Source organism: Polyodon spathula, chromosome 35 (genome assembly GCF_017654505.1).
Source record: "Polyodon spathula isolate WHYD16114869_AA chromosome 35, ASM1765450v1, whole genome shotgun sequence".
Taxonomy (NCBI): Eukaryota; Metazoa; Chordata; class Actinopteri; order Acipenseriformes; family Polyodontidae; genus Polyodon; species Polyodon spathula.
This window is the reverse complement of record NC_054568.1, coordinates 4,472,876-4,543,508: the sequence shown is the minus strand read 5'-3', so window position 1 is coordinate 4,543,508 and position 70,633 is coordinate 4,472,876. Positions and strand designations below refer to the sequence as shown.

At 42.1% G+C, this 70,633-nt stretch overlaps 4 protein-coding genes and 1 non-coding gene across 10 annotated transcripts in view; 3 read left to right on the top strand and 2 right to left on the bottom strand.

Annotated features, from left to right (window-relative positions):
- sptbn4a (spectrin, beta, non-erythrocytic 4a) overlaps positions 1-23,178 on the bottom strand; it is a 23,689-nt gene extending 511 nt beyond the window's left edge. Inside the window, exons 1-19 of the mRNA XM_041234617.1 lie at positions 22,337-23,178; positions 16,482-16,745; positions 14,956-15,180; positions 14,726-14,815; positions 12,330-12,608; positions 11,490-11,620; positions 10,492-10,696; positions 9,384-9,764; positions 8,742-8,986; positions 7,367-7,396; positions 6,542-6,680; positions 5,770-5,854; positions 5,413-5,609; positions 4,327-5,042; positions 3,667-3,739; positions 3,130-3,404; positions 2,218-2,385; positions 2,093-2,135; positions 1-1,863 (exon numbers count right to left, since the gene is read on the bottom strand). The exon at positions 1-1,863 is cut by the window's left edge and continues 511 nt beyond it. Coding sequence (XP_041090551.1) covers positions 1,699-1,863; positions 2,093-2,135; positions 2,218-2,385; positions 3,130-3,404; positions 3,667-3,739; positions 4,327-5,042; positions 5,413-5,609; positions 5,770-5,854; positions 6,542-6,680; positions 7,367-7,396; positions 8,742-8,986; positions 9,384-9,764; positions 10,492-10,696; positions 11,490-11,620; positions 12,330-12,608; positions 14,726-14,815; positions 14,956-15,180; positions 16,482-16,745; positions 22,337-22,459 — 3,834 coding nt within the window. The 5' untranslated portion in view covers positions 22,460-23,178 and the 3' untranslated portion in view covers positions 1-1,698. The remainder of the gene's footprint in view (positions 1,864-2,092; positions 2,136-2,217; positions 2,386-3,129; positions 3,405-3,666; positions 3,740-4,326; positions 5,043-5,412; positions 5,610-5,769; positions 5,855-6,541; positions 6,681-7,366; positions 7,397-8,741; positions 8,987-9,383; positions 9,765-10,491; positions 10,697-11,489; positions 11,621-12,329; positions 12,609-14,725; positions 14,816-14,955; positions 15,181-16,481; positions 16,746-22,336) is intronic.
- A 25,675-nt stretch (positions 23,179-48,853) lies between these two features.
- Positions 48,854-52,988, top strand: LOC121303818 (flavin reductase (NADPH)-like). Its single transcript, XM_041234618.1, has 5 exons — positions 48,854-49,207; positions 50,518-50,679; positions 51,253-51,342; positions 51,744-51,875; positions 52,253-52,988. The coding sequence occupies exons 1-5, from the start codon at positions 49,123-49,125 to the stop codon at positions 52,405-52,407; spliced, it is 624 nt and encodes a 207-aa protein (XP_041090552.1). The 5' UTR covers positions 48,854-49,122; the 3' UTR covers positions 52,408-52,988.
- A 1,320-nt stretch (positions 52,989-54,308) lies between these two features.
- Positions 54,309-60,146, top strand: LOC121303722 (SERTA domain-containing protein 2-like). Its single transcript, XM_041234500.1, has 2 exons — positions 54,309-54,474; positions 57,541-60,146. The coding sequence occupies exon 2, from the start codon at positions 57,548-57,550 to the stop codon at positions 58,391-58,393; it is 846 nt and encodes a 281-aa protein (XP_041090434.1). The 5' UTR covers positions 54,309-54,474; positions 57,541-57,547; the 3' UTR covers positions 58,394-60,146.
- Positions 60,147-61,279: 1,133 nt separating this feature from the next.
- On the bottom strand, positions 61,280-61,351 carry trnan-auu. The gene has a single exon. It is a non-coding gene; the product is annotated as a tRNA-Asn (tRNA).
- A 337-nt stretch (positions 61,352-61,688) lies between these two features.
- On the top strand, positions 61,689-69,345 carry LOC121303879 (protein YIF1B-A-like). Of its 6 annotated transcripts, none has more exons than XM_041234729.1 (8): positions 61,689-61,761; positions 66,410-66,636; positions 66,757-66,861; positions 66,945-67,023; positions 67,400-67,457; positions 67,920-68,075; positions 68,685-68,778; positions 68,914-69,345. In XM_041234729.1, exons 2-8 carry the CDS (start codon positions 66,424-66,426, stop codon positions 69,067-69,069), a joined length of 861 nt encoding a protein of 286 aa, XP_041090663.1. In that variant the 5' UTR covers positions 61,689-61,761; positions 66,410-66,423; the 3' UTR covers positions 69,070-69,345. The 6 variants fall into 6 exon arrangements, with proteins under 6 accessions (XP_041090663.1, XP_041090662.1, XP_041090664.1 ...); XM_041234728.1 differs by lacking the exon at positions 61,689-61,761 and adding an exon at positions 61,847-62,182; XM_041234730.1 differs by lacking the exon at positions 61,689-61,761 and adding an exon at positions 62,807-62,825.
- The last annotated feature ends 1,288 nt before the right edge of the window (positions 69,346-70,633 follow it).

The window sequence follows — 70,633 nt, the reverse complement described above, 5'->3', positions numbered from 1 at the left end:
CAAATTACATAAATAGCTTGCGTTCTGATTTTTGCAAAGAAAAAAAAGTATTTGGTACTTAAAGGGTTAAGAAGGATTCCCTCGTATAACAACACATCCAGCGTTTCTCACTGTGGCACTGCTGACATTTTCTATGGAAAAGCTGATATTTTTAGAAGCACAGTGAAAAAAAAAAACACAAAATGTGTTTTCTGGACCACTAAATACCAGAGCTGCATAAACCAAGTATTCGGATTGAGCATTAAACTGAAAACTCCCAATTTTAATAAAGGCAATATTAACTCAAAATTACCATATCTAGTTGTGTTCCTGAATGCCATAACTCTCCAAACCTTTCCATAAACACAGAAGAAATTGCAAAGCTGAGTATTTTTCAAAAAAAGCAGAACATAGCCTATAACAATATCTTATCACATGAACTGTATATTCTCGATGTATAGCATCATAGCATTACCATTCTAAACTTGTATGCTATTTACAGAAGTTGCTGTGCTGTATAATATGGCAATAGAATAAGTCCCGTAGTTCTTCGAGTGTAACGCACACCTGTGAATTCCATGCAAGTGTGTTACCCCCTCTCACGCCCACCCACTCACTTTAATTTGTGTAATAAAACATTTGTACAAAATGATCTGGTGTGCTACACGTCCTTGTGTCCATTGCAACGATTCAGAAAAAGAGAAAAAGCCTTTCCACGTTGAATACTAAAAATTACGGTATTCTCTTGCTTTTTACTGCAGTATGGGTTTCACAAACTATATGTAGATGAGTACAGCTTTGCCATATTATATGTGCAGTATATTTATACCGCTAGTTACCATGTTACTGATGTATACTGCTCATCTTTACAATGCCAGTGCAGCAGTTTTTGACATCAGTTTGGCTCCGATAGAGCAGCAGTACACGCAGTGTAACTACGCGTCTCAAGTTAAAAAAAAAAAAAAAAAAAAAAAAAAACAAAGCTACTCTACCCTTATCAAATGAAAACAGATGCATTTCCAGTAAAAGCAAGTCGATAGCTTAGAAGTGGTGTCCTGATATGAGTGCTGTAGAGAATTACGATCTTTTTTGAAGACTCTCTCTTTTACAAAGAAAACAGACACTGACAACTCTTGACAGCGATGCTCTTAACTCCACGGGTCGCAGGCGGTAGCTGGTTTTGAATTGCAGTCAAGTGCCTTATTTGATGCTTTTGTTCCTTCTTTTTTTTTTAATATATAAATTTAGGAGTGCTTAATTATTTCACCCCCTGACCCAGGCAAAGCCCCACACAACTCAAAGAAAATAAAATGCAGTTAATAACAGCTGTCAGTAAATAAATATATTATTAAAACTACTCTGCTTGCATTTAAATACACGTTCAAACCGGCATGGGTTGCCTTTATTCATTTTTGTAACGTACCGGTAACCTGTCACGGCAGAGCTTATGAATCTTTGACATGTGCTTCAGTGTTTCAAGACAGACGTTGAGCTACAGAATTGCGGAGCATCAGTGTCTAAGAGTTGGTGCCGTTGCTTGTCCTAGGCTCTTTTCTGCTCCCTGCGAGAGAGACAGAGAGACAGGAGAGACAGAGAGAGAGAGGGGTGGGGTGGTGGGGAACACACACACACACACATGTGCGTGCGTGCATGCACAGGGGGGAAGACTGAACGCAGGACCATCCCGTGAGAAGGGGAACCCCTCGTCTTGCTCCCCGCTCATTTCTTTTTGGACGAGACACTGAGGCGGCGCTCCTCCATGGTCTTCCTTGAGTTCCCGTCGTCCGTCGAAGAGGTAGTAGGCTGGGTCTGGGCCCATTTCGCGATCTCCTCGTGCTCCGAGATGGCGGTCGTTATCGTCTCGACCCAGTTCTTCAGATCAGTCTGTTGGGGAGGCAAATAAAGAAATGCACCACAGTTTTATCATCTGGTACCTCTCTGTTCTTTGATAACCCTTTATAGAGAATTCCTGCGGCCCAGTCTGTGGACAATGAATCAGTGCCCTTACCCTAAAACACGAGGCCTGCATTAACCAAGCACTTGCATCATCGAAACGTGAAATACCGCAGTGTATATATTTGAAGCTGGTTAAAGTTCACGAATGGGTGCTCACCTCATCTTTCGTGTGGAAAAAAAACTCGGTTCCTTCTGTTGTCCTAGAGAAAAAAAAAATTATTATTACTATTATTATTATTATTATTATTAATTATTATTAACAAGATAGTTTTGCCTCCTTACTTGAGTTTGAAGACGTTCTTCTTCTTCTTGTATCCGTTGGCCACGTCACAGATGCAGTTGTTCAGGCTGATGATTGGCTCCCCATTGAAGGTAGTCGTGGTGTTCTTAGCGTCTTTATAGAAGCCCATCTCTCCGTTTGTCACAATGCAGTACAGGTTTACCCAGGACCTACGAGGTAAGGAAGAGGACGTGACGTACAGGCCAGCGTGCCCTACTGGACTCAATGGATCCGCGTTGCCAGTTAGTATGTTTAAAACAATCTCCATAATAGAGCAACAGAGCTATTGGGAATGGTTGCAAGCATCATACAAATACTCCACGAGGGGTGGATTACAAATCGATTTAAATAACATTTGTAGCTATGTGTACTGTAAACCTCTAGCCAGTCCCTGAGCTGTCCAAACATTTTGGGTAAAAGAACCACATTGATGATCACGAAGTTCTTAAAAGAGTGCAATGTGAAAAGTTTGGTTTGCTAAAACTAAATATCCGACTAGATTGTACAAAATATTATATAAAAGAGATCAGCTTCACTGTATTTGTGATCTTTAAACAGGTATCATATTTAAGCAGAATATCAATCTATCTGCTGTTTGACAGAACTTCAGAATACTGCATCAAAATGATCCTATTCCTGAGCTGAGTGGGCTATTAGTTGGACATCCCTGTCCTAAAATATTTACTCATTTTACCTCCTCATTTTTACAGAGCTGGAAATAAGACTCCAACAAGCTCAGGTATGTCTTAAACAGTAAAACCAGGAATGGACCAAACTGCTGTGCAACAGGAGCTGATTTCCATCCCTTTTTTTATCCGATAACCTCGGACGGGACCAGAAACGAGGAGCCCCGCCACATCCTGCATGCCCACAGTTGTTTACCACAGTCTGGGAGTTGAGGCTTTGAGGCCTACCTGTTTGAAGATTTCTTTTCGATCTCCCCGTCCTGCTTACGGAACATGCAGCCCTCCTGCTGAACTGTGTGAGAGGGAGGAGCTGGAGGAGCGGAGCATGTGCTCTGGGCCGGGGCTGAGCGGGAGCGGCGCGTCTCTCCGGGACCAGTGCTGGGGTCTTTGGGCCGGGGTCTCCTTCGAGGTTTGGGACGGTCCCTGGCTCGCGGGCGGTCCGGTCTGGGAGTGCGCTCCGGAAGCCCGTTGTGCAGGCGAGATCCGGAGTCCCTCTCTCGGACCTTGGCCCCCAAAAAAAACAAGCAAACATACTTCCGGTAAAATTGGATAATCGGGACATGAGTTTTGGAGTTTGCTGAGATATTTAAATTTACCTGCATAGAAATTCAGTTGCTGCTACTATCAGCATTCATTATGAAGTGTACAATCACACACACACACATATCAATATTATAATTATTATTATATATGTAATTATTATATGTTGACAAGGATTTTTCCTGGACTCTGTGTCTGGTTTGCTTCCCAATACAGGCACCTCACCTGAGCTGGTGCCTGGGACTGCTCTCTCTCCTGCAGCTGTTCCACGATATCAGCTAGAGTCGACCGCTTCTCCCTGCAATCCGGATGAAAACGCCAAGCCTCTTACAAACATACCCAGATATGTAAAACCACTGACTTCCTCAGCATAGCAGAAGCACTGCTGCAAACCCAAGCCACTTTAGTGAACATCCGAGACTTTATAAAGAAGAATCTGTATCTGTATGTTTACAGTAGGAAATCGGTCTGGATTCTCTCACGAGATTATCAATAGCCATCCCCAATCCCATTCAAATCAGACAACCAGTTCTCTTTGATAATACTGTAAAACATGAAATGTGTGCTGGCAATAAATATTCACTAATTTCTCTCATTAAAAATCTGCAAATGTACATGCATAATTCAGTTTATATATAGTTTACATGCGTGAACAGTTGTTGCTGCAAATTATGTTCACAAAATAAAGTTGCCACAGATTTTAAATGTGACGTACACCCATACCAAAATGTATTCCAAATTAGGACGATCGTTTTTCCAGAAGGATTAAAAATTCTAAGCGTGATGTACATATGTCATAAAAGGTGTCTATTTGGGATCAGATCTCTCCCGCCAAACCCCTTCGGTTCACAGAGAGAGTCACAGAAGCCTGTCGTGAAGACTCACCCTCCTGTCCGCTTCTCAGAGCGATCCTGTTCGCTGGACTCCTGTCTCTCCAGCTTCCGTTCGTGCCTATCCCTCCGCAGCTCCTCCTTCCTTGGTGGAGCCTCCTCCTCGCTGGACGACTGCCTCTCCAGCCTCCGGTCGCGCCTCCTCCTCTCCTGAGGCAGCTCGTCTCTCCTGGCCCGGACCTCCTGGTCGCTGGAAGTCTGTCTCTCCTGCCTCCTCTTCTCAGTCTGCAGGTCTGATCGGCTTGCCCTCACACCTACATGCTCTTGGGTCCCATTGACCAGCTCTCGAGCCCCCTCCTGGTGCGGGTTGGTCAATCTTTGCTCTTGTTTTTCTCGTTCCAGTTTCTTGGCTTCCAAAGTTGGCTGGACGCAGTCTGCCAGGTGGTCGATCCTAGGCTGCAGTCTCTCTTGATTCAGTTCCTGACGGAAGTAGGCTATTTTTGGTTCGTTTCGGGGGTCCAAGCCCATGTATTTCGTCCCATTCATCGCTGGCACGTAGGAGGAAGCCACGGTGGAGCCCAGCTTCTTGGCGGAAGAGGAGGCAATTTCCAGATGCCTCTCGGTTTTGGGTTCGACCTGCTCGTAGATGGTCTGCCTCATGACTGAGGAGGGGGTCCAAGCTGGGCTAGCCTCCTGGGGGTCCACGAAGACCTTGCGCCCCAGCATTGGCGTCGGGGGCAGCTTACTCTGCTCGGCTTTCAACTTCTCCAGCTGTGAAAAAAATTGTTTTAAAACTGATTTAAATGGGACCATAATCCCTCCCGTTCCAGGTTTTACTAGGAGCTTGATTAGCCACAGTGTAGGTAAGCTCAGGTGAGACTTGTTAGACTCATAGTAAAGCCTGGAATGGATCAAACTTAAGCAACGGGAGCCTTATTTCCATTCCGTTGAGAGTATTCCATTCACTAATAAGTCATCTTAATCAATGACCATTAGCAATCTAATGATAATGTGGGGCAATCCCTTCTTAACAAACACACTAAAACAACCCCAATGTATACATTCCCAGAATTTCCTGGGGAAAGGCTTGCGGACCCCACTTTGAGAAGCACTGGTCTGGACAGGCGGCCAGCCCTCGTACCGAGGTAAGTTTCCTCAGTGAACTGAACCTCTCCTCCCAGGTTGCAGCTGCTTTGCGGAAGGCCTCGTGCCGGCGGATGAGCTGCTCCACCTCGTCCACGCTGCTGCCCAGCTCCTGGCTTTTGATGATGGGCTCCTGGGCGGCGAGCCAGGCGTCCGCCACCACAGCTTCCTGGGCAAACTGGTGCACCTCCAGCACTGCAAAAGGAAAGAGGGAAACCACAGAGCTCATGTTAGACTGAGGCAATCAAAATGAGAAATCAAGAATCTGAAGATTCAGAGCAGGGCAGTTTTCCCGAATTAAGGCCATTGCATAATATACAATCGAAATTGAAAGTTAGGGCGTGAACGGACTCACTATGCTGCAGCCATTCCCAATGCTTCTCCCATTTCTCCGACAGCTCTTTCTGCTTTGCAATCACCTTCTCCAGTTTCTCCTTAATCTGGAAAAAAAAGAAAAAGGGTTTCTTTCAAGACATTTGCATGGAATATATATTTTCTTTGTTCCCTTTCTTCCATCCTTTCTCAGCTTCTGCCACGGTAAGAGGCAACGGTAGACTCTGATCACAAGATACACAATAAGATCAGAGCTCATCCATGCACACCCGGTTCCTGATCCCAGAACCGCATCCAGGCGGATCTTGTATGATCCTAATGGAACAGAATCTTGGCAACCCATTCCAGACACCCACCACTCTGCTTGAAAAAGTGCCTCTTACCCTGTGTCCTGCATCTGTCTCCATTTCCAAATGAGCCGTATTTGAGAAAAGTTGCACTGGACATATCTTGGCTGGATAATTTAGTAAGCTCTACAGTATCATAGAGAAATGTTGTATAGTAATAGTCAGGAAAACAGACCACTGTGGTCGTAAACTTTAACTGATCTCAGTGGTGACAGACACAAACATTTATGCTTCCTACCAAGAAAATCTAAAAAAAACTCCTCATCCAAAATACTCAAGCAGTTTGAAAATCTTCAGGAACGCACGACAGGTTTCTGCAAAAGAGAGATCAAAACAGAAGGAAAGTGTATTTCCCAGGCCTTTCCTAAGCCTTCTGGTTTCTAACCTGGTCCCTCATCCTCATAGCTCAAACTCCCAAGATCTGAGCCCTGGGTCCAGGTTGGTTACCTCCTCTGCTACTGGGTTCCTGGCTGCCAGCAGCATCTTGCCCATCTCCACGCACTGCATCACGCTCTTGTTGCGGGCTTCCATCTCGTTCTTCAGCCCTTGGTGGTAATTCATCATCACCTCGACCGACGATACGTCCCTATAAGAGGAGCGGCTTCAGCATAAACACAGCGGCACCAAAACTAATCGGCCTCAAAAGCCATCATTTGCATCGCCCTCTAGAATGAACTGATTTTGCTTCATAAAGTCGAAAGAAACCCGCTGTCACGTTAGCATGTTGAATTACACCCCGCTTTGTAGTTTTCCATATATTTTAGGAAAAACTGACAATTTAATTAAAAAACTGTGACATTTCTAAATCTAACATCTAATACTGTACTACTGTTATGGCTTCCAGTAGACTTTTGCAATATCGTTTTTTTAAATGTCAATCCTAAAATTCTGGGTGATGCAAAACTTTTGTCCACGGCAATACATAAACAAATTACACTTCATTACTTAAAGAAACAAGGCTAGCTGTACGTCTAATTTTACTGTAGGCTCTCCGTTGGAAATTACATGTGCTTGTGAGACTCTTATGTTAGGTTTTTTTGTTTTTTGTTTTTTTCCCCGTGCAGGACAAAACAATCATGGCAAAATGTTTAGGGATGTTCGGAGACCAAGCGATTGGATTGGATATCCCTTAATGGATTATGATGATCTTGCTGTCTGATTGGATAACGGACCCAATACCCGCCCACTCCAAAACTATATGAATACAAGACTTAAGGCTTACATGACACTTAAAACTAAAAGGTAAGAAATAACATTACCAAAATTGCCTACCTTAGATAATTTATCCTCAGCAAAGCCCTGCTGATAAAAGTTTGTATTTCCTTTTAATATGTATTTCAATTAACACTTTTTAAAAAGTTTAAAGCTCTAAAATGCAAATATAAGCGTGTGGTTAAACATGCAAGGTGAAATCCAGATGGAAAGAATTCTTACTAGAGTGTTGATACTCGGAATTGCCTTTAAGAAGTATTAAATAAATCCATTCATTAATGTGTTGATTGGAAAACGGGAAAAGCTGTCCTCCCCTCACTTTTACAACCAAATACCCACCAAAGGCAATGAAAAAATAACATGAATACATTTTTAATAAATAATACTTTCATCGTCAGTTCATGGAACATCGGTATGGCAGAAAAAAAAAAATGGAGTGCCCAGGATGAGAAGAAAAATAACTTGATGTGGGAGTTAATTGCGATTGGTTGGCACTCAACTGTCAATACATTAATAATTGGATTTATTCAATACATGCCGATAAATATTTCTTAAAGGCAATCACAAATAGGAGCGCTAGTATCAGCGCACCCCTAATTCTTATATTGCAGCCAGACAAAATTACTTAAAAATGTCTAATTGTGATTACCGCCAAATACCTTGAGACTAAACCGTGCCCTCATCTCCAAAAAGAAGCCAGGCTTCAGGTATGGCGACTGAACTGCTCCCTCCCTCACACCCCTAAGAGAAAGGATGTTCCGCCCAGTCCTGGGCAGCTTTGAGGCACGGAGACTGAACTGCTCCCTCCCTCCCTCCCTCCCACCCCCCGAAGAGCAAGAGAAACTGTTAGAGAAACAGGGACGACTGCTCTGTCTTTCTGAGTCTCCACTTGTTCATATGTCCCAGCATTTTGTTTTTTACAAGCACCAAAATGAAAACTAAACACTTTACAATAAGTGGCGGGAATTCAAATGCAATTACACACAAACACAAAATTCCAGTTAAACCTGTACTACAGACCATAGTTAAAATTACTTTTGTACATACTTGATAAAGTCCCATATTAGACCGGCCCTTGGGTAGTCATTCGAAACAGGATTAACTAAATCATTGTATTCAGTTCCGCTGTAAATTCATACAACTTTCAATAGGATTTCAAAGATGTATCATCTGAACAGCTTGTATCTTTGTAGTTATGGAGTTAGGAAGAAAACTTAGCCACTGATTCCCAATGCACATCATTGCAATTAAGCAAATCCGTTGGATTTCATATGATTTGGTGTCCAGTTATTTTAAAGCGCTTTTTTTCCCCCCTCAACCCAGCAGTAGCCCAGTAATCAATTCCACTGTATCACATGAACAACCTTATTCCAGCCCTTGCTCATGTGAACTGCCGCTTATTGGAAAGTGCGGTGATCAATAACAGACTGCCAACCTGGGTTTCTCTCCCGTGCCGATCTGAGAGATGACGCCGTCCATCCACGAAACCAGGTCCCGCACGATTCCGAAGAAGCGCAGCTTGTCCGTCGCTGTGGTGATCTGCACCCGGCACTCCTCGCAGGAATTCACCAGCTCCTTCCAGGCTTGCATCACTTCCTGCTCCCTCCCGGCGATGGCTTCTGCTTTCTCGCCGGCGTAGACCGTCCTCAGCTGAGCCGCGCTTTCCTGAAGCTGTCTTACCTAAGGCAAAGAGAGATTACAAAGAGATTACAGATGCCAGTTTGCTAAAACCACACCGACAAACCACTGAAGAGAAGGAGAAAAAGATCAGGGGTCATGAGAATTGCAATTGTGTAATTTGTAATTAATTGCAATTGTAATGTAATTGTAGCTGAACCTTGGCACGCCTACGCAATTATAATTGTAATTGTAATTATAAAATACAATTGATTCCTGTCTGAATCTAAATGTTATCACTCCAGTGTTTTTGACTTGCAATACTAAAATGCAGTGATTTAATAAAACAATGTAAAAGCAATGCATTAACACAAACTCTCCAGGTTAAAAGCTCAAGCCATCATTTATCGCTGCAGAACTGGTAAAGGGTAGTCATTACCCGTCAGGCGTGGGGACCCACCTGGGAAACAACCTGCTGGATGTCCCTCTCGAAGGAATGCAAGAATCTCTGCAGGGTGCTGGTGTTGGCGCTGCCCCTTTGGCGGGCCCGCACCTCGGGCAGCCTCTTCTGCTTGTCCTCGATCTGCGAGAGCACCTCTCGGCAGTCGTCGAAGAACTTGTGCAGCTGGTGAGAGGCGGCCAGCATCTGCGCCCGGGTCTCCATGAGCTCCAGCAGGTCAGCCCAGGCCTCGTTCACCCCGTCCTTCCACTCCGCGATGGTGGCCGCGTCCGCGTGGCCGTAGTCGATCAGCTCGTCCGCCATCTGGTTGACCGCCGACACCCGTTCCTGACCGAGAGAGCCCGTCTCCGAGGCAAACTCTGTGAACTTCCCCTGGAGCAGCTGGGTGGCGGAATGGAGAGGGGTCTCAGCTCAAATAGAAAAATGCCAAGCGCTCCCCAAACACTAGCAATCATGCTTTTGTGTTTTATGTGCAAGAATTAATTTAGTTAGGAAAATCAAAACAAGAGCCGGAAACTTAAAAAAGGGCAATTACTGGTCAAAGCAAACACGCTGTGGCCAGAGAATCTTCAATCTATTGAGATGTTCTGGTAATGCTGCGGTGAGGGATCATAATTAGACAGGGGTAAAATAACTGAGGACACTAAATTTAGGGAGGAGAAAAGAAATGGCTGTCAGCCTATGGGTTAATAAAACCTGAAAAAACAGATTCAAAGCCAAATTACAGTCTGATCTGTATCTCCCCCTCTTTTCTCTATCATTCCACCCATAACGATCAGCTTTTTTAGGGAGCATGAGTGTGTGTGTGTGTGTGTGTGTATGAGGAGCTAACAGCCAAAAACAGTTTTTATTGCAGAAAAATGCTGAATTGATGGCAATGAAATTAATTAGGGTTACCAAAAAGATTAGCACAAATCCACCACGGAAAAGGTCTTGCTTTGAAATACACAGGTTAATGGACTTATTGAATGTCTGCCGATAAATACTTTTTAACCCTTGCATGCGTGGTGACCTCATATGACATATGAAGATGCCATTTTCCCCCCATTTTCAATATTCCATGCATGTGCTTTAGCACGGCTCTACTCCTGTATTCTCTCCCACTCACCGTGACGTGCTCGGAATCCTGTCCCAGCTCTGGTGACCCTGCCACCACCTCCTTCTCAGCTATCCACTGCTCCAGCTCATCCACCTCCCTGTTCAGCTGGTAGAGCCAGTACTGCTGCTCCAGCTTCCCCTTGCGCTCCTCCACCAGGTCCTTCAGAGACACGTAGAGCCGGTCAATCTGGAGCTGTCGCTTGCTGATCTGCTCGCTGCACAAGAGCGGAAAGGGAAGGGGGGGAGTGGGTTAGCAACGCTGGCAATGCAACGCCTGCAGCGCGGCTTGAACTGCCAGCTCTTCCATCAACCAAACGTCCAGACATGCAGTAGTAGGACATGATCAAACACACCACTGCGGCACTAGAAATGCCATTGCCTGGTGTGACGGTTCAATGATGGGCAAATCCAAACAGTTCTCACATGCACAAATATATTCTGACATATTGGGATCTGACCTTTTTCAACGCTTATTTTAAAACATATTTAAAACCTTAACGGGGGCCATTCCAGCATTTAAAAGAAACATTTGCTTTATTTATCTAAATATACTTCCACTGCTGTTTTGTTAAACACGTTGTTATAAATCCATGATTTTTTGTAGGGAGGCAGATTCCCTGTTATTGTAATGCAATTTGGCTTTGATAAATATATTTAAGCGCTGTTTTGATGTGTGAGGTCGACATCCCCACAACATATGTGATAGACTAATATATGACACTGGTTACAAACATCTTAAAACTAAAAAGCTACTCATCAGTGGTACTCAATTCTGGTCCTTGAGAGGAAGTCCAGTCCTGGTTTAGGCGTGGCCAAACCCGGTCCTGGAAAGCCATGTGGTCTTCTGGTTTTCGTTCCATCTGAGTTCTCAATTATTTAATTGAACCAATTATTTTATTAATTGGTTAGCATTTTATTCTGGGTCTTTAGCCATGATTATTTAAAAAGACCCATAAAACATGCACAATTGCTCTCTAGGTGTTTGTGGCTCTGCCCTGAGATTCTTACCTGTCTGGGTGTTCCAGCTCCAGGAGAGAGCGAGACTGTTGGGACAGCAAGCCGATGGTCTCGGCGTAATCCTCGATGGTCTGCTCCAGAGCCAGGTGCTTCTTTAACAGCTGTAAGGTGCTGGCCTCATCCTGGAACAAGAGACACGCTTAGCATGTGTTTCCACTGGAATCCTGAAACGGGGCAGTGGGAGTGAGCCAGTACTGTTATTGTTAACATAGTGCATGGAAACTGCATGGAACAAGGTGGAGCAGCAACCATACACACCAGCCTAGAGAGAGAAGGCCATTCGTCCCATCAATTCTCGTCCAGTTTTGAGTAACTGTTTGATCCTAAGTTGGGTTTTTCAGGATCCATTAAGCAAAGTGGAGGTTCTGACAGGGAACTCACTTTAACCCCAGATCAAATCACGTACACATCAAGAATATTTTAAGCGCTTCCAATACCAGATCAAATTGACAATTGACCAGCTAGTATGAAATTTGTCCTTCGATAAATGATATGTCCAATGATCGCCAACGAAAGGATTTGTCTCTTACCTCAATCCATTACATCCCCGCTGCCCCCCTGCCCACTTATCTCCAAGCTAATTTGTGGTAGGGGGTACCTCAAAAGGCGAGGCCAAAGATCAGAGAATGTAATTTATAATATAGTAATGTCTAGCCAAACTTTAATCAATAATCTACCACATGGGTTTCCTGACTGAACAAAGATTCAAACTCAAATCGCCACTTAATTTGCAACAGCTTCCTTGCTCTCCTGGTTTCTGTGCTGCTTAATGTATTGGGTTTTGTAAATTGCTGGAGTCCCCCAAACCTCCCTCCCCTCAAGCCACGTTACCTTGCCTTTCTCCTCGTCCATCATGTGCAGCTCCTGTTCGCTCAGCCACGTTTCCACCTCAGCCACGTCGAGGTAGTACTGCTGAGCCTGGTACATGCCGTCCAGGGTGATCTGCCGCTGCTCTGTCTCTGAGCGCAAGGTGTCCCACAGCTGCTGCAGGCAGTCCAGGTTGGAACGCACAGAGTCCGTCTCGGGGCTGCGAATGGAGGCGATCAGCCCGGCCCTGTCCAGCACGTCTTCCACCCTCCCCCTGTGTCCCTGGAGCTCCCTCTGCAGAGACTGGGGGGGGGGGGGGACACAATCTCTTTCAATCACATAAAAGGTTCAGTTAAACACAAGCATCATCCGTGATTTATGGCATGGGTTTGTTTCGCCTAGTTCCTTTCAGTAATTCTAGGTGACAACATAATTCCATAAATCTTTGCCATTCGGCACTTCCACTTGTTATAAAGGTGGCTCAAAGGGTGCAGTTTTGAAAGAAGCACATGTTATAGCACTCAGGTATTTTAAAATGTAATATCTGGTATTACTTCATGTTTAAAGAAACTTTCTAGGTCTTGTTTCTGGGTTATCGGTTATCTGTCACTTAACCTCAGCAGTGTCTTTGAGGTCATATTACTGGCTGAAAGCGCGTCAATCATTGAGGGAAGCATTGGTTATTGACAGGAAAGAAGACGGGGGGGGGGGGGGGGGGGGGGGGATTTCACTCTCCAGGTAAAATGGCCCTCGAAGAACAAGAATACTTTCAGACAGAGTTTTCTTAACCTAGCGTAGTACCAGATATCAAGTTTTGAAAAGGAAACGCCTGTGTGGTATAACGTGCGATTCTTTCAATACACACAGAGGTATTTTATGGAGCTATTTTGTTAATTACAATCACTTTAAAACTAACGTTCTGTATGATACAGTTTCTCTTTTTTTTTATTTAAAGATCAACGAATTAATTTACAGTAAAATTAAATCAGGCTGTGCCTTCCAAATAGCCATCAAAATAGAAAAAAAGAGAAAACAGAAACAAACCCCCCCCAAAAGAAATAAACAAATAATAAATAAGTAAATAATATTTATATTATATAATAATTATTATAAATCTTTATATATAATATTATATATATATATATATATATATTATTTATTTATTTTATTAATATTAGCTACATTGCATGAGGCATCAATTCACCCTGAATCCAGGAAATTAACAAAGGCACTCAATGTTTGATCAAATTCGGAGCTACTTTCTCGAGATCTCACTGTCAATCTGTTCAATGAAGCATATTCCATCATTAGATTGAGCCAATGTTTAAGTGCTATATTTATTTTATTTTTCCTATTTTGTAAGAAGCAGAAATTCTGCCTCATAAACAGAGAGATTTAAGTCAGAGAGATCTCCAATAAGACAGGTGGATGGACTGGAAGATTGCAATGCTATATATATTCTATAATCTGTGATAGTGTACTGACAATTATATGCCAAAAAAGGACATGCATGATTGTCAGCATTTTTGACAGATTTCAGACAGAGCCCCATTAAGAATAGATTCATTTTGTCATAATGAATTCTGTGTAGAACTTTAAATTAAATAAGCTGTCTATTTAAATTAACTGAGAAAGAAAAAGTATTGAAATCTGTTTCCAAACGTCTTCACTATTATTGACACTAAGATCTCAGAAACACTTATCCTTTGGAACACAAACGTCTTGATCCATGGTAGTTCACTTCCAGATATTTGTAACAAGCTATTAGTAAAAAAGACAGTATTGCTAATTGTAAATCTTCAATTTAATAGCCTCTCTTAGTTGAATGTATTGGAAGAAGCAATTTTGTGGCAGGATGAATCTCTCTATCACCTGATTAAATGAAAGAGCAGTTCCTCTGTCAAAGAGATGCATTAGGTGAGTAATGCCCTCCTTTTTCCAGGAATGAAAGACAAACGGTTTACCAGCAATTTCAATGTCAGGGTTGTGTCAAATGGGGGATAAAATATATCAAGAAGAATTATGTTTAAGGATTGTATGGGCTTTCCACCAGGCTTCAATTCAAAATAATTGATATGCAAGGATTTTTATAACAATTGAGTTTTTTTTATTATTTCTATAAAGTCTTTCAAAGAATTTGGATAGGATGGATTTTCATTGTGTTTGTCTTGTAACCCATTGCAGCAAAAACTGAAGTTGGAAAGCAATACAATAACTTAAGAAATCTGGGGATGGTAGGCCACTTGTTTTTTTGAATATTTTTCAATTTAATTCACAGAGTTTGGTTTTTCCAGTAAAACGTATTTATTGTTTTGTCAAGTGGAAATACAGGAATCACAGAAAATAGGTAGTCCCTCTGTTCTTCAAACAGTACATCGCAAACGCCATAAGAGGAAGGATATAGGTGGCCAGCGACTTGCCTGATTCTTCTTCATGAGCTGCTGTACAGCCTGCAGGCTGTCCCCGTGCTCTTTAGAGGTTGCCAAGGGAAGTCTCTCCTGAAGCCACAGCTACAAAGCCAGTAAACACAGACCAGGTTTTAGGTGCAAACTAAATACAGCAGAACCTGTCATATTTGGTTCAATTGGTTCCACTGGTCCATTGGATAGGCAAAGACATTCTATCTCAAGCGAATTTAAAAGAGACTCACGATTTCGTCCTCCAGGTCGCGGCTGACTTGGTGCACCTCCTTGGATGCCAGCAGTATGCGCCGCCTCTCTCTGAGGGGCTCAATCAGCCGGATGATCCGCGTCTCCACCACGTTCTGCTTCTGGTTAACGCTGTCCTTGATCGCCCCCTGCTGGGGGATGGAGGTCGCCTGCACCTGCAGCTCCCCCACTTCCTTATACCAATCCTCCATCTGTGCCTCCATGGCCTGGAGAGAAACGCACAGTGAGGGCCAGGGTGAGCGGCGACTGAGCACGCTGGACAAAACCCTTAAAAACAGGGGTGTCCGATCACGGTCCTGTGGGACCGTTCCACTCCAGGTTTAACAGGTAAAATGAGATTATTAGTGGTACAGCCAACCTGGGAGGAAACCTAACTGAAGCTATAGCAACTCTTATCATTGGGAATCCCTTCTTTGTGTTTAAAATGTTTAGGTCCTGCAGTATATATTTAAAATACAAAGCTACAACATTGCAAGTTGCTGCGCTTCCTCGTACCCAATCACTTCCTGTGCTGTGGGTCAATTTCACCCAACAGTCTGCAAAAAGACCATGTGATCCACAGACTAGTATATGAGGCATTAAGAAGCTGCACTGTGATAAGCTCGATCTATAGTGTTGCAATTGAAAAATCAGTAGTTAAAAAAGTAAACGATTAAGAGTCACCAAGACATTTTATGTGAACTGTCCTGGGTGTGAAGTTGCCCTGCCAAGGAGCGTAGAGAAAGCAGGTGCATAGTAAATACATTTCTTAAAACAGGAATTCCAATACAATGGCCAGCAGTTTAGGGAGAATTAAGCAAAAAACTTGGATGTGTTTCATCAATAATACTAATACTAATAATACTTTCTAAGTTTAGAAGCATCAGGGAGTACAAACTAGGGAACAGCTTTGTAAATCTGACTCCTCGCCTCACTCGACACTTTCTGGCAAAAGCAGTTCATTGACACCAAAAGAGAAATCTGACCTGCTATCAAGCCAACAGACAGAATGCAAATTCCAAAAGAAAAGAGGAGAGAGGTGACAGTGCATTGCCATCTGAGTTGAAAAGCCTGAACTGACACAAACTGATCTGGTGTACCTGGGGTCATGTGGAAAACCTAGCTATGTCTTTGGCGATGCCATCATTTTGATTCAATCTACACCTGGTAATGTTTGAGATCAGATACATAGAAGCCCATTCATTTTGGACTGAGATCCCTATTTCGTACCACTGAAGTGTAGCCAAAGACTGTATAATGGAGTTTACATGATCCTATAATGCAGTATAAACCAACTATACTATTCTATCAAGTGTAATAAATCCTGCTTTAATTTAGGTAAATCAAACTGGTGTGAATGGATATATCTAAAACTTTTGTCCAGCTCAAAACCCTGATTAAATCACAAACGGAAAGGAGAGAGAGAGAGAGAGAGAGAGAGAGAGAGAGAGAGAGAGAGAGAGAGAGAGAGAGAGAGAGAGAGAGAGAGAGAGAGAGAGAGGCGAGCCATGCACAGAGACACAGAGACCTGGAGCTGCTTCAGCTGCTTGTTGACACCGGTGAGGTCTCGGCCCTGGTCCACCTGGCCCAGACGCCCCTCGAGCTGGAGCAGCTGCTGATCCAGCTCCGTGTAGCTCTGCACCAACACGTCTGCCTTGTTAGCCTCAAAGAGCTGCCGGGCCTTAGCTTGTGTGGTGGACTCGAGCTCCATCCAGCACTGCCGGATCTCACCCAGCTTCTTCCGCACGATGGAGCCCAGCTCTGGCTTCTCCTGTATCAGCTGCTGGCCCTCCTGGAACACACACAGAACGGGTGAGAGAAGCGCCTACCTCTTGCTGTAGCTTCTCCTCTATTCCGATTGCCAGTCTATGTGATGTGTAACACAGCCTAGATCAGCTAAAAGTGTCTTTTAAATAGTAAGAGAGCTGCCTCAGCTACTGCCATCAATAGAAAAGGAAACCTCGATCCACAGTTCAAAGGGAGGTCACTGGCTCTCACAATCTTAAAAGACACCGATTGCTGATCTCGCCTGTGTTAGAGACGCCTGCAACTAAAGCAGATCGGGATGGGATCACTGGTTTAAAGATCATTAAAAGCTGTAGGATTGCTGTGGTATTCTGTGGCTTTGACTTTGACCTGGAAGTCAACGGTTCTCCACAGTGCTTGTTTGTCACTTAGTTTACCTGCGTAACCATACCCTCCTGACCTCTGTGAGATACAAAGAGCAAGGGCAGACAAATCAAAAGCATTATTTTACTACACTGCTTAGTGTACCAGCTAAATACAATTTTGAAAAATAAGGGAGACAGCCAGCTCAACAGCAACACTCTGAATCATTGCAAACATCATAGTCTTGGTTTTCCTGTTTTGATGACACCAGCTGTTGTAATGGAATGTGAGCGCCAATGCATCAAACCCAGGCAGAAGTTTATTCACAGCCAATGAGTTATAGCGTATGACAGCTTTCTCTAAACTGAGCCCAAGACCGCAGAGCAGCATGTGGTTCATTAGGCTGTATTTTTGCAGATTCTGGCATTAATGTAAAGACATGCAAGCTAGGCTGAATTAACCCAGCTCCTTGAAGCAATTCCATAAAAAAAAAAAGATACAGCTCCACTTTAGGGTCCATGTTATTTCCCTGCTTTACAGCACCAATCAATTAAACATTTTTAAAGAACTTATATTGGGGAATCTAGCTTAATACCAGACCCTTGGTGGCTATCCCTAATTGAGTCCAACATGCTTCATTGCACTAAGGAAAGGTCATCAGGTCCTTCAATGGATCCAGCTGTTGTGTTGCGCTTTTCACAGCTGGTCGTCCGCATGATCTCGCATGCATGGGTCACTTAGGAGGTAACAAACCAGTCATTCCAATATTCATTACAGAAGAGAAGCAGCCAGCCTCATCCAGAGGGGTAATTAAACTGTAATCACCCTCACTAATCCTCACCCCACCGGGCAGATAGGGCCGCTCCATCACGCCTCACGGCCGGAGGTAATAGTGTTATTCCAAACAGGAGCCAATGACAGGTGTTAGCAAAGCATTCCCAATTTCCATCCTTCCCTTATCCACACATGTTCTCAAATGCTTTCATAGGTTCAGATTGAAATCTGCTTAACAGTAGGTTCATGAATTTAAATGGAAACAAAAGGAACCTAATTGGGTCAGACTTTTGGTGCACTAAAGCAGAGAAGGACCCCTGTATAAAACTATAGACTATGGGTACTGATAGGTAGGGTGCCCCCAGTGGTCGGGTCAATTCCTGTTTTTCAATTCCAATTCCGTTTTCAGTTCCTTTTTAAAATCAAATCCCAATTCCCATCCCCATTTAGCAACAAATTAAACCGGCTTCCAATGAAAGCAGTTGAACAATCATGACAGTTACTGTGCCGCTAAAATGACAATTCCCAATTCCCAATTTAAATCGACTAACAGCGACTTCAATCCCAGTCATTTGTTGCCACTGTGAGGAGCTCATTTTAACAGAATACTGCCAATTGCAATTTTGATCAAGGCCATGTTGGAATCGATTCCATGTTGGAATTGCAATTTATTTTACTGGAAGACAGGAGTAGACCCCCACCCCTGGGTGCCGCTGCATCTCTGTGCTGTATATCTGCATTCCACCTCTCCAGTCAGGGCCGCAGGAATCTCTTTCACTCCTTGCCAGAGCCTGGGCTCATTTTGCAGAGACAGCAAGCACCTCCACCCAGCACTAGCGCGTCAGAGCTGGGAAAGCAGTTTGTTTTCGCTGGAGACGAAATTGCAGCAGGCGGCACGTGATATAATGATGCAGTCCGTCCCCCCTCCTACACAGCCAGGCTGACTGCAGATGGCAAATGCAGCGAGAAATCAATCACACCTCAGCAGAACTGAAACCTGCACCAATCTTAACATGCAGGACTATTCCTTCCACATGCATGCTTAGACACACAGTGTAATGTTCTTTGTATTAAATGTATTTAAGTTTCCACCAGGATGCAATATCAGGGGTGCAGTAAGCTTGAACGCGCCAAACCAAATTTCCGGTATTATTTTCTGCCATCGGAACACAGATGCATAAAGTAAAGCTGTGGAAGATGCAGAAATACTTGTAGAAATTAGATAAATGCATTACCTAGTATACATGTGTTCAGTATACAAATAACATGTGAATTTGTATAATAATTCTTGTTTAAGAAGATCGACATTTTAGGACAAGATTTAGGATAGATTTTAGGACTACACCACTATGAAACATCTCATTTACAGGAGCATCCTGTCAGTGTTTATGGAGATGGAAGAATTAGGTAAGGAAAATGCAGCTGGTCTACAATTTTATAGGGGTATGTGAAATTTGTAGATTATTCAAATGTGATTTTATTAGAAATGCCCACCCCTATTATGTTGCACATGAGCACATCATCCTAGTAAAAATAATTAAGATTAACATAAAAACAACATGAGCAAATGTAGAAACGAGAAAAGGCTCATCCGTTCTCGTCTGGTTCCCAGTAGCTGATTGATCACAAAACGTTGTCAAATCTATCTATCTATCATAGTCAATTTTGTCGCAAGTGTAATACATTCTAGAAATCTCTTTAAAATTATTCAAATCCTATGTTACTAATTTGTTACAATAAATCCTACTATTTGTATCATAAAGTCACTCCTCTACCAAGTCCACAATTAGTTGGTCCCTTGGCTGCTCTTCATAGAGCATATCATGTCCTGATACTGAGTCCAATATACCTGCATGCAGCAGCTCTGCGCAGAACTCCAAGGACAAGCGCACAGACTTGCAAATTCTCAGACAAGCATGTCCAGGGAGAATTACACTTGTCAGCTGTTTGGAACGCAAGGTCAGTTTGGACAATCTGGGACAGGCTCATATACAATGCCATTAACACCATCCTGTAAACAGTATAGCCCGAATGACAATTATCCAGGATGAGCCTTCGTTTGTGTAAGCACTATGTATTACAATTAGAACAATTAGATACTGCGACTTGCACACAGACTTCTGTGCTTTACAATGCTTCCCTATGCTTTACCAGACCTATCTGTGCTTTACAATGCTTCCCTATGCTTTACCAGACCTCTCTGTGCTTTACAATGCTTCCCTATGCTTTACCAGACCTCTCTGTGCTTTACAATGCTTCATTATACCTCTCTGTGGTTTACAATGTATCCCTATGTTGTACCAGACCTCCCTGTGCTTTACAATTCTTCCCTATGCTTTACCATACCTTTCTGTGCTTTACAATGCTTCCCTATGCTTTACCAGACCTCTCTGTGCTTTCCAACGGGACTGCTTGTGAATCAGGCAGCAGGTAGACTAATATAAATAGAATGACTGCAAAGCATTAAAAAAAGGCAAAATGCCAAAGCTATTTACTTGGTACCAGCCTGCTAAGTTCCCACTACTCTATCACTGATATAGTGTGAGGAAAATGTGCAACTTATACTAGCTGTGGCATTGTCAAGACAAAATTTGCCAGCTGGCACAGTATTGCATATTATGTATCCAGAGGAAGTCGGTTTAACTGTGTTGTTGTTGTGACTGTTCATAGCCATCTTTCAAATGATAGGATTTCTGATACCAAAGCTCTGGAACGCTCTGTTCTTCTATAGCGGGATAATTAATCAAAACTGCTTTTTTGTCTCATTAATCATGCTGCCATGTATTAATCATACAAACTTTCAAACTTTCTTTCACGCTTTATTTAAAGATCTTTTAGAGTCATTATGGAATTAAAGATGAATTACCTTATCAACTACAATTAATTATCTATCTACCTATCTATCTATCTGCTTGAATTCATCAGAAACCCATGCAATATTCTACATTTAAATAGTAGACACTGATATGTGATGTAACCAATGGAAATTACTTTAGCCACACTGTTTATTGGTATTTAATTATGTATTGCCAAAAACACAGTATGGGAGTGCTATAGAGTACAAGACGATTCTCACCTCACTCAAAGTCACACCAGCCAATAAGCAGCCACTCTGGCCTGTCAATAATAGTTTATAATAAATACTTAAAATGATTAAACAATATCGCTAATGTTAATGTTCACAAACCAAACCAACTGCCAAAAAGCCATTTGCCAGAACCTTCAATATCAGGGTCTGCTTTGCAGGATGTAAAGTTATGAATTAGCATCGCTGCCCACAGTAGCTAAACACAAACATTACAAAGGGTTTCATTCCATCGCAACCTGAGTGAATTCAATCGTACTGAACTGCTTAGTCTCGTGAAATGGAAACCCCAAATCCGCTGGTCGTGCCTGGATAGCAGACAAACGGTTTGCAAAGGAACATGAAAAGGATTGCAGCTGGCTCATTGTAAAAGTTTATTATCTGACCCTAACAGGGACCTGGGATTCTTGGTAAAAACAAACAATGAAGATTAACTCTGCCCATGTGACATTCCTAATCAAACCCTCCAAAAAATAATTGCAATTAAAATGCAAACTCATCTACCTTTAACTGCGGCAATACTGTCTCTAATTACTGTGCATTTACATAGTAGTTACTTGGTAAATACGTGTGCACTTAAACATCATTGCAATGTTATCATGCATAGCTACAATGTACTTAATGTGTCAATCTTTTGCATCATTGTATCAAAAAAAGGGTTAGGGTTATATTGTGCAATATGATTTACACATTAAGTACATTGTAGCTATGCGTGATAACATTGTAATTATGTGTAAGCACACATTTACCTTTTAATAACACGTATAATTGAGGGGTTTGTAAACGTGAATTAAGGTGTCCTTGTTGCCCATATGGTAGCATTCTGTGTCTAAAACCACGATGGAACCATTCTGTGTTCCCTGCTGACTTTACATCCTTCAGTTCCCTCCATTAGTTTTATTGTCCAGAATTGGTTGACAGTCCAGTTTGTTTAGATCTCCCTCAACGGTAATATTTCAGATGTTGGGACAGACGCTTTCCTAGTCATGTGAAACCTGCTTTTCACTGCACTGTGGTACTCAGAATGGTCCAGCTACTACACCTTAGACCTTAGGAAAGATAACACAAATAGACTTTTTCCTACATAGAGCTGTTACAATGCTGAAACAAAGCACATCTTTTTTTTAAAAACCATACATGGTTACTTATATTTCCATAATGCAGGGTTCCAAACTTTCTCAAAGTCAAATAACTACTTAATTAACACTTAATAAAATCTTAATCAGCTGTGTACAATTAATTAAATACAGGATTAAACCAAGTTTGATACCCATGAAACTATGCAGTAGGGTTATTAACAGTACCACGACAAATGAATTTGAATCCAGTTAGAAATCTATAAATGAGCTAAAGCCCATTTTTAAGTAATGTAATAGCAGCTGATTACATGAAGTCATGCAACCCTATTTGCTTACCTTCTCTATCTTCTCCAGCCAGTCCTTATTTTGGGCTAGCTCAGCCATGAAAGCCTGGTGCTTGAGCCATTTCTTGTGCAGCTTATGGGCCTCGTCGCGAGATGTGTCGCGAGCCATCAGCATCTTCTCCGCGACCCAGTCGTCCAGCTAGGAAACAGAGAGACAGTATTCAGGGGTCTGGACTTCAGGGGGCATTCTGGAGCACGCAGCCCAAGTGTGGGAGACCGTGTATGGGGGAGTGGGACACAGGGGGCTGGGGAAGAGGGTGGAGGAAGTCTTCAGCAGTCAGCAAACCTGTCTTCTTAAAAAAAAAAAATACAAATGGGGATTCTGTCCAGCCACTGAAGCACAATTCATGCACTCTTTCTTCCTCGATTACACAGAGTCTATTAAATCTGGCCCCTTTTTTGCATGCTACTACTGCAATCTTCTTGGTGTTAAACCAGCCGGGCTGTAGAATATATTTTCCTTTTAGTATATATCAATATCCCATTTGATATATCCACTGATAGGCCCAGTTGCTCTAGAAATAGCAAAAAAAAAATCAAAATCAACAAAGAATTCCTCGTTGATTTTGTCCTGCGCAGTCAACAGTCACCCTGAACCTCGAATATTTTATTTTTTTGGGGATGTAGGAGGGGTTGACGATACTGCCCTGCCGCCACCCCACCCCACCCCCCCTTTTTTTTTGCTCCTAAATCCTTTCCCCAATTCTCCCAGATTCTAAGGGTCTTCGATTCCAATGTCTGTCTTAGATCCCTGCATTGTGATGCTGCATCTGCAGTCCTGTTCAGTGTTGCTGGCAGAATCTACAGCATGCATTTAGACACTGCTTGGTACTGCAGTGCTTGAGCAGAGTGAGCGAGCGAGCAAGAGAGAGAGAGAGAGAGAGAGAGAGAGAGAGAGAGAGTGTGCGAGCGAGCAAGAGAGAGTGCCAGCAATATTTTTTCAGGGCGTCACCAGGGACAATTCACTGCTTTGCTCAGTACAGGAGGAGAAAAAAAGGTACTGGCAAGCAGAGCTGAATGAGATAAGGGAATGGCAATAACAGCACATGTTTTGCAGCACGCTGGCACATTGAGGTCGGGGTTAACCCATTCAGTGCCGTTGCCCTTGTTTGAGTATAGGCTGCTTTGTAATTTTTATGGGAGCATTTTTAATTGGTATCCGCTTTTCATTTAAATGTTCTCTTTAACTATATTGTTATGCTACTGTAATTGTGTTAGTCTAAAACCAACTGTCAATTTTGCAAATATAGCCCTTCAGATGCTTTCGTACCTCCTCAGTATATAATATAAAACTGAAACCTGAACCAGATTCATTTCTTGGGGTCTTCCAACCGCAGTGATGATAAACCTCAGTTGTCTTCGTGTTAAGTTTCAATGCTGGCATGAAATTTTACACATCAAACTTGACTGTGCTCTAAACAGGACGCGGCAGTTTTGAGCCAAAAACGGGAGTGAATTACATAAATTCAGCTTGCATTGTCATTTTTTGCAAAGAATTTTATTTGGTACTTAACGGGTTAAATGCGACATGGCCTAATTTCAAAGGCAGCAATTACAGAAATGACTAAAGCTGTGCACATTGATAAAGGGCTAAATTCTCAAGGCTATTTACCCCAACTTCACAGAAAGGGGAAACACACCCAGTAAAGTTATCAAACCAAAAATAAACATGCAAGACTTTTAATTCAGTGGCTTGAATGAAGCATTGAGTCAATTCACAAAAATTGCACTGATAGCGTTTTGGAGTAAACAGCTTTGAGAATCTAGCGCTAAAAAATGACAATTTACAGACAGTATTCTTAAACCATTCATTAAACTTGAAATGCTGTTTTAAGGAATGTTTTCTTACCAATACAATGAAATGCAATGGTACTGATATAGTTTGTGGTATTCATTTTTGGTCTGATGACTGTACTGGTCTGTAGAAAAATTGTGAGACACACTGGCATAGAAGGTTATAGCACCACCTTGCTCCCACGTATTGCCTTCGGGGTTTGATTAATCACTTCCATGCAAGTCTCATGCTACCTCGTGGCACTCCTGTAAGAACCTCTGTAGTTCCCACTGGTCTACCAGCTTCTGAAGCCATTCCTCAGCCACGCCTCGGTTCTTTTTACTCCTGGAAGAAAGAGATCGAAGGAAGCGCAGTCAATACTGGCAGGACACATACAGCAATGAAAGCCACAGATCTTCTTCACATTTACTGGCCCTCAACCCTGGTGTCAATTAGAGCTGCACAAAGCGATTACTGGATTATTCGGGTTGAACTCTCCAGAGCTCTGAGTCGCACCTTGAGATCATGGATGCTGAACTTTTGGTAGTCCCTAGGAGTCGGCTAAAATCAAGAGTTGCAAAGGTCTTGAGTTGCTGTGGAACCTGCCCTTGGAAGTCCGTCCTGAGTCGCATCAGGAATGCTGTCAGAGTCAAGACTTTTAAATCAAATGCAGATGCATCCTCATTTGCGATGTCTTATTCTTGAGCTGGATTGATTGGCTAAGGGCTTTATTTTTAAATCGTAAAGCTCCTGGGATGCTCCTCATGAAGCAAGCTATATAAAAGCCAACTGTATTGTATTGTATTGAGGGGTATTGGTGTCGATTGGGCTAATTTACCATTCCAAGCATAACAAGTGAAGATATAGCTGCTTGGGTTCGTGTGGATCGCAGTTCTCCGCAGAGGCCAAGAAACCCACCACAGCAATTATCACAAACCAAAGCAGCAGTTTCATCATTTGTTTCATCTTGAACGGTAAATTGCCCCAATCAACACCAACGGCCTTCATCTGATTGTCAGCACCTGATCTTCTGTGGACAGCTCAATAGCGGCAATGACCAATGGCGTTTAAGCCGGGTACATTTAAACCCACTGCTCTTTACAGCCAGTGCTGTGCTTTGTTTTCAGCCTCAACAGGGGGCTTGGCAGTGGAACGGTCTCCCTGCCAATCTCCGAGCATCACAACCAACAAGTCAAAAAGCTGCGACACATGCTTTTGTCAACTGGTTTTACTCTCTAGCCAGTTTTTAAATTGTTAGAGGAACGAAGTTGGCAGTCATCACATTAAATGATGAACCTCAGACTCGGGCTGCTGTTTGGTGCTAATTTCAGTGACCCACGTGATTTTATTTCAGCACCACTGAAATTACATTCCCTGCTAAGATGCATTAAATATTAAGGTCTGGTTGAAATTGGCCCCACTTCCCGCTCTGTCTGTGTTTGTTTCCTTTTGAAAAGACACAGCAAAAGCAGAACACTCCTCTAGCTGTCATTACCTCACTGCAGCGAGTGCAGATGGCCAGTGCATGAGGGCTTTGCAGTGTGGCTACTCCGAGAGCAATAATCCTGCCAGCCCCTCTTTGAAGTCAAGCCAGTTTATCTCAGCCTCTCAGTAGCCTAATTAACAACAGCTTGGCAGCAGCCGGCCCTCTGTGCGAGTGTTTGATCCGACATGTTGACGATGGGATCTGACGCCCAGACTATTAAATTTGACGTATTGACTATTGCATCTGGTATGTTGACTATTGATAATAATAAATATGGCATGAATACTAAAGAAATTAGTATGTCGACAATGGATCTGGTATTTTGAGTATGGAATCTGACTTCAGTACCTGGTACGTTATCTATTCAATCTGGCCAATCTGCTACTGAACATGGATTATCGACAACAGAATCTAGTGTTTCCTTTAACGGTGATTTGGAGTAAAAAGCTTGGGGAAATCGAGATGAACAATGCCTGATTAGAGGGTGATGGGCACCAGTGTATGAACGGCAGGCTGAGGTTGTACCTGGTCCTGATGATCTCAATCCTCTCCTTGATGCGCTCAGAGTAGATGCTTCCCTGCCCCACCAGGCTGTCCCCAGCCTCCATCACAGCTTTGATCTTCTGCAGGTTCAGGTCCATGGTATTGGAGAAGTCTCTGTGCTTCTTTATAGTGGCTTCCACTGTCTCCACGGTGGAGGGCAGCTCTACATGAGCCAGTGCCGATTCCTGAGGGAGGACAGAGTAAGAAAGGGAGCTTTGTCAATGCCACAACAGCTGCAGCTACAGGCAAACGTTTGAATTTTAGGATTGAGACATCATTTAGATCTATTATTTAACATCATGTCATCAAGGAAACTACAACATGATATCGCGAGATGATATGTTAGATTTTGAAATGTCACGTTTTTCAATCTTTGTCAGTTTTTCATTAAGTATATGGGGAAACCGATTCTGCATTACTGGATCTGGAAATCTTGGAGTTATATGACTTGGGAATCTGCTGGGAAAAGCATTTGAAAGTGTTAATCATCTTACAGATTACATGAAATCAGTTGACCCAGTTCACAAATACAACCAGATTTCTGAATCTGCTTTTTTTGGTTTTGTTTGTTTGTTTTGTAATTGGATTAGAACAGCTTTTGGCTTGTAATCATACCGATTACCAAGAAGTTGTTGACATATTTTTCTCTTTTAATATGATGCTTTTAACCCCTAATTAATTCCTACAACAGGGAGAGATGATGGGGTTGGTATTAGTGTACCTACTGGGAACAGGGGGCAGGTTTGCCAAGGGGTTATTTCTTCAACAAACCGTGCAAGCGCACAAAGACATGCGGTAGATGGAAGCTTTCAAATTGCTATTATTGCTTTAATGCAATCTGGTTCTGCACAGTTATGTGAAAGGGGGTCAGAGTAGAACATGTGAAAAGCCTGCTGTCAGGCACCTTTACAGTTGTGGCAGGTCCTTTCCTGTGGAGCTGCACACTCCCCGCACCTATTTCCAGATGGATAAATATAATTACACTGACTATATCTTTGTGTATAGATGATGGAGATTGGAGACACTGTCAATGGGGTGCAGGGCAGCGATGTGGTCGAGCCGGAACCAGACACGGATCAAGAACTTTGAAAAGTACTGAAGTACCAGTCCAAGTACAAAGATTCTTGAACTACTCACTGTTGCACCTTGGATGGCTGCACCATTGACCACGGTGACACTAATGTGTTCCGAAGGAATCATAAAGAATTAATTAAGATTCCGATTTTAAAAAAAGAAGGGAACCTGGACCAAGCTGATTAGTAAAAGGGTTACTTCTCTCATTCTTTTGGTTTTGAATACATTCTTTTTTTTTTTTTTTTTTTTAGTAATTGTATTCAATAGTGTTAAGGGGACACAACATATATTGTTTCCAAATGAATTCTCTGCTCCCTCAGTTATTTAGAAATGTTTTATCCCGCAACGCTGTCTGGTAATCGAAGCCAGAGAAAGACACTTAGTGGAAATACTTGTATAATTTAGAGAAGTGCATTATCTATTATATGTGTTCAATAGACAAATAAAATGGTAATTTGTCTAATAATTCTTGTTTAAGAAAATCTATACTTTAGTGGCTTTCCGGTACCTTCAGATACAGAACTAAACCGCTGGTGGAGAGTCACTACAGGAAACCAGCACTTATTTTAGGTTTGATTGTTCTGGGGGAGTGCGGGAGTGATCAATCACTGCCTTTAATTCCTTCAGGGAAGTTAATAAAGGCCATCTCCAGTGGTCCATGCTCCTTAATGGACCACCCCATCTCTTGAAACATCAGGAATTTCTAAAGACTCGAATACAGCAGCACAAGGCAGCCTTTATCAGGCAATTACTGAGGCATGATCACGTCCCTGGAGAATAACGTCTAATCAAAGCCATCCCCGCTGCTCCTGGTGGTCCTACACCCTGATTACTGTGTTTTGGCAGGTGCTTTTTATCGGCCAGCCTTTGACCGTAACTTGATTCATTTTCTTTAATATTGGAGGGAGCATTGCTGGTTAGCTGATGGTCTTTGACACGTCTCTCTCTGTTCCTCTCTCCCCCTCTAGTTCACGTGTAGACTTGGGTATTAGCTAACAACCTCTGCTTTGAGCTGCTAGTCAGACCCTCTGTAAGCTCCGCACAGCTCCCCTCTACCCCCCTCGAGTGGGCAGGGCTGAATGACAACCAGATAAAATAGAAATTATGCAAATCCGCTGGAAGTTTCCCCCAACTGCTTCACAGAAACGCACTTAACCCTTTCGAAGGAAATGAAACCTGCTCTGAGTTGTATTACTTCACATTACTTCAAAGGCTGCACTGTATGTAAAATTACAGCTGCAAGGAAACAATGCAATGCAAAAAAAAAAAAATATTTATCTAGATTCAATTAATCTACATAATGTACTGTAGAGGTCTCCAAGCCCAGTCCTGGAGAGCTGCAGGATCTTCTGGTTTTCAGTTCAACTGAGCTCTCAATTACTTAATTGAACCAATTATTGGCTTAATTAGTCCGGATTAACATCTTCCAGAACTTTAGCTATTGGTGATGTAAAGACACCTATAAAACCTGCAGGGTTGAGGCTCTCCAGGACCAGGGCTGGAGACAGGTGATGTTCTGCATGTGAAAAATTCTGGCTTGTGAAAAATAATAATATGAGGAGTGGCTAAGCATTGCAGCAAATGTGATACAAAAATGAACATTAGTGTAAAAAATGCACCTTATAATTCCCTGATAATGTTCTGTTCCAAATGTCTAATGTTACTATTCTTGTATAAATAGGGCACAGCTGTATTTGCATATAGCTGAAAACAAACCTTGAATCATCATTTTAAAGCATTCAGGGGTAGATGTGTTAAGATGGGCCAGTCGCAGTGCAAACACACTGCAATTTGCATTTTCGTTGTGACAATTCGCAAAGTATACATTTTGTCGTATGTACTAAGAGAAAATGTATTAATGAAAAGATCCGCAGTATACTAATTTAAATATTTGTTGCTTTTGCTGTTGTGTCTCCTCCTCTTACCTGGGTATTGAGGAAGGATTCTGCCTGCTTGACGTCATGGAGGAAGAGGTGAAATACATGAGACTGCACCAGGACCTCCCTCCGGCTCTCCCACATCTCCAGCAGCTCGTTCCAGCCCACATCCAGCTTCTGCAGCCACTGCTGGAGAGAGATGTAGGGCAGATCGGCCTCCTCCAGAGCCAGGAGCTTGTTGACCGCCTGGATCTGGTTGTAGTCCTCCTCGTAGCGGCCGATCTCCTCCTTCAAGGCGGCGTGTTGGTTGATCAGTCGTTTGGCTTCCTCCAGGTTGTTGGGGAGCTCCTCCGAAGTCACGGTTGTCTGGGTGCGCACGAGCCAGATCAAGAAGTTGTCAAGGTCTTGGATGAACTGCTGGAGTCTGCTGGCCACCGTGAGAGAGTCTTCGCACCCTTGTAGGGTCCTCTTCAGCTCATCCCACTCCACGCTGATCTGCTCAAACTGCACCAGGATCTCCATGGCTTGGGAGGGGTGGGCGGCTGCCAGTTCTTCCGCCTCTTGCTGAAGGATGATCAGCTTGGGCTCCAGGACGGCCAAGGCTCCCTCCATGGTGGAGAGCTTCCTCTGAAGGGCCAGCACCCCTCCCAGATCAGTACCCGTGTACTGGGTGGTCTCGATGGCTTTCCTCTTCTCGCTGACCTGAGACTGCATCTCGGTGCACTCCAGCAAGTAGTTCTGCATACGCACGACGGAATTCAGGTGGTCCTTCTTCTGCTCCACCAGTTCCACAATCCGGTTCCACCTGCAAGACGAGGGAGCAATGTCAAGCAATGCGGTCTAACGGGCAGTTCGTAGGATTCTCTCAAAATGCACCTGGAACTGTTTTTTTTTTTCTCCGAGTTATGTCCTAAATCAAACCCAGAACTTAATCCTAGGTCAATATAAAATTGCAACCCCTGATCGAATCATTATCTTTATGTCATCTATCATTCATTTATTAACTGTTTAATATCGTACTATTTGTGTTCTCTATTGTTGTTTCCAGATTTTTATTTTTTTTTTCCAGCAAAATTCTCTTCAAAGCAGATTGTGTGTGGGGGGAAGTAAGGTGGGGAAGCACATCACTGTTGCACAGGCTTCAGTTCAGTGTTTCAAATGTGGGCTTCCCCACCTTCATTTCACTCAATCAACCATAAGGACTTTTTTGAGAAGGAGTTGTCACTGGAACAGTAAGTAAGCATGGCAAATCATGATCTAAGCAGAGATAACATTGGAGAACTTTGCACAGCAAACATATAGGATATTAAACGGGAATTAAATTAAATATTAGGGTAATCATACATGATGCAATCCTAAAGCAGTTCCGTTAGGGAGGCATTTGCCTGACTATCTCTGTATAGGCTCCTGTTATTAGCTGTAACAAATTTTCCCATAGCTATTGAATTGCTAACCTAAATGGCTGCTCCAGTAATTGTACTGCTTGTGCACATCCCTAACATGAATGATGTCTAATTCCATGAATTTCTTGAAAATGGCTTAAATGAAAAAATGGTTACGTCAATAGTCTGAAAACCAAATGCTATTCTGTGCACAACGCATGGTTTAAATATACCACTCAGTGCTTCAATGTCAAGGGTGACACCACACCCTGTTTATTATGCATGCAAATATGTTATTTAGGAAGTTTCGTATTGCAGACTGCTTGCAACTTTGATTTGCAAACGGGGGGGAGGGGGGGGGGGTCAGTATTGAATAAGGGGGGGGGGGGGCTTCCCCCCCCCCCCCGTGATTTTTTTCAGAAAGTTAATAGTAGGCTGTTCCATTGCAACCCAGTGCATCACCCTATAGAAGCATTACCAGCAATGACCAAACAACTGATTTGAAACAAAGAGTGTACAGTAGCACACTATCTGTTTGCAATTGCATTGCAATGGGTTACAGGGATGGACATAAGACTCATACTGCATAGCAGTTTCACCCATTCCAGGTTTTAATACAAGCTTGACAAGCCCCAGCGCATAGGCAGCACGCTCAGGTGTGTCTTATTACGCATAATAAAACTAGGAATGAATCAAACTGCTATGCAACGGGGGTCTTATTCCCGTCCCTGCAGTCCATTGTGATGCCATGGTACCATATCAGTACAAAACAGAGAGTCTGATACATGCATATATCATGCAAAGAGATTTACACATGAAGTTCATTGTAACTAAGCACAATAACATTGGAATTATGTGTATGTACACATGTATTTACTATCAACTACTATGTAAATACACAGTAATTAGAGACACTAGTGTTTCCAGTATATATATTCTACAGTGTATGCCTTCAGGCTGTCGCATATGTGTGTCTCATTCCATGCGAGTACAGTATGTGAGTCAGAAAACACAATCAGAGCTGCAGTGGGCTTCTCTACAGTGAAGAGGGGAAACAATTCAATCCACTCCCACATCTCACAGCGTGGAGTGCCAGCCGCATCAGGGCTCTGTGTTCCACACGGTTTTAAAAATAGCACTTCCATTATTTAGAGGCTTGTTGCTTTGCAAGCACACGCTGAAAGCATCGGTTTAGTGGAGGCTAAGGCAGCGCAGAGGGCTGTTAAACCTGGAGAGGAATGGCCCTGCAGGACCCTGATTGGACAGCCCTAGCCTATGCCACTGTCCCTCATCTGGGGGTGTGGGGGTGGGTAGAGGAGTCTAAGTGCTTAGGAGGGAGGGGGTACAGTTTTGGATTTGGGGATTTTGCATATATCCTTGACGAGTTTCGCCCCCGGCAGTGACGGTCGATGAAGCAGACACTGACAGCGTGGAATATTAAACACTGTTAAAAATAAAACACAGGCTCATCAGGAGTCAGTGGGCACAGCGCAGCACAATACACTTTCAGATCTGTCCTTCAGATGAGACGGAACACAGAGGTCCTATTGGAAGTGACTCTGCAGCAGTAGCTGTTCATGCATAGCTCAACAGCCCCTAATCTCTGGAAGTTGCTTCGGATAAAAGCCTCTGCTAAATGACTAATTAATTAATAATAGATCCTTTATGCCCTCAAAATGGGAACAAAAACCCCACTATGAAGAACTACACAAAGGCACTCGTACTTAATCAAGCCAGCGACACTTAAGATAAAGTGTCTCTAATTACTGTGTAGTTATATAGTAATTGCAATGTTATTATGCATAGTTTCAATGTACCTAACGTGTAAATCTTTTTGCACAATACATGCAAGCACACAATTGTATCAGAAAAGGGTTAGTGTTATACAGTGTGCAAAAAGAACACGTCTACAGTGATCTGAAAAGCTAAAACAGTAAATCGTCAGGCTTTGTGTTTTTATTTTTAATTTGGAGCGTTTGCCTCTTACCATGCTGCACTTAAAAACTAAAGATTGTATTAAATCAGCATTTTTACATTTCTCATTGGGCCAGACCGGGGGTTACCTGCTGTTGAGGTGGTCCTGGTAGCCTCTGACCTCTGCAGAACTTGGGTGACCACCGTCCAGAAGCTGCTGGACGGTCTGATTGACGTCCAGAATCCGTCCCATCAGACTGTTCATCTCCAGGTCAAGACTCTCAAACCTGGCCAGCGAGAAAACCCATTAGTTACAAAACTATCCTGAAATGCAAACTGACCGTCCCATACTGTTTGATCTAAAGATGCATCAGATAGATCGGGGTACTTGAGGTCAGATAAAAAAATTTAAAAAAAATAAAATAAATAAACAAACACTGTTTGTGGATTTCTTTATTTTCACTTTGACTCGCTTTGAATTCTTCTGCCAGGACAAGTTTGAGGAAATCACACGGTTTCCTCGCCCACTTCACTTTCTAATACGAGTTACACAGGAAGTTAACTTTTAGGAACTTTCAGAGAACTGCTCCTAAGCAATTGAAGCAAAGAGACACTCTGTGAATAGAAACAATTTGAACACTAAAAAAATAGCTTAGTTGTACAGTAAAACCAAACGCTTTCCTGTTACAGGAGTTGAATGACAAAAGTGTACTTTAACAGTATAATTTAAGACGCAGCACCTGTGAATGTCATCGCTCCTGTTCATCAGATTGGTCAGCCTGCCACCGGTGTTTCTCAAACCTGAAGCTTATGTTGCAAAGGGGAGGGATTTTCAAAAGGTTGTAAATGATAACTCCAGGGTTAATGAACAAAGTGGAGCGCAGATTTTGGTATTTTCAAGCGGTCGATATGCCTATGTCGTTATTAAATAATCACGGTAACGTGATTTCCAAAAATGATGTCGATTAACAAAATAACGTGAATATTAAATATTTATTTTGTTTGCATGGGAATTTAAAAGGAAATCCGGGTTAATTGTCATAATTTATCAGGAGTTAATATGCACTTGGAAAAGGGTTTTAATTAACGTAAAATGATACAACTTGGAACAGCATTTAAGTTCTTTGGTGTTAAAAAAATAGAACAGACAAACTACAGTATGGATTAGGTGGGAGTGACAGCAGTTGCAGTAACAGCAAATTTTAGAGCTTGAGTGAGAGCCTGAGATTGACAGACCCCGGCTACGACACACAGAGAGGGTGGACAGGACCAGGGTTAATTTCTCTAGATTTACCAGATGACGATCTAAAAACTCGATTGAGCATGGATCGGGCATTTTGTCGACCTCTGTCAGACTCTGCGGTCCATTGATTTTATTAACAAATTCCGTTTGAGAATCACTTGCTACTAAAGCTGTCGTTACTATACCAGGAGTTCCATACAATAACACAGAAAATCCCCCTTCCAAAAATGGGCAGACAAAAAACCCCAATTCACAGCAGATGGGATCATGAAGCATATAGGGAAGCTACTGTAAATCAAGATTATTATTTATTTTATTTTTTTTAACCCTCTTCCTTAATTATAAGATTTGGTACCGTTTCTTTTCTTATAAAATTAGCCTCCTGTAATTACACCTGAAAGAAAAGGACTTGACTTACCTATGTGCCACCACCTCCACGTCTTCCAGCTTCTCTGGGATTTCCATCTTGTTGAGCCACTGCTCCTTCTCGTCGATCCAGACCTCGCAGGCGCTGACCTCGCTGAACATGCAGTAGCAGGCCAGGGCATCGTGGAGCCACTGCTGCCTAAGGAGAGTCACTTCGGTCACCTCCGTGTAGAGCTGCTCCACCTCTGCCATGCGGTTCTGCACCTCGTCCAGGTCCCGGTACTGTGCGGACAAGCTGACCTTGTGCTTGCGGAGAGACACCACGTAGATCCGGTGCTTCTCGACCTTCTCAGCCACCCCTTTGTGCTTCTTCATCAGGGATTGGGTGGAGTACTTGTCGTGGCCAAAGTCCTCGCTGGAGACCAGCCTGTAGGTATCCTGCAGCCAGGCCAAGAGGTCGTCCGTTTCAGCGTTGAACTGGAAGAAGCTGAGAGCCTCCTGGAGCTTGTGGAGCCTCGAGCCCGCGTGGTCTTCAAGCTTCTTCCACTGGGCCTTCACCTCCATGATCTTCTCCTGGATGTGCCCCGTCCCGAAGCATTTCTGAGTCAGGATCTGCTTGCCCTTCTTCATGGTCTGCTGGAGGAGGGAGCGACGGCCCAAGAGCTCTCCGGCCAGGGTCTTGTGCTTGTTGAGCAGCTTCAAGATGCTGCTCAGGTCCTTGCCGAAGGTCTGGGTGGCCAGGATGGCGGTCTTCTCCCGGATCCAGGCCTCAGATTCCTCCATTTCCTGGAAGAAGGCCCACACATGCCGGGAATCTTCCAGCTCCGAGCGCCTCTTTTCGGCCAGCTGTTTGAGTTCTTCCAGGCAGGTGCTGATGTGGTTCACCCTGTTGCAGATTACCTGGCGATCGCAGGGCTGGTAACCTGGGTGGGGGAAGTTAAGAAAGAAGTAAAGTATTAAACTACAAGGTGGCACTTTCTGTAATTAATCAGAGGATGTAAATGAAAGATTATTCAATCTTAAGCAGTTAACAGTCAGTCCTCCTAAATCGATAAGTGGGTTGCAATATTCTTGGGGTTTTCAGATCAGGCAAACTAGCCCCAATCTATTTCCCAATGCTGCAGGAGCACAAAGGCTCCCCACAGCCAATAAAAGGATTCAAAACACCCATAACCCCAAGTGACATTTTAGTGGGGACTTATTTCAACTTATTTCCACAACCGTCTATACAGAACCTCTATTCAAATGAACTTTGAAATGGATCTGCGATGGCTATGCAGCGGTGCCACCCTTTACCTTCCACGCTGGTGAATTTGAGAGCTGCCGCGTTGAGGGTCTTCACCCGATCTGCCTGCACGGAGATGTCAGCTTCCAACAGCCCGTGTTTCTGAAGCAGGTCATCCACCTCCAGCAAATGCTTTCCGAAGTCCTTGGAGAGCAGCAGCACCTGCAAGCAACCTCAGTGATCAGCACACTCCCACCCGGCGGGATTCGTGCCATTATTTTATTAATTTTTAAATGAAAAATACATTCTTGATGTAATGTGTGAGACCAACAAATGGAAGAGCACAGCAGTCAAGAAAGAAAGAAAATGAATCAAGCAAACAAACTAACAAAACAAAGATATTATACAGAAGCCTGCTGCATCCTGGTACCTCTGCTGCAGGTCACATAGCCTGATTACAGCGACACCATTGGAGGGAGTTTGAACAACAACACATTCAGTAATTAGGAGATACCAGGAAGAGACAACTTTAACTACAGTGTTGTTTGAAGTGACATATAAGACACATGCAAAAGAACCAAAAGGCTCTAAACCAGAAGAAAGTGGTCTAGTGGTAACAAGAAGCACTCACTTCACATCTTTAAAAAAAAAAAAAAAAAAAAAAAAAGATTTCTTCTTTTTTTCATTGTTTTTTTTAAACGCACAAGCACAGACGGGTTGAGGCTAGGTGTCTTCCTCAGCACACACACACAAGCAGCCCCTCTGACCTGCATCTCCTCCATCCAGTCGATCATGTAGACCATCTCCTGGAAGTTGTTCTGCAGGGCGAGGTTCCTTTCCAGGCGAGCCCGGCGCCCGGTCACCAGCTCCTTCAGCAAACTCCACTGCCCCAGGATGCTGTCCTTCTGAGCAGCGATGCGCCGGACGTCATGGTAGCTCTCGGACTCCATCTCTGCCGACAGCTCCACGACCACGGCGATGCGCTCCTCGTACGACAAGACGTCCGCCTCGATCGCTTCGTGCTTCTTCATCGCCGCCTCCACTGCCGGCAGGTCGGAACCGAAGTTCTCCTGGATTTTAAAAAAGACATTGGATTGCCAGTTTGAAGGAAGCACATTTTTTAGCAATGCAATGTTGTGTTTTTTGAGGATGGTTCAACTATGTTGAAAACCTGTGTTTCTTAACAGTCACACATAATGGCATGTTACATAATGGAATGGAAAGGCTCAGTTTTTTACGATTAATGGGTAAACCCCAATTAAAAAAAATTTTGGGCAAACTGAACCACTAAAAGACCATTTAAAAAGTTTTGACAGCTTCATATTCTAGTTAATAGGAACTACAAGTTAAACGACACATGTTAGATAGTCCTTGTACCTGTGAGACGAGTCCCTGGTTCTCATTCAGCCATGCCTCCCTCATGGTGGCTTTGTGATCGAAGCGCTGAGCCAGGAGTTCCAGCTTCTCCTGGCGAATCAGCTCTGTCCTCAGAGCCACGCCCCTCTCATGCTCCGCCTTCTCCAGGCGTTCCCAAGCCTGGGCAAGATGAGGTTAAACACAGAGCCCTTACACAATCGCACACACAGACACACACACAAAGGCAAATCCTCACACACAACACCCGCTTCGGATATCCAGCATGAGATGTATTGAGTAGAATAACATGCTTACTGGGACTAGCTTTGAATGTTTCTTTGCTTTCATTCCAATCCAGTGGTGTAATGCTGAAATTCATACTGAATGTTTGTGGTATACCATAGAAGGCAAATAAAAAGCATGCATGCATATACACACACACACACACACACACACACACACACACACACACACACACACACACACACACACACACACACACACACACACACACACACACACACACACACACACACACACACACACACACACACACACACACACACACACACACACACACACACACACACACACACACCACGAATGATCGTTAGGTATTCTCTATAGACAAATTGGGAAACTGTTATAACTTTTAATTGTATTATTATGAAGCAAGAAGGCATTAGATTCACTAATTAGAGGATTGTGTTCTGCCATCCAGCTGTTACAGCTTTGGCAAAAAAGTTTTTCATCACCCTATAGAATGAACAAATTTCGCTTCATAAAGTCGAATGAAACCAGCTGAATAATGTTTACATGTTGAATTACATACGGCTTTGTAGTTTTCCACATAACGAAAAAATGACAAATATTAAAAAACGTGACATTGCGAAATCTAACATGAAATACTAATCATGGCTTTCGTTAGACTTCTGCGATATCACTTTGCAGTTTCTTTGATTAAGTGATGTTAAGTAAAAGATCTAAATTATGTTCATATAGTTTTTTTTAAGTTTTTAATTTTTTTATTTTGTCTCAATCCTAAAATTCGAGGCCAGAGCTGTGCAGTAAGAGTGCATTTCACAATCCAGCCACACACCTTGCTGATCTCAGAGATGAGCTTCCTCTCGTGAGGCACGTACAGTTTCTGGTTGTTCGCTCTCAGTTTGCTTTGTATGGTGAACAGGAGGACCTCCAGGTTTCCCTTCTCCTGAAATCTGAAGCCACAAAAACACAGAAGGGATGCTTAGCAAAGAGGAGGTGCCTCTAGAAATACTACGAGGAACTTCAATTCAAGGACAAATGTCCTTTCAGTATTTCTAAATTCAGCATTGTTGAGTTTTCAATGGTTAGGGCTGGGATGTGCATCAAGCCGACAACACAACCGTTTGGTCTATCACCAGATCAAAGCAGTGTGTGTAACGCGAAAGAGATGGCGCGATTGCGACAGGAACTCCAGTAGCTGTTTCTTCAGAGAGTTTTGTGACACCCATAGTTTCTGGCAGACAGGAAATCAGAAATCAAGTGTCAGGTTATAAAAAATGGCTCATCACTTCAAACATCAGTCAAGCATAGCACATCGCATTAAATTCCAGGAAAGGTTTACATGCAATCTCTTTTAGATATCTACGAATGGCATATACCCTTCGCATTACATTAAAAATGGCTCGTCTCTGTGCACTTTGAATACGCAGGGAATAATGATTCTGACTGTTCGTGAGAAGCTCTCTTCACCCTGCAGCTTTTTGAGGCCAAACCCAGATGTTTCACATTTCATCTCTATCAGCGAGCAGATGCTTGTCTTTCTTAAAGAGAGAGACAGAGCTGAAAACACGAAGGATTGCTTTTAGGGCATCGTGGCAGCTTAGCAAAAGCAAAGGCTTAAGAGCTGGAAAAGGACAAGGCCGTTCAAGTTGACGGACATAAATAATACTTGTAGTTTTTGCTACTTTGTCTCCAATTTGTATAGTAAGCGCCATCTTTAACCACCTTCAGTATATTGTTGATCATTAAAAAAGTCCATCAGCATGTTTAAATTAAAATACGCTTTTGAAACCTAAACAAATTCTACAATCTTTCTCTTAAACAAACCAATATTGCATCACAATTTAATAATGTCTGTTTAATAATAAACATGAATGGCGGATAATAGGAGACAAATACATGTGAACTGAGCTTTCAATCGAGCAAGTCTAAATGAAACAGCGGATTGATTTTAAGTTTGATTCACAATTGATGCAGTGACTTCCACAGAGGATTGGCTGACGATACTGAATCATTTTCTAAATGTGGATTAGAATTTTCATTTAGAAGGTTTGACATGAGTGTGTCCCATTACTTCTCCCCTTTAATGTGATGCAGCCCATCTCCTCGAGAGGACTGCTTTTCATGTTCACCATGGCAGCTCTTACTTGATGGGCTTCTCAGTTGTACAGTAGGTGGTGAAAGCCTGCAGTTGCTGCTGTACCCCGACCAGGGAGTTGGCGAATTTCTGGTTGCTGATAATGCCAATGGTCTTCTCGATCCACTCCAGCAGCTCGGAGGCCAGGACTTCATACCGCTCGATAATCTTCTCCATCTCCAGTGCCTTATCCAGGACCTGTGCAGGTGGGATGGGGGCATCATTGAGCAAATTCACTGAAACATCAAAGCCCATCAGGGTACCAAAACCAGTGGCTTGTAGTCAAAAGTAAACATGTGTATATGTAGTTTTCTCAAAAAAGGAATAAGGACTTGACTCACTCCTGCTCCTGTGATCAGTAAGTCCTGGCTTCATCATGGGTTAAAGCCAAGGCACATTCCAATTTATTATACAAAGTGACTCATTTAGTGAGGTAGAATCTTCCAATTCATCTTTAACCCAAAATTCTGCATGTCCACCTCAGCTGACATGGGAGTAATTAGCATATGCTATAAAACACCAAGAAAGGTTAGATTACCCACTTCACTAGCACTACATACTCTAAGCCTGTTAACCAATCAGTGGGAACTTAGACATGACGTTTCCTGGATCCAATTTCGTTTGCCCACTTAGCTCGCGTTTAGATTATATTTGAGGGGAGGATTTTGTTAGCTCTGTGTTCTTTGATAAGAAATCGATTGCTCCTTAAAGGTGAAGATTCAGTAGCTCTTACCTTTCCGACCCGCTTCCCCTCCACGGCCAGAGCTTTCTTTTTGGAGAAGTAATGGTAAAAGGACACGGCGTAGGTGAGGATTGACTTTTCATCCGGATTCTCCGTGTTGACGTCTGCAGGGAGTAGAGCGGCAGGGAAGGGTTACATAGAATGGAAGTCATTGGCAAGGGTTGAGCACTCATAAAAAGACTAGGATCAGGATTGTTATAAAGCCCACCTTCTGGGTCAAGAAGTCTGGTCAGCCCAAGGTGCTTCTCTGCAATGCTGAAGGCCTCCTGGAGATTGTGGGTGGCGTTAGATTTGGTCAGTTTGCTGAATTCAATCAGATCTGGCCTAAAAATGGGAAAAAAACAGAAATCACATGCATGAATTTCCATGGTTGTGCTTGGTTCAACAGAAGCTGTCTGAGATCTCGATTGGTTGCAGCACAAGTTCTCCAATTAACCCTGCCCCCACGATAAGGCAGGATCATGGCGGGATGTATAATCATTTGATGACTGAAGCATTTGCTAGACTTTTTGATGCTTTTATTCTGTATTACTGTTTTTTATGATTTCTTTTAACTGTCTGCATCCTGTTTGAATGACTTGTCTCTTTTTGCCTTTGGTTTTATAATGTTAGTTCCTGCTGCCTTCTCTTGCTTTTACCTTTATATATATATAATATTATATATTATATATTATAGATATTATATATATATATATATATATATATATATATATATCCCAAGGGTTCTATCCTGGTTAAATAAATCAAATTGAATTTGATTGTATATAAGGGTATGTATAAGGGGAAGAGAAAGTCATAACTAGAATCAAAAGACGTTAAAAATGTATCTGAAAAGGATATTCAGAAGCTTTGAACCTTTCAAAAGGTCTTCAGATCTAACCACTAACTGCTTTAGACCTTACAGTTCATTTACTGTCCATAACATTGGCTCCTGATGCCACAGTTCCTGATAATACCCTTTAGCAACTGAATAGGTCATCCAACTTTCAGCCAGGTGGACGGCCAGGTAAATGGTTTGATGGGATTACCTGTGTTTATGGATCAGAGCATTGAAGGCAAGCCCGTCTCGCCAGCTGCTTGTGAAGTTTTGAATGCTCACTTCGGGGTAGCTGGATTCAAAGAGACACACTGTCGGTCAACGCTTCAATAAATGAGCTTTCACTTCCCAATACAGCACTCGATGGAAGCACAGACTAAAAACTTGCAAATCCACCATGCAAAACTTCTTGAAGAAAACCATTTCAACGCCGTGTTTTATGCCAATGTATTTGTTCGGGCTGAAGAGCTATTGTAAACGACGTCACCCACCTACTGGTTGCATTTACAGCGGAGAATGGTGCTATAAATATGCAGTTGTGCTGATGTTTGCAATAGTAAGAATATGGAGATGATAAAGCTCACCCAGCAGTCTTCATCTGACACCAGAGAAGCAGCGCGTCCTTGGCCGAACGCGTCTCCCGATTGTCTCCAGTCTTGATCTTAATCACTTGGATCTGAAATGAGACTCTCAGAAGTGTGTCCTTTGCATGACTGCTGCATATGTGGCCCTTACATTAGCTCTGGCTTCTCTGCTGTAACTCAATCTCTCAGTCATCATTGTGATGCAGTTACAGCCTTCCTGTGTACAATGGTGTGTATATTATTATTTTGATAACACCTTATAATAACGGCCTGCACGTTCCTAATGAAGTCTGACTGAATTCCACAGGAATAGCACCTGAACATCCGATGCACTTCCTCGGATTCGGAAGCAATTCATTTGGAATTCAGCCCCTGTTAATTCATGTGGATCATTCCATCCATTTTTTTTGTAGCAAATGATGTTGATCAAATGTTTCTCCGTCACACCTTGTCTGGAATAGTTTGTTTTTAAAATGAGATAAAAGTCACATTTCATGTACAAATGTTAAGAACTTATTGAAATGTAAAAACTGTACTTACAAATCTGTAATTTTGTAACGGGGTTCCAGTGAAACTATAAACCCGTAAGCGTGATTTATAGCTGTATTGTGTACATTTGGGTGTACAGCTATGGCTAAAAGTTTTGCATCACCCCCTTTAGAACAAACTCATTTTGCTTCAAAAAGCCGAACGAAATCTGCTGAATAATGTTACGCTAGCATATTGAATTACACACTGCTGTGCGGGCTTCCGGTAGACTTTTGCAGTAGCATTTTGTAGTTTCTTTGATTACATGATGTTAAATACAAGATCTAAATTATGTTCATGTCATTTTTCTTTCTGGTTTTGTTTTATTCCAGGTGATGCAAAAGTTTTGGCTGAACAGCTGTAATAACCATAGCTATGATTATTGCCAAATACCTACTACATGCTTTGCTGTACCAATTTACCACTGTGGCTCATTAACCTGTTATTAAAAATATACAAAACGACACTCTTGCACCACAAGAAACATTGTCAGCTGTGCATATAAAGTTACAATACGTCACACCGTATTATAGCAGCTTTTTAATTTGAGTTTGCGTGACGGGGAGTGTGAGCGACAGCAGTACCTGAAAGCGGAGGATGATGGTCCAGATCAGACCCAGCGAGAGGCGATGGTTGCCGTCCACGATGTCGTGGGATCCCACGTTCTCCAGGTGGACGCGCTGCTCCTTGAGGAACGTCAGAGCCTTGTCCACGTTCTCCAGGCAGTGGATCCTCATACGACCCTGTGTGGGCTTGGGCTTAAACAGGTGCGGGGAGAGGTGAGAAAACTGGGAGGGAAGGAGAGGGAGGCAGGAAGGGAGGGAGGAATGTAGCGAGGAAAGGTGGGGAGGCAAAGAGGGATAGAGGTTAGGGAGGCAAGGATGGAGGAAAAGGAGTGACGGTCATAGAAAGGACAGGATGAAGGCAGGGAGGGAGGCAGGAATGGAGCAAGGGGAAGGGAGGGGAGCTAGAGAGGCAGGACTCACCAGCTGTTCCCCAGAGAGCACCTCCAGCAGCCTGGTCAGCATGTATCCATCCCGGAGGTCGTTGTAGAGGTCAGCGATTCGACAGGAGACTCGTGCCAAGTGAGAGTTCATCCACTTGGTGAAGGTCTTCTTCTGAACAGCGTCGCGCTCGTCTGAGACGAGAAGACACAGGAAGACACCATACAAATACATGGTTAGACTTACATGCAAAGAAAGATTACTTTGTTACAAAAAAATAAGGGGGTACAAATATTCGAAACGGGGAACCAATACTCCAGAATATTGGTTCCTGGGGGGTGGGGGGCAAATATTGTGTGACAGTAGGTTGAGTATTTGAGCAGATACGAGAATCTGCCTAACCTGCCAGTGCTCTGATCCGGGAGCACTCAAAGAGCCTGGCTGTCGTGCTCTCCATGTCCCAGGGCTGTTCCGGGGTGCTGGCGGGATGGTTATTGTTGTTGAATTGCTGCTGCGCCTCCACATTGTCCAAGTCTGCATTCGCCATGGCTCTCCCCCTGCAGCATCCGACACACAAAGTACAGCTCAGCGAACACGAGGGAGGACGTAATGTTTAATTGTCATTTCAAATTTGATGGTCATCAATCACCGTTTAAATGATATCTCCATCTTAAAATTCTAGGTGATGCATTCTAGGTGTATATAAGGGAGACATATCTTACTGCACTATACTGTAAATACCAGAGATTGAGGGCCGGTTTGTGCATTTTTCAAAACGCCAGAACAAATAAACAGTTTGAACCAAACGCCAGAAATAGAAACTCTTAACAATAAACAAAACAAACACACCAAAGCTTCCTCTATCACAGCGTGTTGTTTTTTAATCTTTGACAGTCTCCTTTTCTGCTCAACACCCTCCTTCACAACACACCCTGAACATCCCGACATCCTTTTTAGAGGGTGTGGCCAGTAGTTTTGATTTGTTGTGCATATAAAATCAACCCACCGGAACTGAAAATGTAGGAAAATTGTCGAAATAAGCAAATTCGCGACTGTCTAATTGAATTGATGACTTTAAAAGGCCACACATGCAATTCATTTAAAATAGTAAGAGAAAAGGAACACAGAGCCACAAACGCTAAAATGCAGGAGATGTTTTAGAAATTGTTTAAAATGGCTATGTTTTTCTACATCACTAATTACTGACTGGAAACGGACACTCCCACACCTAGAGGTTTTCCTGCAGGTGGGAAAGGATAGACAAATCTAGAAGTGAGCTAATAAACATGCACACTGCAGTATATCACTATACATGAATATCAGAAGAGTTTCAGTGAATGCCCAGGGAGGAGAAGGCCTCTGCCAGATTAACTGTGACACTGTCACCCATAGCACAAGACTGCCTTTGCTAACCTAAACACTGCACACACTTACAACACAGCTATAGCCACAGTTGAGCTGTGGAAGGTGATGTCGGATAACACAAGGCAGGGATTATATCGTAGAGTAAGTGTAGGCTGCGACTGTCTATTTATTAATGCTCTTTCTGTGGTATAAACTAACACACACTACTGGTAATTCGTTGTAGTTTTAATTTATTTATCTGTATCTGCTGTTTTTTTGCAGGGAATTCTTTCCCAGTGACTGAACTGCATGTCGCCGCTCAGCTTCAGTCTGTGTAGGCTTGCTGCTTAGTCGTTAGGACAGACCGCTCCCTCTCCCGTCTTTAGCTAGCGCACACAGACACAGTTGCGTGTTCATGGCCTATTACACAGATTTAATGATGTGTCATCCACAAACCTACATGCTCCGCTCGGCTATTGAAGCCTACTGTATGACAGGCAACTGTGAGGACAGTACTGTGTCTGAGTTGAGAGTCTGTGTTATCTTGCGGAAGATGGAAGGAGGGGAGGTGCTTAGAGCCGTAGAAAATTATATTTACATTAATGGCATTTATTGTAAAGCCAGTTTTATATAATACCATATATAACCTCCAGCGTCTCTTTGATTGGGCAGCTGTGGGTTTCCAAAGAGGTCCTGTGAGAATGCCGACCGTACCCGGTCCTTCCTAACCCAAATACACCCAGGTTTGCTCTACCCTGGAGCCTGGAGCAGGAGAATGGCAAGATGCCAGCCTCACGTACATCATCTGCCAAGTGTTGCTTTTATAATCTCTGCGGTTTGTTTATTTTCACTGCTAAATTATTTAAAACAAGAAAGCATTACTGCTCCCCAGTTCTCTGGGTTCAAGGAGCGCGATAGGGAAGAGGACGGAACATTTAATACTGAGATTAAATCTTTTATTTAATTTCATTCCACCCCCTCCCCCAGCTCCATTCCCTTTGATTCAATTCCAATTGGTAAGAAACATATCACGATACGACATGCATCACGATATAATGTCCTGACAAATGTAATTGAGATAAGGAGAGTATGTGCTCATGCCAACTACAAAATACACTTATTCGCTCAAGAACCATTTGTTGAACTACAACGAGCGATGTTGTAATTTTTGATGTATAACTCTGTTAGTACAAGCTATAGCAAAGAAAGACAGTATCAGGAATCATTAATCTGCAGTGAATCGCTACACTAAGTGATAATGTTGGTAAGAGATGTTTCAAAGTTACAGGGCTAAAGGATGTTATGATATGGGGCTTTGTGGCTGTTCTTACTTAATTCAGTACCCACTAGGGCACAATAAACACAACGTTGGCTTTGGGCTGTCAATGTGTTGTGATGTTTGCATTGAGGTGGAATTCGGATTTGGAGAGAAAGGGGCCAGCATGGCTTTATTATGAAGCTCTTTGCTTGAGTTCCGTTGTCAGCTCTGGGTTATTAAGTGCAGCCCTGTTGAATATGAGCAGCAGAATAACCTGAGGGAAGATGAATGCCGGGCTGCATTACTGCACATCTCCTCAGCTCAGAGACAGGAAAAACAGCCCGGGCGAGCTTTCATTTGCTCGTCTTTTAAGAAGCGCAGATGGTACCATCAGAACAGTTGAGATTTCTAAGGGGAGGGCCGAAGAATGTTACATGTTCTATTGCATTGTTTATGCAGCTGTTGCAAAACCTGAGTGTGCACAATATATACATAAATGCTTAAACATGCTGTGCCTTTAGCTTTTAAACTGTGTGCATTGATTGCAACAGTTGATATAGATGCATGCTTGGAATAAATGCATGCAAGACCCTATAATGACTAGTAATGCTCATCAATGTAGACTGTCCTGTGTGTGTGTGTGTGTGTGTGTATATATATATATATATTATATATATATTGCTGTATCCCATTGCGAGTTTTATATGTTGTGTTTAAAGCTAGAGGAAATTCTCTCAACTCACATGACACTGAATGCACTGCCCAATGTTGAAATGTGCAGATGCACAGCATACTTAAAATGCTGAACCCTGGAACCTTGAAAATCTACCACTTCAAAAACTTCACCTGCAGTGATCAGGGGAGGAGTGATAATCTCTGATGGTCAGGGCTTGGTCATTTTATGATTTAATTATTTTCCTGGAGAGTTTGTTTCCAAGGGAACCGGGTTCCATTAGTTTACAAGCTAACCATATGCGAAAAGGCCCTCGGTAGATACTAAATCTGATCCTTTACAGCATCCCCACGTTGCAAATCAAAACACACACTGAAGCATATAAATCACTGCAAAGCCCAGAAAGGCATGGTAAATTATATATATATATATATATATATATATATATATATATATATATATATATATATATATATATATAGATAGATAGATAGATAGATAGATAGATAGATGCAGATTTTTAACGATTGAAGAGGTTGAAGAGAGAGATTGAAGAGGAGACTATAATCTATTCAGGAAATGCCATGTGTTGTTTTCCATACTATATTATATATCTGTGCGCGTGTGTCATAACCAGAACTTAAATTACAAGACAGACGCAAAGTAGTAAAACTATCCAAAAGCGGACGAATTCAACGACATTTCAGAAGATGTAATGTCATTCCATGTAATGATGGTACATCATTGTGCGATGTCAGGTGCAGCAGCAGCCGGTAGAAAATAGTTACTTTGCAACCGCTGTGAAAGCGTGCGAGAGCTTCAACGATGAAGCAGCGAAGTAAACTGCCTGCAAACATTCAAACAACAAATCCGTCTCCCAAGACACAAACATAAACCTGTGGAGACATTCGCCTTCTGGGCATTGGGAGAGTTAAAACAAACAATAAAAAAAAAACCCTTCCTCCGATTAAATTCTCCAAAGCTTTACATGCAAATTGAACTACACCGCAGATTGTATTTGCTATGCCAACATCGATAAAGCTACAGCATGCACTGAGGATAGAGAAATAAGATGCAGGTGGAGAGAGCAACAGACCTCATGTCAGCACTAAAATGTGTATTTATTGACTTGCAGCGAAGCAAGAGCTGTAATGTTACGTGAAGCGTTTTTTTTTTAATTCTCTCTCAAGCGGAATAGTGAAGAACAGTATACTTACCGACCGTGCGCATTCGGAACATTAAAAAGACAATTATAACGCTTGACATTGTTAAAGCAAAATGCTATTTTATTTTAGGGATAGCGAGAGCCCAGGTTTGAAATTTCCGAGCCCCGATTTTTGAGAGAAAAATGCATGCAATCAACAGCACAATGAGGCGGTAGAAATGTAGTTACCCGATACTCCTGGAATTGACCTTCATCAATGCGTATTCAAAGCACCGTGGAAGCAACTATTAAACCGATAAAGCCAAATGTGCGCTGTATTCAGAATGACTGCAGTATAGCCGAGTCGCTTAAGCCAGTCCGGTTTTGGCATTGGGAATAGCGTTTAAATAATTTAAGTGACTGAGCTGTACAGATTTGATGAAATATTTATAATAAAAGTGCATGCTCTCACCTTTCGCCCCTTCCCGGTGCTCTGTCGGGTTTAGCTTACCCGCCGCCGGTTATAATATTCCTAAAGACGCCCAAGTAATTAATTTGATTTAATTCAGTGACTGGCGTTCTCGCTTCTGCATTCTCCCCGTAGCATTCAGTAGCTCGCCATTAAACTAGCATCACCAAAAAAAAATAAAATAAAGCAGAAATGATGAAAACAAGAATCAAAAATTTCCAAACTCGGTGTTTTAGTTGCAGGGGGGAATATGCGCCTGCCCTGGCTCTTAACGCTTGGTACAATCCACAGCCGGTGTCCTGTAGCACCAAACGCAGCAACCCTCCCTCTCCTTGCAACGATGCGACCGTGAGCAGAAACCGCAGAGCAACGCGGAGCATTCCTCTTCCGAGACCCAGACAACCCGTTTCTGTTTCAAAACCCTCCCGGCTCCCCTTGAGCTGCAGCTTGGGGGAAAAGGGGACTCCACACGCGTGCTTGCAGAGTGGCAGCGGGCATCGTCATGCGTTGGTGTTTATTATATTTGAATGTTTTCATTTATTCATTTAAATCACGTAACGTTTTGATCATAAATTTGCATACAAACTCCAGATTTAACTGACCATAAATATTGAGCTAAATGTCAAATCTTAAGAGATTTAAGAGTTAATTAGATAATTAGCTACATTATTAAATTAATATTTATTTAATATAATATTTATTTTCACAACATTTATAAATCTGGGGAAAAAATACAAGATGTAAGTTAAATCTGGAGAAATCTTTACACATGGCACCCCACCTGGAATGCCCTCCTGAGTTCAGTGGATTTATTATTCAGTGTCATAACAAAAGTCATGTAACACTACGGTAATAGTCATACTGGACAATACTTGCCCACAATTTTGATGCATTTTAAAAATGCTTTGTTTTTATGCAGATGTCCAGGTTGTTCTTATATTCCACGTGATTTAATTTTGGACTTTCAAAATAGACAAACCTTCTCAGGGCTTGGAAACTATTACACGATCCAGCAGTGTTGGAAAACTAGTCCGAAATTGTAAAGTAAAACGTAATTATAAATCCTGTACTGTAAATAAATAAATAAATAAATAAATAATCACAAGAACTTTTGAGTGTAATATATTTAAGAAGCAATTGAGTAACTTTTAAACTATACCTATAGGGAAGTTTGGTCAAGGTAATAAAGAAATATATTTATATAGCGTTATAATATGGCCAGAAGTCCCGCAAGCAAATAGTATGGGACTGTAAATCTTGCCTGTAAGCGAGGCCCCCTTGTGGCAATACCCTGCAATTACAGTACCATAGTTTCTGCTTCTCGTAGCTGCTATAGGACAGCTTAACCTGTTTCGCTGGGGTTGTAAATAACCATGCAGAAGTGCACCTCTCAATAGTTTTGAGCATTAAAAAAATAATTCAAAAGAGAGGTATTCATATACGTAAAGCCTATACCGCGATAAAGTATCTTGGTCTGTGCCGCAGGGAGGGGTTTGCTGCGGAAGTGAATGATAGTATTTTAAGGGGGCTGTACCGCGCACTAGCTGTGTGCTACCGCGCTACTTGTTGGAAGTTGTGCACGGCGCGTTTAAATATAGCTTCTTTATTTCAGTCCACTGTCTCGATCGGTTGCCATGGCTGGGAATGTAAAGAACGTCGTGATATTCGGAGCGACTGGAATGTCTGGGCTCGCGACACTGCCAAAAGCTGCAGAGGCAGGTGAGGGCAAGATATACATCATGCAATAAAAAAGGGGCATGCATTTGAAGAGGCAGTTTTGCTGTCGTGCGTGAACTATCGCTGCCCGATTTTCTTGTTGCTAGTTACACAGTTCGTGTATATTGCCCTGCTGTAAATCGTGCGTCTTTAAACAGTATATCACACATACTGACAGCAGTGGCACAGGTCTGTAGCACAGCTTTCTGTAAATGCAACATATCTGGTTAACAAAAAAAAAAAAAAAAAAAAAAAAAAAAGTGAATAGTTGTTATGACGTGAAATAATGTTATATTTACGCGAGTACAATCACACAAACTGTACTTTGTGATTGAAACTGATGGCATTAAGGAGATGCCCTTTTTTGTACAACAGAATCGGGCAATTGATTGGGCAGTCCAGTCCGCTACAGGCGTAAAAACCTTTAAAGCAGCCATATGGAGTCTAGCGGGGTGTTGCATTGTTTTGAGAAACGCATTTAATCTTTCGGTAAATGCGCTGAGTCATGGTCACTAGACCAGGCAGTTTGTGCCTCTCTCGGGAGTGATACGCCATTGCTGTGTGTCCTGTGATCACCTATGAACTTGTAAAGCAGCCTCAGGTGTTTTGTTTGTTTGTTGTTGGAGCCGCACCCATGGCAACAGTTCCATAACCCGATTCCACCGATTTCTATGCTGTAGAAATGCTCGCGATCTATACATTAGTGTATCAGACGCGCTAATGCTAGGAGTATGGTTTGGGTCAGTTTATTTGGCTTCACTATGCGCCTTAGTGAAACTAAGTGAAAGTTGACCTTTGTGTTTGGTAGCAGAACACACAGGAAGCATGTGACTGTGATTTTGATGAGCGCCTGTGTCACAGTACTGCAGCGCTAAAGAGAAGGTCTCTACCATTGTATTGTAGCATGTGATCTACCTTATTAGCAGTGTGTGTGTGTGTGTGTGTGTGTGTGTGTGTGTGTGTGTGTGTGTGTGTGTGTGTGTGTGTGTGTGTGTGAAATGCATGAATTGTTATTAGATGGGCCAAGACGTTATACTGGAAAACAGTTACAAAAGAATGATGTTACCACAGGCTGGCTATAAGAAGGCTTGCATAGAGTTTATTTGTCGGACCAGAGGAAGGAGGACTTGTGGTCATTTTGCAAAAGTGCTTTTTTTTTTTTTTTAATTGCATGCTGAAGTTTAATGAAGTATTAAACTGAGTAATTGTTGCAGTGAGCCAGTAGGTTAATAGACAAGGTAAGACTCGCCCCAGTGAGACAGTGACACAGGCGATTATACTTAGCACTGATTGAGTGATTCTCCTTTTCGCAGGGTACAATGTGACTGTGCTGGTACGGGACCCTGCTAGGCTCCCCTCGGGTCACGAGGCCTCCAGAGTGGTGACTGGGGACGTCCTGAATAAGGAGGACGTGAGGCGGGCCATGGAGGGGCAGGATGCTGTCATCATCATTTTGGGGACCAGGAATGACCTTGGTGAGTCTGACAGCTGAGCAATCACTGCAATGCAGAACGATCAGAGTGAAAGTGGAGGGAGCTGGTATGAATGGGAGTGTAACCTGAAACAAATCGCTCTGGTCAGGTTTGAGGTGCGCTGTCACTGTGCCACACTCTAGACAGTTTTATCGTGCATAGGAGGCTGTGCGGTCCAGCGGTTACAGAAACAGGCTTGTAACCAGGAGGCTCAAATCCCAGCTCAGCCACTGACTCGCTGTGTGTGACCCTGAGCGAGTCACTGAACCTCCTTGTGCTGCATCTTTCGGGTGATATGTTCTTATAAGTGACTCTGCAGCTGATGCACAGTTCACACACCCTAATTCTGTAGCTAAAAGGTGGAGACGCATTGTGAATTGTGATGTGTCTTATTCACCATAAGTTAAACTTGAAATAAAGTTGCAATGTAGATAAAGACTGCAGTTTCAATGTTGGCCACAAGAGGTTGCCAATTCCTAAAGAAATGAATGGTGTTACTGTACTGTTTCTGTATGCTTTGTGTTTTATTGTATTTGCTGTTTTTTTTGTTTTGTTTTGTTTTTTTTCTGCCCCTAGGTGCAACTACAATGATGTCCGAAGGCACTAGGAATATCTTGGATGCTATGAAAGAACGTGGGATTCGCAAAGTTATTGCTTGCATGTCAGGTAGAAGTTTTTCACAGTTTGTTTTTTTAAACTACAAAGCGATAAGTAATTTGAGATGTTAACGTAAAGTTATTCAGCAGGTTTCATTCGACTTTATGAAGAAGCGTTTTTTCATTCAGTAGGTTGAAATAGGGATTCCTAACAATATCAAATTCTGTGAGGTCATGAAGTCTTGAAGTGATCTCTCAAGAGATGTGTGTTCACTCATAAAATTAAGCCAGTGTGTGAATGAGACATTCGTGCTCTTTTTCCAGTTGTGTATCATAGCTTTATAGAGAGAGAGAAGCAGAAAGGTAGTTTGCTGGTGTGTCAGCACCAGAGAGATCCGGGGATACTGGGAGGTTATACCAATAATGGAAGATTGAGGATTCATAAATTCCTGTCTGTTTTTGCCGTTGTAGCTTTCCTCCTGTGGGATCGCTCCAAGGTGCCCCCTCGTATGTTGGCTGTCACTGAAGATCACGATCGCATGTACCAGGCGCTGAAGGACTCTGGTCTGGACTACGTGGCAGTCATGCCACCTCATATCGCAGGTGAGAACGGGCACAGCCCACTAGGGCTGGCATTGAGTTAACAAGCAAAGTGTGGAAAGGAACGCACGTAGTCTTGTACATATAATCAGGAGGGTGGCTCTGACTTTAATGTTGGAAAGGATGAGTGACTTGCTTCCCATGTCGCTCTTGAAGCTGTGGCACTGCTAACGTGGCAGCAACACTGGTTCAATGTTAGGGCATTGCCAGTAGTAACATTCGTACTACTTTTGTTTTCACAACTTGAACACAGATTCTTACTGTTTCAACTCAAAAGTTACTCGTAATAAATTCCTCTTTTGCTCTGCTTCGCAGGTTTTTCTTTTGACCAAAACGTCCTTTTTAAAAACAATATCTTTTCTTCCCCTGTTTTCCTGTAGATAACCACCCCTTAACAGAGAAATACACTGTCACTGAAAATATGCTGAAAGGAAGAGTCATCTCCAAACACGACCTGGGCCATTTTTTTGTCAAGTGTCTGTCTACAACTGAATGGGACAGGAAGACTGTTGGGCTTGCAGGGGAATACAGTTAATCGAGGCTGCATCGCCAACAGGGGGACTAGTGTAGTCTGCATTAGCCGTTTTCACTGCTCCCCTCACCATCGCCCTGCTCTGGGCAGGGATGGAAATAAGACTCTGATTGCATAGCAGTCTCATTCATTCCAGGTATTAATACCATCAGCCACACTGTGTAGCAATCAAGCTCTGGTGTGTGGTATTGAACTCCTAGTAAAACCAGGCACTGCTCAAACTGCTATGCAGTGGGAGTCTTGTTTCCGTCCAATTTGAAAAGCATCTGAAGGTGTGACGCTAAAGAGTTTTCCCCTCTTCTGTCTGGACCTGTCAGAGGGGTGCATGCATATAGACTTATATGCAAAGAAAGGTTATTTTGTTACAAAAAAATAAGTGGGTACAAATGTTCGGAAGGGGAACTGATATTCCCACATAGTCGTTCCTAAGGGGAGAAATATTCACAGCGAACGAAGGGGGCAGTGATAATGGTACTGCTAAATACTAGTAAAACACTTGGAAACACAACGAAAACAAGATGTCAAGGGCTAGGACACTTTTGTAACTTTCAGAGTTGTTACTGGATAATAAAATCTTACCAGGCGTACTGTGTTTTGTGTAATTATTTCTGCAAATTATTTTTAATAGAGTTCTAACGGCTAAAGGCATTCCAAGTGATGTTTAACTAACGAAATTTACTAAGTCAAACCCAAGCATTAGCACAACGCCCTGGACAAACGCACTCCCGTCAACGTTTCGCTTTCCAGTGACAACTGGGAACCACAGCTACAGAAACAAAACCATAGATTGCATTGTGCTGTCGTTTGATTGTTTTATCCTTTGGGTTCTGACGAGATGAAAGCTTGCTGTCTGTAGCAGTTTGATTAGCAATCTGTCTGTAGCAGTTTAATTAGCAATGTGTATTCCGGTGCCGGGTGTGACGCCTATCAATCAGCAGAATTCAGACTGATGTCACGAGTTTGTTTATTCTGGTGTGTTTGAGCTACAGGGTCACGTGTGCAGCAAAACTAAAGCACGTAAGCAATAATAGCTGCTAAATCGCAAGCACGAGGCCTATCTAAAGCCCATGGGGTGCAGATATAATCATTTAAAGAATTTTAACCAGATTTGCAAATCAGTATATTTATAAAGCTGTGACATTAAACATACAATTTTGAAACGAACGCCTAATAGAACCGTATTTTGAACAAATGTACATATGCATTTCTCGAAACATCCGTATGAGGTCCACTGAGGGTGCACGTGCAGTACGACCCTTTTTTTTTGCACAGTGCAACACACACACACACACACACACACAATGTATTTAACTGTGCAATGAAATCCAATAATAATAATAATAATAATAATAATAATAATAATAATAATAATAATGCTAATATGCACACAAACTGAAATTCAGTATTGCAAACGTCTCCTATAGTAGATAATGCGTTGTGAACCGCGGGGCGTCTATCTGAAATATAACCCTCTTCTGGTACGATTTTTTTTTTCTCCCAATCAGACCAAGTATATATATTTTTTGACTGCTTTCGAAAACCGAAACCCATATATCTCTTCCTCGACTCCCCCCCCACGGGTCCCGGGTAGTGCGGTGCATATCGTCCTATTGCATTTACACGGAGGGACAGCAACCCACTCAACTCAGCCAGAACGACTATTTTGGTTCCTTTGACAAAACCTGTCGTGTTTTTTTTTTTTTTTTTTTTGGGGGGGGGGTTCTTTCCCAATGCGAGGAATACCCACGACACGTTGAAAGGAAGATTTAATTTAAACTGACGTTCTCCTCAGCCAATGGCAATCGGCGAGTCCTTTTAACTCCAGCTCCCGGCCAATAGACGCGGTTTAACAGCCTTTTCAAGGCGGGGCCCGTGCCCTGTTTGTGAAACAAGAGGAGAGCGACTGGAACTGCACTCAGTGCGGGACGAGGGGTGATATAACTGGGGAGAAAGGTTGAGGCTTCGCGATCGAGAGCCATAACACGAAACCACTGGAAAACAGGGCTTACACAGAGGCACAAACCTGTAAATGCAGCGGCTGTGAAGACCGATTTGTCGAAGAGAGACTAGGTAAATTGCATTGCATTGCATTTCATATATATATATATATATGCATTTCTCGATTATTATTTTTTTTTACTGTAAAGGAAATGTTTTTGAAAAAGGGGACATCGTTTTCTGTAGGAGCCGTGCTCTTTTTGAATGGGTTGTGTAATGCGAGAGTTTCGAATCTGAGCAAAATAATTCCGCAACACTTTTACGTTTCCGTCTGCTGCTGGTTTCTCTTTGAAAACGGGACACGAACGGGCGGAGTGTAGTTAGCAGGTGTTGCTAATCTAATTAAACGTACCAATCTTTTTTTTTTTTTAAGTTTTCTTTGGTTGTAGTGGTGCCCAGTCTTGCAGTGAGTTGAAACAGGGCTTATACAATTAATTTGCAAACATGTGTTAAGTGTAAAGTCATACGGTCTATCCGAACAGTACAGAATTGTTTGTTTCGTTTTTTTATGGAAAACTGATAGAATTTAGTGTTTATTTCAGTAACTTCTGCATTTCTGCAAAAAAGTTTTGTTTTTAATGTTTATTTGTAGGTTAAGATTTCAGTTCTGGTGCGCCTCCCGGAATATTATATAAATAATAAAATTAAAATCTTATTTGATTCCCGAGACACTTTCTGTACTGTAAATGCAGAACGTGTAATATATAACGCTAGAGGGACTGTCATTTAGAAAAGATAATTCAAATTCGATTAGAGTTATTGTTTTTATATTATTATTCGAGTAATTGTATTAATGGGGACTCGACAAAATGTGAGGTCTTGCATGAAGTATAATTCTAGGAGAAAATTAAACCTATAGTGTACGTGCTTAAGGGGGAAAACAATACATTCGGGCACAAGCAAATAAAATAACTGTTTGCGAGATCTGTAAACTATCAAATATATTGGCTGACCTTAGATTTTTTTTTCCCTGGACCCTTCACCGGCTGAGGTGACGTCACTAGGACAAACTCTGCCCGAGATGCGTTCCAGTGCTCTGAGAATTTGAGATTATTTTTCGATCACGTGTTTTTTTTGTTTTGTTTTTTTTTTTTTTTTTTTTTTTTTTTTTTTTTGCTCGGTTCAAAAGGTCTTGCAGTACTGTGCATTCTCATAAATATGCTGTGTAATTGAGTGGACATACATACAAATGCAAGGTGCTAACACTGTGAATGGTTCGTTGCGAAGGGCTTCCTTTCAAAACACACGTTATAACTTTGTTCACGTGTAGAGCGATTGCAAACCCTTTTCAAATCGTTTTATGCCTCATGACCGGTGAAGTGTCGTTAGAAAATAAGATTCTGACTGTAGGAACCCCCCGCCCCCGACTACAGCAGTCTTAAAACTACACTTCCCATAGGGCAATGCACTGGGTGTTGTCTTGCGCCTGCGCCGAAATCAAAGTCTCTGAATTGAATTTGCAAGCGGGAATGAGTGGGCTGGAGAATGTAGTCTAGTTTGCAGAGAGGAAGACCGAGAAGGAGAGAGCGCTGTTTATTAATTGGCTTGTGTGTGTATATATATATATATTTTTACGTTTTTATTAAGTTGCCGAACATAAACCGTGCTGTGCAGTTGAAAAGTAAGTAGCATTTTTTTGTATGCAAATATGCAAGTGATCGGTATAGGTCGCGTTAGTGCACAAAACTAGTTTTGATTATTTACAATCAAAACTTTCGTGTACCGGCTGAAACAGTTCAGTATTTAATGGCGTAGTTGTCCTTTTGATTTATTGCATGTACTCTCAGTAATGCCGCTACAAATTGCGATTGAAATACAGTAGCTTTGCAGACGGAGTGATGCAACTCTTCTCTACCCCCAGCGTTGTCCATCCCTGGAAAAACTCCATCTTTGAATCCTGGTGTCCTCTGGTTAGAAAGTCGTAACGCCCACCCCATCTCTACCTCCCCTGGGGGCATCTCTCTAGTCTTTTTGGTTGCGTCTCCCTCGTCTTCGTGGGACAAGTCAAGTCCTTGCTCCGCAGCGACACCGGACGGAAGGGAGTCTGTGGCACCAAACTACGTCATTAACAGGATAATCGAATTAGACGTCAGCATGTCTGTACCTTTTGTAATGTTCCAAATTAAATGCAATACAAATTCATTGGGTGTGTGAATATAGAGAGATTTTTTTAAAAAAAGAAACACTTAAAATAATAAATTGTTTTGCTGAAGGACGAAACGTGGTGGAAACTGTTTGCTTGGGTTTAGCAAACCTCCTCTTGTGGGCCACTCGCGTGTCAGACGAAAAGCCCCCCACAATAGATACTAGTGTCCGTCTTCATTTTGGGGTTGAAACCATGGTAACCATTCAAGGTATGGGAATCTATACGAAGTTATGCCTCTATGACTTATACTAAAACAGCAACCTTGCTGAAGGACCATGGTTTTGTTCTGCATATTTGTGAGTAATTATCCTATTCTATCAAAGCATGTGCCATTTGCTGGAAAGAGAAATACTGACTGTTGTAAATCTAGTCATGAGTTGTTCATTACTTTTAACATGGCTGGTTTAATTGTACTATATGTATATATACGTTTTTGCTCAGAGACAACTTCCCAATGTTTCGGTATGTGTTGAGGAAAAATGTTTCAAAACTAACTGTTGAGGTATATAGTGATGTCATTCACTATATAGCTAATGTAGCAATCTACTGTACCTTTCTATTTAACCCTTCAGGCATTGCGTTATCCAGTCTGTTTATCCATTTATTTTCTTTCTTTAGTGTACTTTTTTTTTAAACCACAAACTTGAGGTCATCCATGGTGTGCCTGTCCCATGTGAAGTGCTAAACTGTTGCTTCAGTTACTTTTTCTTATTTGATAACTTCATAATTCAGAAAAAAAAACTTTCCTAAAGCACCAATCGTAGGCTCTAGAAGGGATGCAAATTTAGCTGCTTTTCAAATGTACCCTTGGGCAACCCAAACATGTTATAATCACGACCCCTTTTTTTGAAAAGTTATATAGTAAACATGTTATTGTGGGTTGTTGTTGTTTGTGTTACTTTTTAGGGTCATTACTGCAGCATAAGTTTTAGAATTGCCCCCCTGGTCTGGTGTTGAACTGTGTTTCCTAATATTTTATTCTTGTTTTCCAGGGCTAAAATGACAGGAAAGGGACTGAAACGCAAGCTCCCCGAAGAGGGTGATCTCCCGGAGGGCTCTGCGGTCCAGAAGGGCAGCGGCTTGTACCGCGCGCAGCGCCAGTCCGTCCTCAACATCTCCCTGGACAAGTACAACCGCGGGCAGAGGCTGCTGGAGCCCAGCCTCCGTCGCTCTGTCCTCATCGCCAACACCCTGCAGCAAATCCAAGAAGAGATCAGGCAGGAGGCGAGCGACACTGGCACGGCACAGATCGGCAGCCCGCCCACCGCTCAGATCTCTCCCCTCTTCGAATCCAGCAGCCTCAAAGAGGCCCTGCCCGCGCCTCCGTCCCGGCTTTCAATGGAGAACCACCCCATGGGGCTGGGGGACGGCGATGATTGGACGCTGCTGTCGTCCGAGGAAGACTTCTCCTTGTCTTCGGCCATTTCCTCCTTGCTGAAAGAGCTGGACGTGGCGATTGATGGGAGTCCCGCCCCCTGTCCTCAGCGCACGCCCCTGGGCTCCATCGAGAACCTGGAGACGGAGAAGGCGAACAAACAAGAGCCCTGCAAGGCGGAGGGCAAGCATGGGGGCTGCAGGCCGTCCGAGACGGCGTTCGGAAACTTGGAAATCATGAGCTCCAGCTACCTCCGTGACGTTGCGCTCGACGATCTGTTTTTGGACATCGACACCTCTGTTTATGAGCGGGACGCCGGCCCGCTGGGCGGCAGGACTTTGTCGGCCGCGGCCACCGACGAATTTCTCAAGTATCTGCCCTCCTGCCACCCCTCGTCTTTTTCCGTGAATCCCAACGCGAGGGATTTGAATGAGCTGGAGCACATCATGGAAATACTGGTGGGGTCCTGATGACTGCTTGCCAAGCAGACTTTTTATGTTCTGTGATTTTATTGAGGCTTTTTTTTTTTTTTAAATGAGCAGATGCTGAGTCAAACCTACTGCAGTAATTCAAAACTGAAGCACTCTGCTCTCCCGAGATGAAACCTGGGGTCCAAAAACACTCGTACTACACAATGAATGGTCTTCCGTGAAGATTTTGTTTTTAATGTAACTCCTGAAACCTCTTAATATAACTAAAACCTCATATAACGCCATCCTGTACTACACAAGTTCAATCTAATAGTGGATTTACCCTAAGATTTCTAGTAGAGAATTGACTAACAGGTATGTCAATCAGTAACCATCACAGACCTCAAAACTACCTCCTTATTTTTATATATCTTTTTTTAAATCTACTTCTCCCCGTTGCAGCGGCTATACAAAGCAGAACGTTTGCCTGCAGTGTAGTCAATGGGTGACTTCTTCACTTTGTTTGAGCTTTCAAATTTCTTCCAAGTTCCGCCAAGCTGTTAGCAAAACTGACGCGAGGGATCAAGTCTAGTGTTCTGCTCCGACCAAAAACCCGGTCTAAGGTATTCCCATAAACATTTCAATTGATCGAAACGGGATTAGTTAGGCATTATTTATTTTTTTAAATGCATCTTGTAATAAATCTTTAGTGCTGCAGCCACCACTGAAAGGCATCTCTTTTAGAAAATTGTATTCAGTTTGAATTTTTTTTTTAATGTATGTTAACTCTTACCTTTTTTAAAAAAAAAAAAAAAAAAAGTTTTAAACTTAATTACAATATAAAGAATGTTGTTCTGGGTAGAGGCTGTAACTTTAATCATGACTGCTGTCCCTTTAAGAGCCCGAATACCGACACACTGTTAATTCAGTGTTGAGACGTTTTCAGTCGTTTTGTTTTTATTACGATTGAGTGTTTAAGTTATGAGGGTACTGTCCTCTCAAATACAAGCGCTGTAATCTTTAAAGAATCTTATTTGTTGTAGCACAGTTAAAAATGTGCTTTTTAGGTTCAGCTGGACGCCTATTCAAACAGCACGGTAAGTCCTGAAAGGATGCTTGCTGTTTCTCTATGCAGGGGTGACTTGTAAAAGAAATGCTGTTGGAGAGGAGTGGAGCTCCAACCTGTAATTAACTGACTCCACTAAAACCCCTGATAGTCGTGTGTTTGTTTGTTTGTTTTTTTTTTATTTTATGCACACTGCAAAATGACAGCTTTACAGATTGACAAAACTGACTTTAAAAATCGATGCATAGTTTTTACTTCACTTGAGCTGTCATTGCACAAGTTCGTTTTTTAAATGTATTTTTAAATACTGGGTTTTCTTCAAGAAATCGGATGTACGCGGGAGAAACATTTTATCACAGGGATGTTTTTGTATTTTATGAAGATTTGTCTGTCGGTTTAATTTGATTTGTATATTTATATATATATAAAAAAAGTATTATTTTGTAAAGCTGAAATTGCTTCAAACAAACCTAACTTATTTTCTGACAAAAATACACGTCGAGGTCGTGGTGTGCAGGATTATATGAATTTAATGGGTAAGAAGGTAGAACTGTAAGCAAACTATGCAAATACTGTAAGGTATGTGTGAGTAAATATATAGAATTCAATTCCACGATGTATTTACAGCTTTGTAAATAAAAGTAGAAAATTGATAAGAACTGGTGCTTCTTTATTGTACTGCGAAACGGCAGGTTCATTGTAATGTGTTTTTGATATAAAAGTTTATTAAAACAAGTGAGGGGTTTATTGGAGTAACTCGATGTCTTTGAGCCCCAAATAAAAAAAAAAAAAATCTGTTTAGTTAGATAACGCAAACCATGCAGATAGAAGCACAGCAAGACGGGGAAGGTTAGTAGTGGTGTGAGAACATGTTTTCTTAACTGGAGCCCCCCCCTGCCCCTCGTCCTCATTCAACTGAGCTGCAGTCTTTTAGCAGAAAGGAAACACGGGAGACGGATCCACGCAATAAGTGACCGCTGCAGGCTGGTTCCGCCTAATGGCGCTTTCAGTAAAGACTGCGGCTCGGGTTTCAAATGCAAACAAGAGGAGCTGCAAAAAAGAAATGGGCAGCCTTAATAAACAGACGCTGCAGTAGCCCCCCCGGGGGGGGGGCATGATTAGTGCAGTACATTGCAAAAGGAGCCTGCACGTTTAACAAAGTATTTTGCTCTAGTCGTCCTGGGGGATTGCAACAGATCCTCCCCTTAAATGTTTTCAGTGCCCACAGCGCAGGACCAGACCCGTGCTGTATATTGTTAACGCAGCATAGGGACTCATCTGAGTATCTTTGTCATTGCCTTGTCTCCGTAACAACTCAACTGCACTTCGTCAGCATAATTGCTGCCTGTCTTCAACTACTGTAGAAAGTATAGCCATGCGGTATTGTTAGTTGCAAATCATTTATTTACTGTTCTGTGCACCTCGGCACATTCATTATATATGATCTTACGCACTATTAAACACTCTGCAATGCCACGACATAATTAACATCAGTGTTATTATTATTATCGACGTTGAGTCTGTTTTTGTGTGTCGCGAATTGTATAAATTGGACTGTTGAAGATGCATTCTGAATTCTAACCCGTAGGCATTATAACAAGCGTTGTAAATACTCGATATTTTACGTTCACTGGTGGGAGGGCTATAAATAGGAAGAGACAGGATAAGGGTCTGTTCTGTACATGAAACCGGAGCCTGGCCGTGCAGCTGCTGCATTCTTGCGTTCGATATTATTACACAGTACCAACACCCACTGATAAAGCTTGTCAGGTCTCCCCATAGTTTAAAAACATCTTGCCTTTATTAAAATAATACTAATACCCGAGACGTAGAATATGCATTTCACATTTCTAAGTTATGTATGAAAAGATAAACGTCCTCGCCCAACGTGGGACTCGAACCCACAACCCTGAAATTAATAATCTCATGCTCTACCGACTGAGCTAACAAGCATTATGAGTTTAACACCCTTTATTTAATATACAGATAGATAAAGAACTGATTACTGAACATACACATGCTAAGAATAGCAGCTAACGACCGAAAAGTATTTCCCCCCCCCCTCAACACACAGCTGTCGTGCCTGAAATGACCTTTGGAAAGATGGCATACCAGTGACGTCATCTGTATGTTCAGACACGTCGTTTTCCAACGGTCAAGCATTAGGATTTACAGTACAGAATGTATAATAATTGCATGTAATTAATTTCCATTTGCCTTAAAAAAAAAAAAAAAAAAAAAAGTCACACTCCTGACCTCACGTGTTGTTTGTGCTAAAAACTCCATCTCCCATCTTGCACCACGCTTTCGTGACCTGCAGTCCTTAGTCCGAGTGACGTGTGCATTCCTTTCTCCAAAACAGGTAAATTGCACCAGTGCTAAACCTATGTTCACTTTACTCATTGCTACAGTAAAAGCAAAGTAGCCTCATTTAATACAGCTTGCAACCACGGAGCGCTCCACGTATGCGAAAAAATGCTTCAAAACACGTTCTCCGTGTTGTAAGCATAGTCAAGCAGTTTAGCTCTAGCTCGGCTGCGTGGTTAAGTGGACTTTTCTATTAAAAGCAGCCGCAGCCTGTCGGAAGCTTTTATTTCTAATCTCAATGGGCACCTTGCAGTATTTATTCAACAAGGGTGATGAGCAGGACGCAAGCGATAGCACGAGTTTGGAGCACCTCGCGTTTAAACAGCTGTCTACTGCGTTATTTTATTTAGTTGGATGGTGAATTAAAGTCTGTGGTGGTATTGTAATATCTGTTTGTAGCAGCAGCTCCAAGAAAGGTTAGTAACAATATGTGCCTCACATTAAAGTAAATGGCGATTACATTAACATCTAGAAATTAAACCACGTTAAGATCTAAACACGGCTGCACCCTCTACTGTTAAAAAGAAATAAATGTCGGGTTTTTTTTTAGTAGTTTTAATAATAGCATATAATTATTATTATTATTAAACACATCTTTTTGTCGGTTTCTTTTGGGCTAATTTCTTGTGATTTTTTTTGCAAATTACCGTATTATAAATATATTGTAATCGACACTTGACAAGTTATGCCTGTTCATAATCAATATTCCTAATAACGTGCGGTATTTGAAATATGCATTACGGGCAATTATAACTACTGTCTCTTACGTCATTGCGGTTATTCTCTCTACAACGAGCCCTTATGGACGTGAAGCACTGTCAATCACCTTGCATTTGACAGACAGGCTCAAAATGGGTCACCCCGCCTCCTTCGGGCGTATACCCGTACCGTGATTGGACGGAGTTATTTAACCCCACCCCTAATACTGTCTATCAAAAGCGGATCCTTGTTTTTTTTCTTGATTCTCATTGGATAGTTCCGATGCAGGAACGCCCCCTTGTTTCGCTTGTGCTCGGTTGTAATTGGCAAACCGCTCCGTCAGTCGGACAGGTTTTCTGGGTCAGTCGTCATCAAAATGTTTTTCTTTTTAATTATTATTATTATTTAAAGAGGCAGAGCCGCACTGGTTTGAATGGTTTCCTGCTGCATTAACAAAGCCGGTACCTGCATTTGTTAAAGGCTGCCGTCAGATATTATATATATATCTTTTTTTGTTGTTATTAATCAAGTTCGATATTAATTATGGAACCCGGCGTGGCGTCTCCGTTCGGCTTCAGGCAGCGTAAGTTACGTACGTGAGTTTCACTTCTCCTTGTAGTAACGAATTATAATATTTTCAATCGCGAATGGTCCTTTTGGGGTAGCCAGTTACAATAATTTACTATGTTTTCATTTAAAAAAAGACCTTTACTTTGGTCAGTCGTACTAATAATTAAAAGCCGTTAGGGTTAATTACACGCCCAAACCAAAATGTGACGATGCTGCCCATCATGAGGCGTGATTTCTGTACAAACTGCACCTTCTTATTATAAATTATCTAACCACCGTGTAACAGAATTAAATAAAAACAAATACAAAAATAAAATAAGGTTCTGTGTCGACTCACTCGCTTTCTCACTGTGTTTGGCTGATAAAACCCACACGGATAACCCCTGCTTGATGATCTCGGCATATAGATAATAATAATACAATAAATACTTGTGTTTTTTTTTTTTAATTATTATTGTTATTATTTGATTTAATACCAGATGGCCGATCGTATTAAACGGTCTCGTTTAAACCCGATAGATACTGCATTACAGCACTTCCTTGTCGATTGTGTACGAGTGGTTAAAACGAAAGCGTTTTATATTTATTTTTTTTTTTCTTTCAAAAATCATAAAGCTTATGTAACAGCACGGCCCGGTTGTTTTACTCTACGGTGGGGGGAGAAGTTAATTGAAGCCCAGTATTCTTCAAGGGGAATAAAAAAAGGGGGGGGAGGTGTTTTTAGATAGCGGGACAGAGAAGGTCGTTTCTGCGTTTGTAGACATGTTATAATACCCTGCTTTATTCCCACATTTTCTACTGCACCGCCCCAGTCTAGTTGTAGGATAGTCCCACACAGTAGATCTGAAGTCAAAATGGTTTACGTTTTATAAAATAAATTTTGGCTGTTTTAAAGCTGCTTGCAAAACACGAGCTTAAATAGGGCATGGCGGCCGCACCTGTCAGCAGTAAGAGGTTAGCAGTTACACACCTGAGCAATCGCATCTGTTTTTCAAAATATTATTTTTTTGACATCACTTACATAACAGAGCCTATATTTTATTTACATTGTTAAATTAACCAGGAGATTTGCCCATCGAGACCAAGAGCTCGTTTACAAGGAGGTCCTGGAAACGAATAAAAGGACAACCACAATGTACAGACACACACACAAAAAGAAAACGTGTGTAGTTCACACTGAATCGGCAGATTTCAATTCCGCCAGAATAAGTAAGAGGTATTATTATTATTAGCAATTCCCAAGTCTTTAAAGCCAAAGATGATGAGATTCCATCTTCATACTGTGATGGAAACAGTTCCACGTCTTTGGGGAGTTGGTGTGCAAAAGATAATTCTCCCTTAGGTGTTTGAACCCTTGAAATGGCCACATTAACAGAATCGTGAGAGCGTAAGCGAGAAGCAACGCCAGTCCTTTCTATCAGAGCACTCAAATAGGGAAGGACCAGACCTTCAAAAACCTTACAAACAAACCCACTGAGACAAGCTTACATACAGCACATCAACTTATAGGAGACGGCACAGCAGTTCCTCTGCATGACCCAGCACTAGTCAAGTAGAACTACCTCAACCCTTGCACTACAGTTCTTTCTATGTAGGGTGCCCTTTAGGTTTTCCAAGCCAGAAGAGCGCAGCTCAATTTCCAGCATTAATTATTAAAATAAACAGATTGCATTATTGTTCTGAAACCCGCAGCAGCACTATGACTGTAGGGTCATATGGTTTAATTAGTGTGCATTATATACAGGCTGTTCAGATTGATCCCACATTATGATGCCCACAGTAAGCCTTATGAATTATGGGTATAACTGTACACATAATATACATGCTCTGGTCCTGATGGCCAGTGATCATCTGTCTTGTTTAAAGTCCATCTGAAATTATATGGAGGTTAGTATTGACAAAAACTTTCAATTGCATGTATTTGGCATTCACAAACCATTTGCCTGACTACATTTCCAATCTTAAGAATTACAAAGTAGAGAAAAGTACAATAGTAAAGGATCTGATTTAATTGTATTGTAACTCAAAATTTATGGATGAGAGACTAAACAGATGTGTGCATGATGCGCTAAAATTCTCAAATTGAGCAGACCGTAAACCTGATTAATCTAGTCCCACTTGAAAAGCTTTTTTTTGTAAACAGCAATCTAGTTAAAAAGTGAAATGTTAATGTAGTTTTTGTAGCATTTATTTTGCTTTCCCAACCAATTGCAGTTTTGGTAAAGCTGATCACAAAAAATGTGTTAAAATTAGAAGTTGTGTCTGATCCCGTTTGTGGCCTCGTGGTTTGGGAGGAAATAACGTGATCACTGTTCTGTGTAAGCGATGGTGAACCGTGGTTGTGCAATTTCTATCATCCCTTCGGGCTATTTTAGATATAAAGAGACCAGTGTTTTAATCAGTCAGTGGGAGCTGCAATGTGAGCATTAGTGGAAACCTGCTGGGTAGAGTGGAAGCAATGTTGTCCTAATAAAAGTGGTTTAAAACAAAAAAAAAATTTGCATCTATTTAAGTCAGAATGGAAGCGAGTGGAGATGCAGGTTTTTTTTTTTTTTTTTTTTTTTTTTTTTTTTTACAGTGCAATAGCTGTCATTTGAGTGTTAGCCACTCTTTCTACAGGGAACCCCTTTGAACAATAACAGTGAATCAGGCTAGTTTCTGAGTCACTGTCCAAGGAACAGATGTTGGTCTTTGATTAGGATCACAATGTCACATGACTAATAGACTTCTTGCGCTCTGCTGTGTGGTAGGAGCTAATGTGATCTAGTATACAATAATTACAAACATGCTGTCGACTGCAGCCTTTTTAATACAACCCAAATATTAATAGTAGTACAGTATTTCAAGTTAGATTTCAATTTTTTTTTTTGACTCTAGCCAAGACCTCTTCCTACATATTTTTTGTCCTTTTGATATTTTACTTCATATATGGTTGTACATTCTGTGTCGGTCTAATTGTATTTTTCGTTATCAGGGCGGACCTTTTGATTTTAGGGTTGATCCCGAATAACCACGCACAGGATTGGTGCGATCCTGGGTGATTCTTTACAGCTGCAAAATTATCTATATAATATATAATTTACAGCATGCTAAACCAACTGCATATAGTGACCACTAAAGTGAATGTCACTATGAATGTTGGCAAACGTTTGCTCTTATTTTAATTTTATTTTCTACTGATTTTACTGTACTTCATAACTGCTCTTATTGCGATGTTTTGTAACCACTATAAGTTGCCCTGGATAAGGGTGTCTGCTAAGAAATAAATAAAAAAAAAATTGCACAAGCATTGCGTATTAGGCCTGCAAAGTTGGTGTTTGAATGAGCTTTGTGTCTTTATTTTCTTGTTTGTGTCGCTACCGTGTTGCTTGCAGCCTCAAAGGTTAGGATGAGGGGAGCAGCATCTGACATGGCAGATCCGAACCAGCTCTTCGACGACACTAGTGCCCACGCGAGGTCACCTGCCGTGGGGTACAGAGGTCAGGAAACACCAGGGATGGGTTACCAGGCACAGGCCCTGCTCACAGAGCCCATGTCTAACTTCGCTGTGGCCTACGGGAGCAGTCTGGCTAGCCAAGGAAAGGAAATGGTGGACAAAAACGTAAGTTTTCTGGATATTGAAAGCTCTTTCTGTAGTGGCCAGCTGTAGCGCACTGTTAAAAGTATGTTCATTTATTATGGTTTCTAAAAGTTAGAATTTTCCAACTTTATTTTCTCACAGCTTGACAGATTCATCCCCATCTCTAAACTGAAGTACTACTTTGCTGTAGATACAGTCTATGTGGGAAAGAAGTTGAGGCTGCTGGTCTTCCCTTACATGCATCAGGTAAGGTGCCCACATACTGCGAGGCTTGCAGCTGTTAATTGGGGGTTTCTGTGCAATGACCTCCTGTCCGTTTCTCTCGGTAGAACTGGGAGGTGAGGTATCAGCAGGATACTCCAGTGGCCCCTCGATTTGATATAAACGCTCCAGATCTGTACATTCCAGGTAAGGGTTCCCCTAAAATATGAAATAGAGGCCAGGAAATCTGCATACGGGTAAACATACTTTTAGTTTTGATTCTAAAACCAATTCACAAAATGCACTACCCGAAGGCTGCGAAAGGAATGCCTTATGCATTTTAAAGCCGTCGTTCGTTCTCTTTTAGTTGATGCATGTTTTCCAAGTCCAGCCTTAATGCATCATTCGTTTGCTAGAGCTGTAACCCAAACAACTCGGTTACAAGTTTCAAAGTCTCTTAATCGCTCTCAGGAAAAAACCAAAACTAAACCAAAAAAAAAAAAACAGTTAGACTTGTGGATATGTTCCTATGCTGTTGAGAGGTAAGGAAATTATTCTTAAACTTTTGTGTTTCCTCCCGTAGCCATGGCGTTCATTACCTACATACTGGTAGCTGGGTTAGCACTGGGAACACAAAACAGGTGAGTTATAAGTACAGCAAAAACTACATTTTAGAAATATGTAGAGAACCAGTCATCCAATTGCGATTAAACTTGGTAAGGGCATTCTTTGTACTCAACGTTATATATATATATAGTGTGTGTGTGTGTGAGTATCAGGATCTGCCATATATATGTACAAAGTTGTGTCATACTTATTTTTTGTAAATACTGTGGATATGTGCATTGAATCCCACTTTAAGACGATTAATAACTTTCTCAGGTATCTCTCTAGAAATTTGAAAGTGAGCGTCGGGCAGTAGTGTCTTGGTTTAAGTGAAATCCAAATTATATTAAATGTGAAGTAGATTAGGCGAATGCCTTTACCAGTTATGAAAGTCACATTGGGAACGCGATCAGAAATGTAAAATAATTCCCTACAGACTGTGTGTTTCTCTGTGCGTTATGTGGGTGTGTCCTGGAGTTGCTGTGTTTGTGCTCTAGGTTCTCCCCTGAGATCCTGGGAATACAGGCCAGTTCTGCTCTGGTGTGGCTGATCATTGAGGTTCTGGTCACCTTGTTGAGTCTGTACCTGGTGACTGTCAACACAGACCTCACCACCATAGACCTGATCGCCTTCTCGGGGTACAAGTATGTGGGGTAAGTCCTTGAGTATTTAGCATTTGTTAGCAGCTACAGTGATCAGGGTTCGGATCAATTCCTCCTCTTCAGTTCCGTTTTAAAATCCGTTCCCGGTTCAATCAGTTCCAACACTCTGTTGATCACAATTGCAATCAGCAGGGTTATCATGAGCTTCTCACAGTGGAAACAAATGACTTGGATTGAAGTTGCTGTTGGTCAACTCAATTGGCTTCAGAATTAGCAGCTGAACAATCGCAACCACTGTGTCTGTAAAATATCAATTCCAACTCTGATTCCTTCGAATTGATTTTAAAACAGGAATTGACCCCAACCCTGACACGATGCAGTGTGTGAAATAAGCAGGCCATCTGCGTGTCACACATTTTACACGCAGGTTTGTGTAGTACTTCAGCTCAGTTACAGTTTGGTAAAATATTATGGTATGCCGCTAGGGATCATTAGTCTCGTTTTCCGTTTTAAACATTGAAAGGCTTAATTAAGAACCTGGACTCATTCACGTTTTATTCTAACGCCTCACATCTTGTGCGTGGCATGCAGAAATGATACCTAACAAAATGTAGCAGATCGCATGCTCACCTGACGTGATTCTGTTTTCCGTCCTGGCAGAATGATTGTGGGGGTCGTGTCTGGGATGCTGTTTGGCAGGACTGGTTATTACTTGGTGCTGCTGTGGTGTTGTATAGCGATCTTTGTGTTCATGGTAAGTTAGTCTGTTCTTTGAACGATCTCATTGTTGCCGCAAATAGAGCCCAAGCAATGTTTGAATGAATATTCTCAATCCGAGCGCTCGTATGTTTTTTTTTTTTTTTTTTTTTTTTTTTTCCCCCGTGGACAGATCCGTTCTCTGAGGCTGAAGATCCTCTCGGAAGCAGCCGCTCAGGGCGTGTTAGTCCGGGGAGCGAAGAACCAGCTGCGCATGTACCTGACCATGGCCATCGCTGCTGCCCAGCCCATCTTCATGTACTGGCTCACCTACCACCTGGTCAGGTGAATCCTGCTACACACACACACTCTTACACAGAAGAATCCAACTGTCCTTTTCAGGCTTCAGGCGTCTAGCGGAGAACTCGGAGCTCGACGAACAAGCGTTTCAACTGCGAAAACCATTGAGAGAGTTTCACTGATGGACTGATACAGAATGATTGTTAAATCTCTAAAGCAGAATATTAGATGGTTTTTGGTCTTCTGGAATTATGTACAGCTATGGCCAAATTTTGTTTTATTTATTTTGAAATCCAACGTAAAATACTATAGTACTGTTAGGGCTTCCTGTAGACTTTTGCAATATCATTTTGTAGTTTCTTTGGTTGCATGCTGTTAAATAAAGGATCTAATGATGTTGTTTTTTTTGTTATGTCTCAATCTTAAATTCTAGGTGAAGCTAGGTTAGAAACGACAAGCCCTTGGGGTTCTCTAAGGATCTGTGCTGGCCGTTTTATTGTTGCTTTTTTAAATTAAGACACTTCCCTCTTGCTGCTGCTGTTGACAAAATAATTATTATAAATTAATGGTCAACGGATTCTCATGCGCTCAATAATCTGTGCTAACGGACACCCTTTGTTGCAGTTAATAATCGTCTCTTTGGAAGTGTGAGAATAAACCGGCGCCTGTCCGCAGATCTGATTTACATTGTGTGAAAGCCCTTTCCAAGTTTGATCATAACTGGGTAAGTGGTTCTGCCAAAAAAAAAAGTGACTTGCACACAAGAGCAGCAACAATCTGGGATCAAAGTGTTTCTCTTTATTTTCTCCTTTGAAGCTTTCTGTATATATGTAATGAATACAGGTTGGCCCTTCCAGTGACTACAGCACAGTTTTTCCACCCTATAACCTTGAGCCATTCACAAGTGTCCACCACAGTGTTTTAATAGATAGCTGTCAGCAATACCCTGTGCTTTTTAAAACCTGCTTCTGAGTGTTTGATCTTTTATTGCAAGCATATCTTTTATTTTTTTTACAAGTTATTTTGCAATGTTACTGTTTTTGCTTGTCTGTTTCCCAGTTGCGTTCTCCTGTAAATTTTGTTGTATGCATGATTGTACGATTTAAAGAATATTTGCAGGTATTTTATTAATTGTCTGAAACACCTTATCTAAATCCTGCAAAAAGGAACTTGCATAACCCAACTTGTTAACCCAAACTAATGCAGTGTATTTTTTGTCTGAAACCAGAACAAGTTATTTAAATCCCAAATAAAATAATATTGTATATCTTTTAATCCAGAAAGGACAGTGTACAGGGCTTTGTAACTTACACACCCTGCCAATCACCCTAATGCTGTCGGGCAATAGAAACAAATAATGACCTACAGCTGGACCCAAGAGTCTTGACTCAGCCTGCAGAATTAACTAATGTTGCTTCATAAAGTCGAATGAAACCTGTTGACTAATGTCACGTTAACGTATTGAATTACACACCGCTTTGTAGTTTTCAGTGAACTTTATGAAAAACTGTTTTCATTGAAAAATGTGACATTTACAAATCTAACGTGAAATACTATCCTACTGTTATGGATTTCAGTACCTCAATGTCATTTTGTGTTTGATTGCATGTTAT

Bases quoted from the DNA above. Each gene is read 5' to 3' on its own strand.
- LOC121303818 (XM_041234618.1), top strand. From the start codon at position 49,123: ATGGCTGGGAATGTAAAGAACGTCGTGATATTCGGAGCGACTGGAATG. The intron at 51,343-51,743 runs GTAGAAGTTTTT...TTGCCGTTGTAG, and splicing joins AGTTATTGCTTGCATGTCAG to CTTTCCTCCTGTGGGATCGC. The intron at 51,876-52,252 runs GTGAGAACGGGC...GTTTTCCTGTAG, and splicing joins CATGCCACCTCATATCGCAG to ATAACCACCCCTTAACAGAG.
- LOC121303722 (XM_041234500.1), top strand. From the start codon at position 57,548: ATGACAGGAAAGGGACTGAAACGCAAGCTCCCCGAAGAGGGTGATCTC.
- LOC121303879 (XM_041234725.1), top strand. From the start codon at position 63,009: ATGGAACCCGGCGTGGCGTCTCCGTTCGGCTTCAGGCAGCGTAAGTTA. The intron at 66,637-66,756 runs GTAAGTTTTCTG...ATTTTCTCACAG, and splicing joins AGGAAATGGTGGACAAAAAC to CTTGACAGATTCATCCCCAT. The intron at 68,779-68,913 runs GTAAGTTAGTCT...CCCCGTGGACAG, and splicing joins TAGCGATCTTTGTGTTCATG to ATCCGTTCTCTGAGGCTGAA.